General features: G+C 33.0%; 3 protein-coding genes and 1 pseudogene across 3 annotated transcripts; 2 read left to right on the top strand and 2 right to left on the bottom strand.

Moving 5' to 3' along the window:
* Positions 1-2,865: 2,865 nt before the first annotated feature.
* LOC107928642 (2S sulfur-rich seed storage protein 1-like) lies at positions 2,866-3,449 on the top strand. Its single transcript, NM_001327288.2, has one exon. It carries the CDS (start codon positions 2,909-2,911, stop codon positions 3,326-3,328), a length of 420 nt encoding a protein of 139 aa, NP_001314217.1. The 5' UTR covers positions 2,866-2,908; the 3' UTR covers positions 3,329-3,449.
* A 1,369-nt stretch (positions 3,450-4,818) lies between these two features.
* On the bottom strand, positions 4,819-7,041 carry LOC107928641 (polyubiquitin). The gene is made up of 2 exons (XM_016859896.2): positions 6,847-7,041; positions 4,819-6,202 (listed from the first exon to the last, which is right to left on the bottom strand). Exon 2 carries the CDS (start codon positions 6,200-6,202, stop codon positions 5,057-5,059), a length of 1,146 nt encoding a protein of 381 aa, XP_016715385.1. The 5' UTR covers positions 6,847-7,041; the 3' UTR covers positions 4,819-5,056.
* An 18,342-nt stretch (positions 7,042-25,383) lies between these two features.
* Positions 25,384-27,707, bottom strand: LOC107928640 (polyubiquitin-like; annotated as a pseudogene).
* A 15,835-nt stretch (positions 27,708-43,542) lies between these two features.
* Positions 43,543-46,923, top strand: LOC107928634 (gibberellin 2-beta-dioxygenase 8). The gene is made up of 4 exons (XM_041086976.1): positions 43,543-43,655; positions 44,464-44,924; positions 45,986-46,307; positions 46,404-46,923. Exons 1-4 carry the CDS (start codon positions 43,581-43,583, stop codon positions 46,632-46,634), a joined length of 1,089 nt encoding a protein of 362 aa, XP_040942910.1. The 5' UTR covers positions 43,543-43,580; the 3' UTR covers positions 46,635-46,923.
* The last annotated feature ends 14,025 nt before the right edge of the window (positions 46,924-60,948 follow it).

Raw genomic sequence — 60,948 nt, 5'->3', positions numbered from 1 at the left:
AGTAAAAACAAAAATAAGAAAACAACCTTTGAATCTTTGCTCTTTTTTTGAACCGTTTTCTTTTATTATTTTCAAAAAAATCCCCTTTTACATTCGGTTGAAATGGCTTCTTATAGTCGAAACATACCTTTTTTCTATTTTTTAAAAACTATCACTTCTATTTTGATCTTTGCAGGTGCAAGTGGTTGATGTGACAATGGTGGTGGCAGAGTTGGTGGCGGTGAGGCGCTGGTCAGAGGCGGTGGCAAGTGGGGTGATGGGATGGTGGCAGAAGACAGAAGACCCTAGGTGCGGCGCACCTAAGGTTAGGTTTTTTGCTTTCTTGTTGTGAATGGGTTAGGGCTGCTGTAGGGTTTTTGATTTGGGCATGCATTTGGGTAATGGGCTGTTAGTGGGCTAGGTTTGGTTTTGGGCCCCGAGCATAAATTGGGCATTACAATTGTGATGTGGGAAAACTCCTCGTCACATCACGATGTCGAATGAATTTTCAGCCTTTGCCACTTGGTTGTTCTATGTTGCAGCACGGGCTTCCTTGTATCGCGACTCGACGATTGTTCCTTGGATTTGTTGAGTATAACTCATATTTCAATCAAATTTAAGAGATAATCTCCCAGTTAAACTCTGTTTATTTGTTTCAATCGAACTCTGATTAGTCTAAATTATTTTATTGTTATTTGACCTACGAATTTAACTTATAAAAAGACTCTTTTAAAACCTTAGATAATACACCCACTAAATATTAGAATTTATAATACTTTTAAAGAATTTTGTGTTTACATTTTGAGGGTTTTTTATTTTCAGGTTTCAAAGTTTAGTTTTTTATCTCCATCTTTTGTACTCTTCGTATTTTTGTCATTATAGTAAAATTATCTTTACTCGTGGTTTTTTATCCTCTTTGGAGGGGTTTTTTTACATTAAATTTGTGTGTTCAATTTCTCAATTTTTTCGCTATTTTTTACTTGTTCGTTGCTTAATTAGGTTAATCCCCAATAAGTGGTATCAGAGTTAATTCAATTTTTATAGATCAACACGTTTAAAGAACACAACAACAAGGTTTGACATTAAGAAGTTCGATGATGTCACAAATTTCAATATGTGGTAAGTTCGAATGATGGCAATTCTAGTTCATACCGGCCTGAAAAAGGTCGATACTGGAAAAAAAGCTTGAGAATCTAGATAAGACAAAATCAGAAGAGCTTGATGAAAAGGCTCTATCTGCAATTCAATTGTGTCTCGCGAATATGGTATTGCAGGAGGTATTGATGGAGAAAGCCTCATTCGCCTTGTGGAAAAGATTAGAAACTCTTTATGCGAATAAGTCTCTAGCTAACCTTTTAGTATTGAAACAACGTCTATTTACATTTCGCATGAACGAATGGGAGCTTCTTAAAGATCACATTAGTCAATTTATTACTCTTTTGAATGATTTAAATAATGTTGAGGTTAAGATTGAAATTGAAGATAGACTTCTTCATCGGTCGGGCCACCCGGCTTGCTCGAAATGTGGGAGGATTTGGGCAAAAATATAACCCCGAAAAATGGGTTTGGACAAAAAATAAGGCCCATAAAAAAAGGGTCTTACTTTAGGTAAGACATTTTTAGCTTGGGCCTAGTTCGGCCCAAATTCCCTAAAGGACAAAAAAATGCAATTTTTTTTGTTTTTTAATATATATTATTTTTTTTTTGTTTTCTCCCTATTTTGCTACTACTTTACTATTATATTGCTACTATTTTGTTGTTATTATTTGGATATTGTATAAAACTTGTTTTATTGATAATTTTGTTATTATTTTAGAGGCATTTGTTAATTTTGTTATTATTTTAGAGGCATTTGCTTGTTAAGTTGCATCTAGTGTTAATACATATTTTTTAAAATTTATTTTCAATTTGTTGGAAAATATTTATTTTGATATGTTTAGTAATTTTGATGTATTATATATATTTAAAAATTATATAAAATTAATATAAAAAATTAATACGGGCGGGTCGGATCGGGCCCAAGTTTTATCTTTGCCGGTGGTTTTTTATCCTCTTTGAAGAGATTTTTCCACGTTAATTTTGTGTGTTCAATTCCTCAATTTCTTCCGCTATTTTTATTTGTTTGTTGCTTAATCGGGTTGATCCCCAACAAGACTCTTGGCCTGAATTGGCATCCTACACACTTAATTAGCTATTAATCACTCTCGAGGCCCAAGTTAACCTTTATGGGTCATCGAGACATCAAAAAATGCATAAAAACGCTTATTTTACTGATAATTAAATCCTAAATTACTATTACTAAAAATACAATAATTAATTATAAAATACCTAAAAAGTAAGCTGATTAAATGTTAAAATGTATCCAAAGTACCACTACAATTGGCGGAAAATTAAAAAATACCCTCTTTTTTAAGTCATAAAAGGTGGTTTGTATATTTCATAGCCATGCACTGTTCGGTGAAGTGAGATGTTGGTGAGGTCATCTTTGAAGTTGACCTAATGAAGTCTCTGAGCGTAACGATCAACTTAAGGAGGTTTTCCAAGCACCGCAAACATTTTTTATTATATATTTTTAAAATTTTGAACATATACATGGGCTTGAAAAATATCCAAATTGCGTTAAGTGTTTGAGGGTTGAATCCAAATTGGATCACCAATGCAAAGTGAAACCATTTTATCCCCAGGAGATCTTAAAATTACACAGAGAACCTGAATACTACCGATCCCAGTTAAGGCAGTTTCATAACCAAACAAACAAATGTGTCCATTCTTGCATGCAGAAATTAACCTACGTGTTAGGTTTCAAGTTTCAACATCACACGTATTCCCCATGCAAAGGTTCAACTCTCCTATAAATTACCATCACTCCTCCACCCCATTGCTCACCCTTCTCATCTGATTATTTTCTCCATACCAGCATAAATCAACAATGGCAAAGCTCGCAGTTTACTTAGCCACCCTGGCTCTCATTTTGTTCCTTGCCAATGCTTCAATCACATCTGTGACGGTCGAAAGCGAGGAAAACCGGGATAGCTGTGAACAGCAGATAAGGAAGCAAGCCCACCTGAAGCACTGCCAGAAGTACATGGAGGAAGAGTGGGGTGGCGAAGGCAGCGACAATATAGCCGGCGGGTACATTGACTCATGTTGCCAGCAGCTAGAGAAGATGGATACGCAATGCAGATGTCAAGGTCTAAGACATGCAACGATGCAACAGATGCAACAGATGCAAGAACAAATGGGGAGCAAACAGATGCGAGAGATCATGCAAAAGGTTACCAAGAATATAATGTCCGAATGTGAGATGGAGCCTGGGAGGTGTGACACGCCATCTCGCAGTTTGATTTAAACAAAATATGTTCTCAAGAATAAATGTAATGTCTCCCTTAGTTACTCTGGTGTTTTAGCTGTACTCGCTCTCTTCATCACAATAAAAAGCACATAATCGTGTGCAGTTTGTTAAAAGTTTTAAATCTCTTAATTTAATTAGGAACAGTAACCGGCTTGGGATTGTATAACTGAAATTCCAAGAACATGAACCTGATAAATTAATGGATGTTAACAATTTCGTATTCAAATGTAGGAAGATGTAAAGTGTATGAAATTGGGTGTGAAATTGTTATTAATTTTTCACAAAGCTTTAGGTCTTAAAATTAGATTCCTACAGCCATGATTATAAGGCAGATAGAACGAGGTAACAGAAAGAGAGTTGCGGGGTGAGAACATGCCACTTACAATGTTTAGATCCAAGTGTGGAGTTAAATAAAACCTTGGCAAAAGAAAAACTCATTCAAGAAGCAAGACAGCATAATTTCTAATGATAATTGATCAAAGAAAATAAGGTGGCAACTTTCAATTGAAGCAAGGCAGTGCTTGAATTATTTTAATCGAGTTTGAGTCCAATCAAATACATCCCAAAATCAATTATCAAATTCAAACCTCTCAAATCAAAATCCCTAAATCAAACCCTCCATTCTTCTTCATCAGTTCTTTAGGGCAGCAACTGAAATCTCTTGCGACACTTGAAGACTTTTTAAACCGACACCACGAGCATACCAGAGTTCTCTAGAGGAGTGTCGTGGATTCTGAAATCCAGTGAACCTTGGAAGTTACATTCTGATGAAACATATTTGCCCAAAGCAGATCCAGAGTCAACAGGAGCTGGTGCTGACCACTCCAGCCCTCAAGTAAATAAGAATGATGGAAACGGCAACACACCACCATCTTCAGCCTCGTCTTCGATTGTGTCAGTTCAGAGAAAAACCGAAGTAGTTTTGCAAAATCTTTTACTCGGAGTAACAATGAGATCCAACTAAAAATTTAAGGGATTTAGATTAGTGTAAATACTGTTTAATCACCCATTAACTGGTTCACCTTTAGGTTATCTCATTTATACATGAATGGATACTCGATTCAAAAGTTTTGAAGTTGAGAACCTTAATTTCCAGTGGCTATAGTTCATCTTTAGGAAAAAATACAGCTAGTTATTGAGAAGTTATTTAGTTGTGGTTAGTTTCTTGGGAAAAAGGGAAGAAATTAATATTGTTGGTTTTGCTGCAGTGATTTATTTATGAAAGCTAACGTCTGCCCTACATGGATTCCGTTTTACCATTGAATTCCTCAACTCAATCACCCTACCGCATATCTCACAGCTCCAAAATTGGCTAGATACTGATACAGTGACTTTAATCTTTTATAAAGAAAAGCTCCATCTATTCTCAGTAATAGATTATGGCGTAAAACAAAAGGCTAAATACCATTCACCACTCAACAATGCACATGCTCGCAGAACATATGACAGAGCAACATGCGAAATGAATGTTATAGGAGATTAAGAAATAGTCCGAACCTTATTTAATATAGTAACTGAGTTGTGGCTCTCTAACCACTTCACACCAAAGTATCATTACCTTAAAAACAAAAAACACAAGGATCTTCAACTAATATCATTACCTTAAAAATAAAAAACACAAGGACCTTCAACTAATAGAAGGTTTTGCCACTTTAATGGCTAAACATCATGAAATAAAAAGAAAACCAGACAACACCAAAGGCAGAATGGTTAACTGGACCCAAATCAGAAACCACCACGGAGGCGAAGGACAAGATGCAGAGTAGACTCCTTCTGGATATTGTAGTCAGCTAGAGTTCGACCGTCCTCCAACTGCTTCCCAGCAAAGATCAACCTCTGCTGATCCGGGGGAATTCCCTCCTTGTCCTGAATCTTTGCTTTTACATTGTCAATCGTATCAGAACTCTCAACTTCCAAGGTAATAGTCTTTCCTGTGAGGGTCTTCACAAAAATTTGCATACCACCACGAAGACGCAACACCAAATGGAGGGTAGACTCCTTTTGAATGTTATAGTCTGCAAGGGTTCTGCCATCTTCAAGCTGTTTCCCAGCAAAAATTAACCTCTGCTGGTCAGGTGGGATGCCCTCCTTGTCCTGAATCTTGGCCTTAACGTTATCAATTGTATCAGAACTCTCCACCTCTAAAGTGATGGTTTTTCCAGTGAGCGTTTTTACAAAGATCTGCATGCCACCCCTAAGACGAAGGACAAGGTGGAGGGTAGACTCTTTCTGGATGTTGTAGTCAGCAAGGGTGCGGCCATCCTCCAGTTGTTTACCAGCAAAGATAAGCCTCTGTTGGTCAGGAGGGATACCTTCTTTGTCTTGGATCTTGGCCTTGATATTATCAATTGTGTCGGAGCTTTCCACTTCAAGGGTGATTGTCTTGCCAGTAAGGGTTTTGACAAATATTTGCATGCCACCCCTGAGACGAAGCACAAGGTGGAGGGTAGACTCTTTTTGAATGTTGTAGTCAGCAAGGGTGCGACCATCTTCCAGTTGCTTACCGGCAAAGATAAGCCTCTGTTGGTCAGGAGGGATCCCTTCTTTATCCTGGATCTTAGCCTTGACATTATCAATTGTGTCAGAGCTTTCAACCTCAAGGGTGATTGTCTTGCCAGTAAGGGTTTTTACGAAGATCTGCATGCCACCCCTGAGACGAAGGACAAGGTGGAGGGTGGACTCCTTTTGGATGTTGTAGTCAGCAAGGGTACGGCCATCCTCAAGCTGTTTCCCGGCGAAGATAAGCCTCTGTTGGTCAGGGGGGATCCCTTCCTTGTCTTGGATCTTGGCCTTGACATTATCAATTGTGTCGGAGCTTTCCACCTCGAGGGTGATGGTCTTACCAGTAAGAGTTTTCACAAAGATCTGCATCTGTTGTGTCGACATGAAACACAGAATTACTTCGCATGAACCAAATTATAACATTTTTTGAAGAGCAAATAACAAAAAGTAGAGTAGAAGCAACCAAGATCAAATTCGGGATAGATTATACCTACATATAAAGTTGAAATAACACCTTACACCACAAATTATGAATAATACATCAAGCAATTAAAAACCGAAATCAACAATATTTATTTCATACAATCTACCAATCGAATAACATGAACAATAACATCCAATTTGGGCCGACCACCCAACTTAGACTCACCAATAAATCACACAAAATCAACGGATTGATAACATAAGAAAATAACAGTCATAAGAAAGAAATAAAAATCAATTATAATTAGATCCAGAAACTAGATCAGCAATAAACGATGAAACCCTAATATTAACAATAAATTATACAGCCAAAACAACCGAGGATTTATGATCTTGAATTCGAAAAAATAAGAGATAATTATACAAACAGATGCTAATATTTATCTCAAAACCGATCGAATTGAAGAAATCAACAAGATAAAAACCCTAAATAAATCGAACAAAAATATACCCAAAAAAGTTCAACGACAACAATTAAAAAGAAAATCAAGAATCGAGAGAAGGAAAAGAAGATGAAAACCAAAGATTACCTTTCGCGAGGGATTTGTAATCGAAAGCTTTGAACAAATATTAAAAGAAAAGACGATTGGAAATTTGATGCGAAATTAGGAGGAAAAACGTAGATTTATAAGGAAAAGTACGGAAAAGAGGAAGCCACGTGTCATGTAGAGTTTTGGATCACCTTGGATTACACGCTAAGATTGGTCTTTCCTTTGACCCAGAGATTTAAGAAAGGTAGATATTTGCCTTTAAGACGACGCTGCCGTTTATGGCTTTTCTTTGCCCCCAAAAAGTACTAGGACCTTCTAGAATTATTTTCAAAATTAGAGTAGTTTTGTGGTTCTTTTATGAATTATAGGAGAAGGATAATTTTTAAGAGTAAAATGATTATTTATAATGATTATTTTAAGAGCAAAATGATTATTTATAATTTTTATGAATTTGTGGTTCATCTTACACAAATTTCTATATTTTATTTTATTTATAATGATCTTTTAACTTATTTCATAATTTGAACAGGGAATCATAATCATCCACTTTTTTAACTTTAAATCCATTTATTTAACTTATTTATTACACGGATTGATATTAATCAAATTTTACGTATTTTAGATATGATATGATATTATATAATATATATTTAGGGTTTTTTTACTCGTGTTTAGATTTATTTAAGTATTTTAGAATATTTTTTTTCAAAAGAAATTTGCATTTATTGTAACATCAAAAGAAAGAAAGGGATATAAAAGATCTCAACAACAATAAAAAGTTCATTAGAAATTATAATTAAAGATCGCGTATACACAAGTCACACAAGAATAAAATAAATTACACTTGCCTCAGGCTTTCACCACCTGAAAGATAATAAAGCAGGACTCAAGCCATATCGCGGACGAAACTAACTCACTGGGACAAAGGCTACCGGCAAACAAAACCAACCAATTGCTGGAAATGCAAAAGACAATTCCAGGTTGGTTAGGCATAAGCTTCTAAGAGGGTTTATATATAAATTTGCCTCTTTCCTTTATTGAGTAATAGAGTTAAAGGTTTAGCACATGTGCGTTGTCGCTTAGTTCGTGTTAACACGTGTCTATGACACATACCACACGTGATTATTTTTGGGCAAAACTTATGTATTCGAAAATCTATTGCATAAAATATTTTTATTTAACTACTGCAAACTTTTAGGAAATTATTTCTACCAATTTTACCTTTTTGCCCGTACATATTTTACTACTTTGCCCTTCAAAAAATTGTATAAATAGGATGTCATTCTCCTCATTTTAGACAGAACACAAAAAGAGAAAAATAGAGAGAAAAACAACTTCTCTTATCCTTCTGTGACCCCTCCAATCTTTCCTAGGAATTGAATCTAGTGTGGTTTCGCTAGTTTCTTCTAGTTTATTTTTCGATCAACTGGTTTTGTTTTTCGATTTTCATTCCGTTCTAGAAAAGCAATGCCAATTGTGTTCCACCTTCTTTATTCGGGTGTACGAATATTGAAGTATTGTGTTAACCTTGGGCAATAACGTCCACTACATGATTATACTGACCAGGGCGAATTTGCTTCTAAGGAAGTGGTTCTTCCACGACACAGTCATTGCTATTTTATTTACACTTAGTTTGGTTTCCTGTTAGCGTTAACAATTTTGTTTTGTAGTAGTATATTTCCAACAATTTAGAAGCAAATTATACTACTGTTTAAACATGAGAATCGTTTCCGTTTTCCGCTGTTGGAACCAATAAAGGCTCCACAGGCAACGAGCTAGAGTACACTTGAGGATCGTTGGAGCAAGTGTAGTGTCCTATTGAGGCAATCGGTTTGAGGGCACCTAAGTAGTGCAAAACTGTGCCTAAGTAGCGTTGGAGTGGTTGCAAGCTACATTTATGTTGTCTAATGGGTCATTGTAATCAAAATGGGCTTGTAAGGCCTAGCGAGATTGAGTCAATTGAGTCTTAACTCGATTGGTATGGACATTGTTGCCAATGCAGGAAGACGTGGGTTCGAGTGCACTGATGCGCATTATCCTTCTATTTGAGTTGGTCAAAGGTCTCTTGAGTTAGAGTGGGTCCAAAGACCTTTGAGTTTGAGTTCGTCGGAGGGCCCTTGAATTTGAGTTGGTCGGCTTATTTGTATAGGTTGAATTTTGATAGGTTTATTTGTATCTCATATTGAATTTATTTATGATAAGAATTTGAGGTAAGTGAATGTTTATATTGTATGAGCTTACTAAGTATTTTATATACTCACTCATGTTACTACTTTTTTTTTATAGGTTTTGGACGTTCGGTACGTGTCGATCGGATTAGCGAGAAGCTCACATCTACTGTCACTAAATTTGGTAGATTTAAAAGTTCAATAGTTGGTTACTTGTGGCATGTATATAGGATGTTATGTTAATGATCATGTTTTGGTATTTTGGTTGTGAATGAGATTATATGAAACTTTGATGTATTAAATGTTTAGTACCTATTTGATACATGGTAATGAGATGATGTTGGTCAAGTTTTGAATGACTTTATATGTGTCTAGGTAATAGCTTATTTTGGTTATGAATGCTGGTAATTGTTGATGTTGGAATTATTGACTTGAATAGCATGAATGATTGATGTTTCATGTTTGAATTGTGGTGTCAATTGTGGCATATTGGTTAGGCACATAGGTTAAATGTGAATTGGTCTATTTTGGCATGTTTTGGTACATTTTGAATAGGTTTATGTGATAGCAATTGCATGGCTTGGTATCTAAGAAATTATAGCTAAAATGGCTTGAGTTTAAAGGTATTTTTGGGTACACACGGCTTGTGACATGATCTGCCACACGACTGTGTGCCCCACACAGTCGTAGGACACGACCGTATAGTCTCTTGATTTTGGGTACAAGATTGTTCATACGACCTCAAAGAGTTATACGGCCGTGTAACCCTGAGTTACATGGGCATAGTTTGTTACACGGTTTGGCCACACAGCCATGTTCTTGAGCCACACAGGCTGAGCTTTGTCGCACGGTCGTATGACCCCTGTTTACACTTTTTACTCAATTTTTTTGTAAAAGTATTATTTTAATCCAAAATTGTTCTCGATATGTTTTAAATGCTTTATATGATCGAATTAAGTCTTGTTTTGATTGAATAACATGGAAAATTACTACAAATGAATTATTAGGTTTTTTTTATTAAATTGCGAATGATGTCAAAGTTTTATAGTTGTAATACCTTGTAGCTCGAGTCAAGCAACTGAACCGGGTATAGGGTGTTACAATAAGTATTTTCATTCTCATATGATGTCATGGGTCTCTACCACATGGTATTACACATATATGCATATTGTGATCTGTCAGTCCATTTAGCAATGTACCTGGCCTACCAGAAGCAACACAAATAGTTGTTTTACTCATTTAACATAGAACACACTTACCTAGAATCATTCACACACTCTTGAAAAATTCATACTCTTCCATACCTGATTTCACATGCGTGCATACCACACATCATCTTATTTATGCAACAACTCATATGTCTCATTTGTAAACATGCGGAACCTTTACAATACTTCACAAACACATGTATTAATCAGTTTTTTGAGAATATACTAACTTACAAATAACCATTGTAAATTTAACATCTATGATTCAGGTTAAAGGTTCACTTGAAAGTCACCTTTATTGTAGATCGGAGTTCTAAATTAGATCGTCTTTCCCAAACTAACAGAAACAACTACTTAAAAGAACATGGGATTACCATTAAAACGCCATGTACAGACAGTTGACCAATATATCAATTGCATACAACCCTCATGCAAGGTCTTCTTTTCACTCACTATTGTATTTATGTCTTTTAACACCTTTGCTATTTTGAAATCATAACATGCAGAGCTATCAAACTTACCAGGAGGTTGAAACATCCACCGATTACCCCAAAAACCTTAACTTCCAGTTTAACAAAAAAGAAAAGAATATTTAGGTTTAGGAAGAAAAACCAAAGTGTGAAACAAAAGGAAGAAAAACTATCTAAATGTTCCCTTCGTACCATATATATACTCAGTTCCTTTTAGTGGATCTTGATAACTGTTAAATGTATACATAAATTATCCTTTTCATGCTTTATAAGAATCAAGAGAAATATAAAACAGAATTCGATACATATGTTGTTTGACCAGTCAATCTTTTCAGTTGACTCTTAACCATCTTTTCAGTTGACTCTTAACCAATCACGTTACAAAACCCATTTTGCACAATGTTCGAGCAAACTAGTGTACCATATTGATCTGCCATAATTTGATATGGAAAATTAAGCTTTCTTGGTATACTTAAGGAGCTTATTCTTAACCAAAGTAGTGTCTTTTGCATAGTTTTTTGTAATTTTTAGAGTTTAAGTTAATAAGTAAAAATGTCTCATTTTTACTCATTTTGTGATCCAATTTGGCCAATAGTGCAATTAGGGGGGATAACATTTGGTTGAATGGTGTAGAGACGTGTTGGAGGATGAAAACGAGCGAAAATGACACCAAAGGAAAGGGTATCACGATATTTACACATTGAAATTTTAATACCTCCAATAGTATAAAATATTGGAGACCACCCTTCAGTGGTATCGTGATATCCATTTTGGGTATCGCGATATCCATCCTTCAAAGAAGACCTCAAGGCTCAAAATTGCCTAAGGTGTCGTAATATCCTCGTTTGGGTATCACGACACCGACATCATGAGGGGGACAAAATTGGACAAAAAAGGTAGTTTTTGTCCACCCAATCCACCAATCACCCAAGGCCCATGTAAGGGTAATTTTGGCTATGAAAATTCATCAGAATTCAGCCTAAAACAACCAAATTTGGCTGAGGATGAGGAAGACACACATTAGTTTAGACAACCAAATTTGGCTGAGGAGGAGGAAGACACACATTAGTTTAGTTTTAGCTTTAGTTTTCTCTAATTTTCTCTTGTTTTTCTGTAACGTTTTTTGGGTTTTCATTTTCTCTTCTTCCTTTTTAGTTTTAGGGTTTATTTTTCTACATTTACTTCTTATTCTTGATTTACTTTCAGTCAATGTACCTTGGTTGTAAGACATTTCTAATTTTTTTTAATGTATTTCAGTTTCTTTTACTTTCAATCAACTGAAGTTTGTTCCTTTTATACTTATTGCTTTAGATTTTCTTATTGAATGGCTTTAGTTTCATGTTCTTTAAATTTTATTACATAAAAACCTAAACTTTCATATTTTTATTAAGCTTTACTTTAATGGCTTCTTTACTCTTCATTTCCATGTTCATTCTCTTTACTTTCAGTGTAACACCCCTAACCCGTATCCGTCGCTGAATTAGGGTTACGAGGCATTACCGAACAAACACAACCATTTTTAAAACTAAACTGATCACAAACATGGAAATTAAACCATTTTCGCATTGCTATATATATATACAATCCAAATCTAACCAAAATCATACTCAAACCTATACATGCCATAAGATCAAGTTCAAACTGTTAACAAAATACCAAAAGAAGTCGATAGTGTGATAGACTATGCTGATGATCCCCGAGCTCGTAACGCGTCTCCAAAATCTATAAAACAAATGAACAAAAACAATCAAAGTAAGCTTTTACAGCTTAGTAAGTTTATAGCATAACCAAAATACATATAAACGATCATATGTATAATCATTATATACCTAAAAAATCAAGTTACATACATAATCATTAATTGCATATATATATTCCAAATATACTTATCATTTGCATTTCATTGAATGCTTGTTTATGATCTTTCAAAAACATATGTCAAAAACTTATATTTCCACTTATAAACTACATGAATCATATTCACATTTATACTTCTAATCCATATGTGCCGATTCCGTACAAGTATATTCAACAATTTTCATATCAACCAATGTATATATGCCTATTCACTAAACTTATAGATTGAAACATTTATAAGCTCATCGAATACATATAAATAAATATTCATATACTTATTCATTATATATATAACCCAAAATCAGTTATATTTATATATCTATCTAATGCATATAATCACATAATTTAACATATTCACCGGCACTTAGCCTGCTAGGCTTATAGCCTGATTCATATCACCGGCACGTAGCCTGCTAGGTTTATAACCTGATTCCGATCACCGGCACTTAGCCTGCTAGATTTATAGTCTGAAAAATTCACCGGCATTTAGCCTGCTAGGCGCTTAGCTTGAAAATTTCAATTTCACAGATACAAGGATGATTTCTCGTATATTTCTTAATAGCAACACACGTTCATAACATTTATGTATAATTCACATCCTCAACTCTATCCCAAGAAAATTTATAATCCCTGTTCGAATCATACAAGCATTTACAATTTATACTTTTAATCCAATGCAAACCTTAAGCATATATATACATATACATTCGACCATATATATATCAATATATAATTCCATACCTAATTTCAATACAAGAAATTATACCTGTACGCAAATATATATATGCATAACTATATATTCGAACCTCACACATATGCATATATATATAACACTCATACTTAAAATTCATTACAAGAACATATACATATATGTAAGCATACTTTTTCAAATATAGCATATACATATAAATTACAATTCACATATACATATCTATTCGAAACTTCTCATACAATCATGGGTTACATAACTTTAAATAAATCCAAGAGTTTATACATGTATATACCTATATATATTCGCACTATATATATATTATACATACCTTTGATTAAAATCAAGAATTTATACCTATGCAACATTCATACTTTAACTAATTTCAATAACTTTTATATATATGTATATATATATTCTAGCAATATATACATATATATACATACTCATACCTTTATCTAATTTCAAGACTTGTTCATGTATTTACATATATATATTCGAATCTAACATATGCATATATATCTTTCTTACCTAAATTCAATACAAGCGATTACATATATATATACATGCTTATTCGAATATCAACTATACTTTTATACATTTCTTACCTTTATTTCAACCATAAATCTATACAAGATTTTACTTGTATATTCGAACATGCTATATATATAAATATCATCCATACTTCAAAATTTATTCAATCAATATACTTTTAATTATAGCTCAACACATAATAAAATTAGTATACATGTATAAATATTAATTTAATAACTTTTAATTGCTAATAGACTTACCTCGGACGATGGAAAATCGAAGTCGGACGATTATTCGACTAATTTGGCTTTTCCCCGATCTAACTCTGATTTCTTTGGTTCTTGATCTAAATATATTCAAAATAAGATAATTTATTTATTAACACATTCAATTTAATCCAAAAACACATAATTTGGAAAATTACTATTTTGCCCCTAATATTCACACTTTTTGCAATTTACTCCTTATTGCATAAAACACAATTTACACAAAATTTGCCCATACCACACAAGGGCCGAATATTCATGGTTCTCATACAAGTCCACACGTTGCATTTATTTCACACTTTAGTCCCCCAAAAATTTAATTTTACAATTTAGCCCTATTTACTCAATTTCACTAAAAATTCCAATACAAAACATATTAATCTAACAAATATATTTCATATTTCACCGACTAACATCATAAAACTCAAGCATTCATCAATGGCACATTTCAAAATCATCCACAATTCACAAAATTAAGATATGGGTTTTGAAGAACACAAAGCAACGATCTCAAAAACGTAAAAATTATCAAAAACCGAAGTAAAACATACCTTTAATCAAGCTAGTTTTGTGCCGAAACTTTAACAAGCATGGATGAATTCTTTATTTTCTATATTCGGCCAAGAAAGATGAAAAATGACCTTTTTTTATGTTTTAATTTAAAATATATTAGCATAAATTTTAGTTTACAAATTTAACCTTAAATAAATAAATTATAAAACATATAATATAAGGGCAATGTTGACCATTGCCACCCACTATCATCTATATGGCTTAATTGTCATTTAAAACCCCTATTTTTGAAAGACAACAACAATTGGGTGCTTTTAGATTTAACCCCTAAATTTTCATTTTATGCGATTTAATCCTTTTATTTAATCGGACACTCAAATGGCAAAATTAAAGCACAAAATTTTCACACTAGTAAATTCACACATAATAAACACAGAAAATAATATAAAAATATTTTTCTAATTCAGATTTGTGGTCCCGAAACCACTATTCCGATTAGAGTCAAACCGGGTTGTTACAACTCTCCCCCCTTAGGGATTTTCGTCCTCGAAAATCTTACCGGTGAATAGGTTTGGATAACGCTCTTTCATTGTATCTTCTGACTCCCAAGTTGCTTCTTCAACTCCATGTTTATGCCACAATACTTTAACTAACGGAATTTTCTTATTTCGTAATTCTTTGATCTCACGAGCTAGAATGCTAATCGGTTCTTCTTCATATGACATATCAGAGTTAATTTCAATCTCCATCGGACTAATCACATGTGAAGGATCAGATCAGTATCTACGGAGCGTCGAAACATGGAATACATTATGAATCTTTTCTAACTCAGGCGGTAACGTCAATCTATAAGCAACCGGTCCAACACGCTCTATAATCTCATACGGTCCAATGAATCTCAGACTCAATTTGCCTTTACGACCGAATCTGAATATTTTTTTCCACGGTGAGACTTTCAAAAACACTTTATCTCCGATCTGAAATTCTATATCCTTTCTTTTCAAATCCGCATAAGATTTCTGACGATCCGATGCTGATTTCAGACTATCTCGAATCACTTTTACTTTCTGTTCAGTCTCTTTAATCAAATCAACCCCGTGTATCTTATTTTCACTGAGCTCGGTCCAATACAATGGTGTACGACATTTACGACCGTATAAAGCCTCGTAAGGTGCCATTTTGATACTAGATTGAAAGCTATTATTATAAGCAAATTCAATCAAAGGTAAGTATCGTTCCCACGTACCTTCAAACTCGAGAATGCAACATCTCAACATATCCTCAAGTATCTGAATGATTCGTTCAGATTGACCATCTGTCTGCGGATGGAAAGCTGTGCTAAAATGTAGTTTCGTACCTAAAGCATCTTGTAGTTTCTTCCAAAATCGCAATGTGAATCTCGGATCTCTGTCTGAAACAATAGAAATAGGCACACCATGCAATCTCACAATTTGAGAAACATACAATTCAGCAAGTTTATCGAGTGGGAAATCCGTGCGAATCGGAATAAAGTGTGCCGATTTTGTCAACCTATCAACAATAACCCAAATTGCATCTTTCTTGCTCGGTGTCAACAGTAAACCGGATACAAAATCCATCATAACTCGATTCTATTTCCATTCAGGTATCATGATCGGCTGAAGCAATCCAGATGGTACTTGATGCTCGGCTTTTACTTGTTGACATATTAAACATTTCGAAACAAAGTTAGAAATGTCTCGTTTCATACCATGCCACCAATAATGCTGTTTCAGATCATTATACATTTTCGTGCTACCCGGATGAACAGAAAATCGACCATTATGAGCTTCGTTCAAAATTATTTGAATTAACTCTGAATTTTTCGGAACACATAATCGGTTTCTGAATCTCAAACAATCCTCAGCATCAACTAGAAACTCTGAATCAACATTTAAGTCACACTGAGCTCGTTTTGCAATTAAATTATTATCGACTTTCTAAGCTTCACAAATCTGTTGAACAAATAACGGTTTTGCTTTCAACTCAGCTACTATCGCACCATCATCAGACATAGTCATATGCGCGTTCATTGCACGCAAAGCAAACATTGATTTTCGACTTAGGGCATCAGCAACAACATTAGCCTTTCCCGGATGATAGTCAATCATAAGCTCGTAACCTTTTAGCAATTCTAACCATCGGTGCTGTCTCAAATTCAGATCCTTCTGAGTCATCAAATACTTCAGGCTTTTGTGATCGGAATAAACATGACATTTTTCACCAAACAGATAGTGGCGCCATATTTTCAACGCAAATACAGTAGCGGCTAATTCCAGATCGTGCGTTGGATAGTTCTTTTCATGCGGCTTTAACTGCCTCGAGGCATAGGCTACAACTTTGCCTTCCTGCATCAAAACACAGCCCAAACCATTTAAAGATGCATCACTATAGATAACAAACTCTTTACCCGATTCTGGCTGAACTAAGACTGGAGCTTCGGTCAAAAGAACTTTCAACTGATTAAAGCTCTCTTGACACTTTTCTCACCACTCAAACTTAACGTCTTTTCGTAATAACTTTGTCATCGGGGTCGCAATCATTGAGAACCCTTTCACGAACAGTCTATAATAACCAGCGAGCCCCAGAAAGCTTCAAACTTCTGAGACATTTTTCGGAGGTTTCCAATCAAGTATAGCTGAAATTTTACTCGGATCAACCCGTATACCCGATGCTGATACAACATGGCCTAGAAAATTGACTTTCCGTAACCAGAACTCACATTTACTAAACTTTGCATACAACTATTTATCTCGCAAAGTTTGTAACACAAGTCCCAGATGTTCGGCATGCTCAGTTTCGTCACAAGAGTAGATCAAAATGTCATCTATAAATACTACCACAAACCGATCCAGATACTGTCTAAAGATCCGATTCATCAAATCCATGAAAATAGCAGGTGCATTAGTAAGTCCAAAAGGCATAACAAGAAACTCATAATGTCCGTACCTTGTTCGAAAAGCAGTCTTTGGCACATCAGAGTCTTTAACTCATAATTGATAGTAGCCTGATCTCAAATCTATCTTCCAGAACACAGTAGCCCCTTTCAACTGATCGAACAAATCATCAATCCGTGGTAAAGGATACTTATTCTTTATAGTCACCTTATTGAGTTGTCGATAATCAATGCACATTCTCATCGTTCCATCTTTCTTTCTCACAAATAGAACGGGTGCCCCCCAAGGAGAGAAACTCGATCGTGCAAAACCTTTATCAGTCAACTCCTGCAACTGTGCTTTCAATTCTTTTAATTCGGTCGGTGCCATACGGTATGGAGCTATCGAAATTGGAGTCGTCCCCGGTACTAACTCAATACCAAACTCTACTTCTCGAATAGGTGGTAAACCCGGTAATTCTTTAGGGAACACATTTGGATACTCACATACAATAGGTACTGATTCAATCTTCTTTTCTATCACTTTACTATCAAGAACATATGCAAGATAAGCTTCACAACCTTTTCTCACATACTTCTGAGCCAACATAGAGGATATCACTGCCGATAAACCATTCAGATCATTAGATTCAATCCGAATAATCTCGTCATTCAGGCATCTTAAATCAATAGTCTTCCTTTTGCAGTTAACCACAGCATCGTGTAAAGTCAACCAGTCCATACCCAAAATTATGTCGAACTCGTCAAATGGCAACAACATCAAATCAGCCATAAAATACAAATCTCGAATCATCAACGAACAATTCTTACACACTTTGTCAATCAACACACACCGGCCCAGGGGGTTTGATACTTTAATTACAAACTCAGTAGACTCAACAGGTAGAGTCTTACTGAATACTAAGGTCTCACACACATAAGAATGAGTCGAACCAGGATCAATCAACGCAATAACATTAGTATCATAAAGAGTGAAAGTACCAGTAATAACATCTGGAGAAGAAGCCTCCTCTCGAGCTTGGATAGCATATGCTCTGGCAGGTGCACGAGCCTCAGATCGAACTGCTGTGTCCTTTGTCCCTCTCTGACTACCACTTACATTACCCAAATGCCTTGGCGGTCTACCCCATACTGACATATTACTCGGTCTGGTATTCTGCACAGTATTTTGATCAGCTACCATCGGACACTCTCGAATGAAATGATCCTTTGAACCACACTTAAAGCAAGATCGATCATGTAATCTGCAATCTCCAGGATGCCATTTCCCACAATGCTTGCATTCTGATCTATTTTGTCGAACACTACCAACACTAGCAACTGAAGTAGCACGCGAACTCACAGGGGGTCGATCTCGATCATACTTAGGAAACCCTATAGTAGCTTTAGATTGGCTATGATCCTCTCTGGATTTCCTTGAGGCCGACTGGAACGATTTACTAAATGATCTTTTACAGGAATCTCGAGCTTCATAGTCAGCTTTTCTCTTCTCTTTCCCGAGCTCCTCGGCTTTACAAGCTCGTTCAACAAGTACTACGAACTCCTTTATCTCAAGTATGTCAACTAACAGTTTAATATCTTCATTCAGCCCATCTTCAAATCTTTTACACATAATAGCTTCAGTCGAAACACACTCTCGAGCATATCTACTAAGTCTCACAAATTTCCGCTCATATTCTGTCACTGTCATCCGACCTTGTTTCAATTCAAGAAAATCCTTACGTTTCTGATCAATGAATCTCTGGCTAATATATTTCTTACGAAATTCAGTCTGAAAGAATTCCCAGGTCACTCGCTCTTTCGGAACCACCGATACTAGTGTATTCCACCAGTGATATACAATATCCCGTAGCAAGGATATGGCACACTTCAAGCACTCGTCAGGGGTGCAAGATAACTCATCAAATACTCGAATAGTATTATCTAGCCAGAATTCAGCTCGCTCAGCATCACCATCATCAGTAGCTCTGAACTCTTCGGCCCCGTGTTTTTAAATTTTATCAACAGGAGGTTTAAGTAATCTCATCAGATCACTTACTTGAGGTATAACAGGAACCGAAGATGGATTAGTCGGGGGTGGAGGTCGTTGTACAACCGAATTTGTTCGGACATATTGAGTAAACCAGTCATTCATCATTTTGTAAAAGGCTTGTTTAGCCTCTCCCTCATGGTTACTCAAGGTCGGTCGAGAATCTACTGGCTCTGTCCCTTGCGCGGGAGCAGGTGCTATACTCTCAGCATCATCGGCTACGGCTCGTTCGGGATCCATTACTATACGAAAACACATTTTTATACGTCAGCAGTCATCACACTATCTCAGTAAAAAATTATGGCATGTATAGCTAGACTCATACACACTACATTAGTCCGAGAATCGACTAAACCGTAGCTCTGATACCAATAAAATGTAACACCCTTAACCCGTATCCGTCGCTGAATTAGGGTTACGAGGCATTACCGAACAAACACAACCATTTTTAAAACCAAACTGATCACAAACATGGAAATTAAACCATTTTCGCGTTGCTATATATATATACAATCCAAATCTAACCAAAATCATACTCAAACCTATACATGCCATAAGATCAAGTTCAAACTGTTAACAAAATACCAAAAGAAGTCGATAGTGTGATAGACTATGCTGATGATCCCCGAGCTCGTAACGCGTCTCCAAAATCTATAAAACAAATGAACAAAAACAATCAAAGTAAGCTTTTATAGCTTAGTAAGTTTATAGCATAACTAAAATACATATAAACGATCATATGTATAATCATTATATACCTAAAAAATCAAGTTACATACATAATCATTAATTGCATATATATATATTCCAAATATACTTATCATTTGCATTTCACTCAATGCTTGTTTATGATCTTTCAAAAACATATGTCAAAAACTTATATTTCCACTTATAAACTACATGAATCATATGCACATTTATACTTCTAATCCACATGTGCCGATTTCGTACAAGTATATTCAACAATTTTCGTATCAACCAATGTATATATGCCTATTCACTAAACTTATAGATTGAAACATTTATAAGCTCATCGATTACATATAAATAAATATTCATATACTTATTCATTATATATATATAACCCAAAATCAGTTATATTTATATATCTATCTAATGCATATAATCACATAATTTAACATATTCACCGGCACTTAGCCTGCTAGGCTTATAGCCTAATTCATATCACCGGCACGTAGCCTGCTAGGTTTATAACCTGATTCCGATCACCGGCACTTAGCCTGCTAGATTTATAGTCTGAAAAATTCACCGGCATTTAGCCTGCTAGGCGCTTAGCTTGAAAATTTCAATTTCACAGATACAAGGATGATTTCTCGTATATTTCTTAATAGCAACACACGTTCATAACATTTATGTATAATTCACATCCTCAACTCTATCCCAAGAAAATTTATAATCCCTGTTCGAATCATACAAGCATTTACAATTTATACTTTTAATCCAATGCAAACCTTAAACATATATATATACATATACATTCGACCATATATATATCAATATATAATTCCATACCTAATTTCAATACAAGAAATTATACCTGTACGCAAATATATATATGCATAATTATATATTCGAACCTCACACATATGCATATATATATAACACTCATACTTAAAATTCATTACAAGAACATATACATATATGTAAGCATACTTTTTCAAATATAGCATATACATATAAATTACAATTCACATATACATATCTATTCGAAACTTCTCATACAATCATGGGTTACATAACTTTAAATAAATCCAAGAGTTTATACATGTATATACCTATATATATATTCGCACTATATATATATTATACATACCTTTGATTAAAATCAAGAATGAATATCTATGCAACATTCATACTTTAACTAATTTCAATAACTTTTATATATATGTATATATATATTCTAGCAATATATACATATATATATATACATACTCATACCTTTATCTAATTTCAAGACTTGTTCATGTATTTACATATATATATTCGAATCTAACATATGCATATATATCTTTCTTACCTAAATTCAATACAAGCGATTTACATATATATATACATGCTTATTCGAATATCAACTATACTTTTATACATTTCTTACCTTTATTTCAACCATAAATCTATACAAGATTTTACTTGTATATTCGAACATGCTATATATATATAAATATCATCCATACTTCAAAATTTATTCAATCAATATACTTTTAATTATAGCTCAACACATAATAAAATTAGTATACATGTATAAATATTAATTTAATAACTTTTAATTGCTAATAGACTTACCTCGGACGATGGAAAATCGAAGTCGGACGATTATTCGACTAATTTGGCTTTTCCCCGATCTAACTCTGATTTCTTTGGTTCTTGATCTAAATATATTCAAAATAAGATAATTTATTTATTAACACATTCAATTTAATCCAAAAACACATAATTTGGAAAATTACTATTTTGCCCCTAATATTCACACTTTTTGCAATTTACTCCTTATTGCATAAAACACAATTTACACAAAATTTGCCTATACCACACAAGGGCAGAATATTCATGGTTCTCATACAAGTCCACACGTTGCATTTATTGCACACTTTAGTCCCCCAAAAATTTAATTTTACAATTTAACCCTATTTACTCAATTTCACTAAAAATTCCAATACAAAACATATTAATCTAACAAATATATTTCATATTTCACCTACTAACATCATAAAACTCAAGCATTCATCAATGGCACATTTCAAAATCATCCACAATTCACAAAATTAAGATATGGGTTTTGAAGAACACGAAGCAACGATCTCAAAAACGTAAAAATTATCAAAAACCGAAGTAAAACATACCTTTAATCAAGCTAGTTTTGTGCCGTAACTTTAACAAGCATGGATGAATTCTTTATTTTCTATATTCGGCCAAGAAAGATGAAAAATGACCTTTTTTTTTATGTTTTAATTTAACATTTATTAGCATAAATTTTAGTTTACAAATTTAACCTTAAATAAATAAATTATAAAACATATAATATAAGGGCAATGTTGACCATTGCCACCCACTATCATCTAAATGGCTTAATTGCCATTTAAAACCCCTATTTTTGAAAGACAACAATAATTCTGTGCTTTTAGATTTAACCCCTAAATTTTCATTTTATGCGATTTAATCCTTTTATTTAATCGGACACTCAAACGGCGAAATTAAAGCACGAAATTTTCACACTAGTAAATTCACACATAATAAACACAAAAAATAATATAAAAATATTTTTCTAATTCAGATTTGTGGTCCCGAAACCACTATTCCGATTAGAGTCAAACTGGGTTGTTACATTCAGCATTAGTAGCTAAACCTAAAAAGGGGTTGGTTGATAGATATGTGGGTAAGCTAATTTTTGGACAAAAGACTAACTCATAATAAATTGGACTAAATCGAATAGAGCTAAAATCTTAGGAAGTGACCCCCCCAAAGGAATATCTAGGCAAGTGAGACCGAGAGGTAATCTTGTTACGCACAAATTCATTAGTCTCGGATTAACCGGTGAGATCGAGAGTTAAATTAGATTAATTCGTCTAAGTCGGTAAAATTGAGATCGAAAGATAAAATGGAGCCACTTAGTAATTGAAGCGATTTAAGTCACTCGTTCAAGGACGGTGAGCCACATCGAAATCAACTTGTAACAGCCCGTTTTCAGTAAAATCGAAACAGTAGTTTCGGGACCACAAATTCGATTTCGAAAGAAAATTTATTTTTAATATTATTTTATGGTCTATAGTATGATAGTAATGTGGTATAAAAATTTCGTAAATGAATTTTACCGATTACATGTTTAATTTGATAAAGGACCAAATTGCACAAAGTGCAAAAGTTGAGTTCTAATAGCTAAAAGGATTAAATAGCTATGAAATTAAAAATTTGAGGTCCTTATATGAAAAATAGACCATTAAAAATGCTTGGTGGTTAAGGATGATGATTCATCCATGAAAAATAGAATAAAGAAAAGGATGAAATTGGAAAGTGAAATAATAAAAGATAATAAATGATAAAAAAAATAAAAATATCATCATTTATATCATCTTTCCCAAATTAAAAGCATGGAAACCCTAGCTGTGGAAACCTAAGCTCAAGCCAACTTATTTTGCTTGATTAGGTAAGTATTCTTGCCCGTTTTTAATGATTTTTATATTTCCGAGATCATAATAGCTTAATCTAGCTATCTCGGGGATTAATTTGCAAAATTATCAAGGTACTAGGGTTTTGCCATGGATGAACATAGATGAATTATAAAGTTTTATGGTAAAAAATGAAAGGTTGTTAATAGATAAACAACTTTTGTAAAGGGAATTTTAATGAAATCATGATTTAGGAATTAAATTGAAAAAATGGAAAATTCATGGAAAAATTATGAATTTTATGAAATACATGGGCTGTAAATTTTACATGTAAAAATCAGCTAGACTTGGAATAATGATTAAATTGCATGAATTTTATTTTCCGAGCCTAGGGATGAAATTGGAATTAATCAAAAGTATAGGGGAAAATGGTACTTTTGCCTAAGACGTGAATTGGATTGAATTGGATATGAAATGTGTTTAATTGATGTTAAATTCATTTATATAGATCCGGAAAGATCAAATAAGAAGTTGGATCGAGGAAAACAAAAAGTATTGGATTAGTAGCCTACGAACACGAATAATGATCGAGGTAAGTTTGTGTAACTAAATTATGTATATTAATATGTTTGAATTGAATGTTGTATATGTGTGAATTGTATAAATATCTTATGTATGAAAATCAGTCACATATCTGATAATACCCGATAAACGTTAAGTCCCGTTTGAATAAATAAAATTCGATGGATACAGGATTTCCCGTATTGGTTGTGGTCCTGCATATGTTGTGGACACACCATAGCTCTTACGAGCATCTGTTATAAGCCCTCTCGAGCTTCCTATTATATGGTTCCTGCGAGCATCCTGATCAGTATTAATCCTGCATGTGTTGCGGATATATTGCAGCTCTTTGTGAGCGTTTTGTTATATAATCGGTGAGGATCCTGCATATAATGCGGACATACCTCAGCTCTTTATGAGTGTCCTGATATGACTCGCTTGTACTTCCCGATATATGGCTATCCGGAGCTCTTGATTAAAGGCTCTTCGTAAGCTTCCTGATTAAAAGTTCTTTGTGAACTTCCTGATTATGGCTCTTATGAGCTTCCTGTTATATAATTCGGATAAGCTTCCAGATAGGCTCTTTGTGAGCTTCCTGTTATATGGCTTGAGAGAGGATTTCCCGATTATGTGCTTTAAGGAGCACTCCTGAATATGAATTGACGGGTTTTTTATTTGTATACTTCGAGAGTACTACCTGTGTATCCATCGATGTTTTCAATGATTCAACGGGCAAAATCCTGACATGAGAAAATATGAAAATGAAATTAATTAATATATGTATCTGCCTGAAATACATAAAAATCAAATACAAGATTGAACAATTCTGAACAAAATTGAAGAAAATCCAGTTCGATTGCTCGAGATTTCCGGTCACTGAGAGAACGATTAGGTCACCACAGTCTGTTTCGATAATGCTGCTTGCTTTTTGTAGAATGAAAAGCAAATATTTTAGAAATTTAGATATCACGAATTGCGACTTTTTATTTACATTAGCATTTGTGCAACAATTGTAAAATCATATTCTATACATTTAAGAGATTAATGTTTAAAAAAGAATAACCTACATCAAATTTATATTTGAACCCTTGACCCCATCAAATTTATTAAACCATATCAAAACTCATAATCATGGTTATCAAAAGATATCATGCTCAAAAGAAACAAATCAAACAAGCACCAGAACGGAACCAAAATTTAAAAATAGAAAGGGAGAGGGCATATGATAGCTTAGAAACTTTATATGATAAATTATTTCAATGACCAAAGTGCTGGCAGCCATGAAACCTTAAACATAAGCAGAGAACTAAAAAAGGGTTTATAAATTACAACTTGTAGCATTTAGCCACTGCATCACAGCAGGCTTAATTAGACAAACATAAAACTAGAAACATAATGTTGAACCCCATCATAAAAGACACTTCTTCAAAAGACCATTCGGAAACCACCGCGAAGGCGGAGGACAAGGTGCAGAGTCGATTCCTTCTGGATGTTGTAGTCTGCCAAGGTCCTTCCATCTTCAAGTTGCTTCCCTGCGAAGATCAACCTCTGCTGGTCTGGGGGGATTCCTTCCTTGTCTTGGATCTTGGCCTTGACATTATCAATAGTGTCCGAGCTTTCAACTTCCAAAGTGATGGTCTTTCCTGTCAATGTCTTCACAAAAATTTGCATCCCACCACGAAGACGAAGAACCAAATGGAGGGTCGACTCCTTTTGAATGTTGTAGTCTGCAAGTGTCCTGCCATCCTCAAGCTGCTTACCCGCGAAAATCAACCTCTGTTGGTCTGGAGGGATACCTTCCTTGTCCTGGATTTTGGCCTTGACATTGTCAATAGTGTCGGAGCTCTCAACTTCCAAGGTGATGGTTTTCCCGGTAAGAGTCTTCACAAAAATCTGCATACCACCACGAAGACGAAGCACCAAGTGGAGGGTGGATTCCTTTTGGATGTTGTAATCAGCGAGAGTGCGGCCATCTTCAAGTTGCTTACCGGCAAAGATCAATCTCTGTTGGTCTGGGGGAATACCCTCCTTGTCCTGGATCTTAGCCTTGACATTGTCAATGGTATCTGAACTCTCAACCTCCAAAGTAATGGTCTTTCCGGTAAGAGTCTTCACAAATATTTGCATACCACCACGAAGACGAAGCACCAAATGGAGGGTGGATTCCTTTTGGATGTTGTAGTCAGCCAGGGTGCGGCCATCTTCTAATTGCTTACCAGCAAAGATCAACCTCTGCTGGTCTGGCGGAATACCCTCCTTGTCCTGGATCTTAGCCTTGACATTGTCAATGGTATCTGAACTCTCAACCTCCAAAGTAATTGTCTTTCCGGTCAAGGTCTTAACAAAGATTTGCATTCCTCCACGAAGGCGGAGCACCAAATGGAGGGTGGACTCCTTTTGGATGTTGTAATCAGCCAGGGTACGGCCATCTTCTAGTTGCTTACCGGCAAAGATAAGTCTCTGCTGGTCTGGAGGGATCCCTTCTTTGTCTTGGATCTTGGCCTTGACATTATCAATGGTGTCCGAGCTTTCCACCTCGAGGGTGATAGTCTTGCCGGTGAGGGTCTTAACAAAGATTTGCATACCACCCCTCAAACGAAGGACCAAGTGGAGGGTGGACTCCTTCTGAATGTTGTAGTCAGCAAGTGTACGACCATCCTCTAGCTGCTTACCAGCAAAGATAAGCCTCTGTTGATCTGGTGGGATTCCTTCTTTATCTTGGATCTTGGCCTTGACATTATCGATGGTGTCGGAGCTTTCCACCTCAAGGGTGATGGTCTTGCCGGTGAGGGTCTTGACGAAAATTTGCATCTATTTGAATTAAAAACAAAACTCAAATAAGACTACTACTAACTAAAACAAATAAAATATAAAATATTTCTACAACCAGGCCCACATATCATCTATTTCACAAAAAAAAAATCCTATTGAATGATATCTGGGAAGATCGAGATTCCTAGGTAATCTAAAACTATTCTGATTGTTTTGATACATTCAAAACAATTTCGCACTTCTGAAAATAATAGTGACAAGACTCTAAATTTTATGCCTAAAAAATCCAATCAGATCAAAGAATCTAATTTAAATTAAAAAAATCTACGGTTGAAAAGAAAACCCTAAAACTGAAAAGAGGAAAATCCCTAACCTTAGTTCGTAAGATTCAGCAAACAATTCAACAAATAAAAAAAATCATTACTAATTTAGAGACTATGAATAATGAAACCGAAAAGATATACACGATATGGTGTTGATTTAAATAGAAAAAACCCATAAAACTTGAAAAGGGGAAAAATCTCTAATCACAGATTCATCTCACTCATGGAACAAACTAAAAAAATCAAAATTAAAACTACAAAAATGCAAACAAAAACTAAAAACAATAAGAGAAAAGAGATGAATAATTACCTTGAAGCTTTGAAATTAGATTGGTTTTGATTATAAGATGGGAATTGCTGTTCCCGATTGCCCTTAATTTATAGGCCTAATTCACAAGCCAAATTACGAAAAAGGGCTTACTTGCAACCAGTGGGATGAAGCAACGTATTATATTCGTGTCCTAGACGCGGATAGCTAGCTAATATTTTTAGCAAATTAGTGCTTTCACAAGGTCACGCTCCTTTGAGAATGTGTTTATGACGCGCATCTGCGATTGACGAAGGGAGTGACATCAAAAATTCAAATTTGAAGAATTTTAAGTTTTCTGATTTCATAATTTTTTTTTAAATGTAAACTCGAACAATAAATGTGACTAGCGCGACTCAAATCTAGGTCATACTTAAAATGATAAACACTTTTGACCATCAGACCATCACATTAGGTTTTTGATTTCATCAATTTTAACTAAAAGAATTTCATATTTTTTATCTTATACTTTTTTGTCAACTTTAGTCTCTATTCGTTTTTAAAATTTAAAATTTCAATCTTAACCGAAAATTGTAACAGTTAAATTTGTTTAGCAAAATTCTAGAATCAATTTTATTTTATATTTAAGTTGTGAATTAGTAGGTATTCTTAAATTTAATTATTTTTAATCTACATTTTTTAGATTTTAAAATTTCAATTTTAACTAAATTTGTGATGGTTAAATCTATTAACTAAAAGAACATGAATTTTTTGCATGAGTATAATATTAAAATAGCAAGCTATTAGTAGTACAATTTAACAAATTGGATAAACTATACTGTAAGTCATTCTAAAATAACGTTGTTTTTATTTTAGTCACTCTAAATATTTTTTTATCAATTTAGTCATTCTAATTAAGATAATTGTTCAAATCGGTCACTACTGTTAAAATTTTTATTAATCCACTAATAGATCACTAGCGTGACATTTTTTTACTTTTGACTAAAGTTAAAGACCTCCCTATTTTTTAGGTTGAAAATTTGAAAAAGTAATAATATCATTTTTCCCAATTTTCATTTGTTGGATAATAGTCTGTACTTTTTTTATTCTATTGTTTATAGAATTTTCTAATAAAAATATTTTTTTCATTTTTATTAGATTTAATTTTATAAGGATTTATTTCCTTTTTATAACTTATCTATAAATCTTGTTTTTCAAGACTTTTAACTCTTTTTCCAACTTCTTTTCTTTTGTTAGAAAAATTTTTGACTATATAAACTATTTTATTATCTAAAATATCTTTGAGTTTTTTAGAAGTTTTTCTTCTAGAAAACTGACTTGTAATATGACCAGAAAATTTTTTATTTCCTAGTTTCCTTTTGACTTGTTTATTATATATATTTTTTATGCCTATGATGAGTATTAGGTTTTACACCTAACCATCCAAGTGAAGTTTTATTAATACATTCTCTTTTTTTAAGATTTTTCTCATTAATAGCTAAATTTTTTATATTACTAGTCAACATACTGGTTGTATATTGAACTTTACTTAAATCTTTAATCAAATAATCATCTGTTTGACTATCTGATTCTATTTTTCTTTTTCTATATGGATCCAAAATACTTTTTTTCAATTTATTTGCAACATGAGACTAAAACTTGCAAATTTTCTCCTTTTTCTTGTTGTTGTTGTTTGTTTCCTGGAAAAAGTAATAGAGAAAAATGAAGATAATTTTGACTTGGTGGAGGAATAATCTATTACATAGGTTTTTTAATTTGTGATTTTGGATGTTGATGTGGGAAGATGGATGTTACAAAAATAGTTTGGATAGAAGGAGAAGATCCGGTGAGGAAAACTTTCAGCAAGATGTCCATTTAGTTATATAATTATGGAGAATGGTAGGTGTTTTGAACTAGACCTATCCATGGGCCGGGCGGCCCGGCCCGATGGCCCGCCCGAAATATGGGAGGATTTGGGTAAAAATATAGACCTGAAATATGGGCTTGGGCAAAAAAATAAGGCCCGTTTAAAAAATGGGCCGGGCTTCGGGCACCACTTTTTTGGCCCGGCCCGAATATAATAAATAAATATTTTTTTATTTTTAAATTTTAAAATACTTTTAAAATAATTTTTTTATTTTTAAAATAATTTTTTAATGTTTATTTTAAAAATGGGTCGGGCCGGGCTCGGGCTTATGATATTTTTCCCGGGCCGAGCCTGGGCAAAATTTCAGGCCCATATTTCGGTCCGGGCCGGGCCCGAGCCTAGGAGGCGGGCCAAAAATTTTTCCGGGCCCGGCTTGAACCCGGCTCGGCCCATGGACAGGTCTATTTTGAACCCAGTATCTCAAATTATTGTCAAAGTTCTTTGTTGCAAATAAAGTCAAGAGTCTTTTATTGCAAATAAAGTCAAAAAATTGTGAGTCTAATATAAAAATTATTTTATTATTAATTAGTCAAAAGGCATTTTTTTACAAATAAAGTAAAAAAAATTGTGTTTTTAATTTGTATAAAAAATTGTAGTTTTAAGATTTTGTTTTTGTAAACCGAATTCATAAAGACTAAATAAAAAGATTTACGAAATTATTATATAAGTGAATTAAATTTTGAATGGTCAATTTAATCGAAATTATGATTAATTAACATCTAAAACAATCGCTATTAAATTTTAATTAAAAAAATTGCTACTCAACATTGTAAGATGTTAGAGAAAAATAAAACAAAATCCCAAACTTTAAAATTATTTCATGACATCTCATAAAAAATTACATAAATTAATTAAATAAATATGTTGAATTTAAGAGAATTTAAAATTATAACTCTACCATTTTTCTCCTTTCCTTTCACAATAAATTTTCCATGTTGAATTCGATCATGTTGAATTCAAATAAATTTTTTTTTTGAGTTAATTGGGTTGATAAATCCTATTTTGATTTGAAATTTTCTCGAATCGAGTCGAGTGAGATAAATTTTGAATCGAATATATTTGTTCGAATTTAAAAAAATGACTTTGGGTCCTTATAGCCATTGCCACCCATCGTAATTAAATTTGTTATTAACTTTCATTTTCTCATAATTTATTTATTAATCTTTTATATACGAGTTAGCTTCTTTGCTTGTTAAGTTGCTTTAATTGTCTTCTGATTCTTATCACCATATATTTTGAAATTAAAAAATATATTAAATGTAAAAAATGTTTTTTTAATAAAATCTTTTTAAAGATAAAATGTGAAATTGATACCAACAGAAAATTTTAACACGAATATTTTATGACATCATCAATAATTTAATTTTAACAGAAATTGATAAAGATTCAATATGATTAAACAATTTAATAATATAAATAGTAAAAAATGTGAAATTTAATTTAATATTGTAAATAGTAGACATAAATTCGAAGAAAAAAATTGGAGTTCGGGGAGTAAAGTTTTTTGGGGAAGTAAAAGAAAAAAAAAGTTTTGGTGGTAAGTAAAATATTTTGGGAGAAGGTAAAAGGGTTTGAGGGGGTGGTGGGGAGAACGGAAATAAAATGATTTGATATTTGGTTTATTTAAATTATTTGAGTAAAATTCAACTCAGTTCAAACTTGAAATTCAAAAAAAAAATTCGAGTTAATTCAATTAATTCAATTAATTCAAGAATAATTTAAAATTTAAAATTTTTAATTTTTTAATCGAATGCAATTTTACTCACCTCTAAATAAAAGTAATATTGGAAATAAAAATGATTTAACATCATTAAAAAAAGAAGAAGAAAGCAAGCCCATAATATCCAACCCAAAGCCCACTTAAGCCCATGAAGCCTATGATGCATGAGCTGGAGCCCATATCAAGTTCACATAGAAGCACAATTTTTGTATACAAAAATCCATTTTGAAGGCGAAAAAGGTTATAAGGTTTCCCTATTTTATGTCAATTCAATCTTTAATGGTTTTTTTTTTGATAATTTTTTTTATTTGAAAAGTTAATATTTAATATTTTCTAATTTTTAATTCACTAACTATTTATCCTCAAGTTACTTTAAGTACCGTTTTGTAATTGAAAATTGAATTTAGATTTTAAAATTTTAGCTTTAAAATTTATGATTTATAAATTTATTGTTTTTAAATTATTTGTTTGGAATTTAAATTATGTAAAATTGAAAATTTTGGATTAATTTAAATTTATTGTTTAGATAATTCAAATTTAGACTTGAATTTCAATTAATTTTAAGCCTTAAAAATAATTTTTTAATTTAATTATTTAGGATGTTTTGAATTTTGTTGTTTGAATCGGACTGGACTAGCTAGTCAAATCAGGAATCGACCAAGGTATCAGTATAGAAAAAAGCATTAGATTGGTTGACTTAGAATCTGTCACACACCGATTGATTGGGCGTTGAACCGGTTGAATCAATTTTTTAATATTTTTTATTTTTATGATTTTTTTAATTAATTATTTAATAGAACTGGATAGATCAATCGAGCCAACTGAACTGGTTAGACCAGCAAATTGGTGGCCTAATTATGGAAATTATAAATAAAAAGTAAGGGGCTTATAAATTAAAATTGTGGAAATTAGATTAAATGCATGATGCTTCGTCACTGTTTTCAAAAATGGATTGGACTGACCGATCAGATCGATTGGATAGGGAATTGGTTCGGGTAGCAATTCGGAATAATGGGTCAAATTGGTTGACTCGTGAATTGGTTGAACAGATCAGACCGATAGTTGAACAAGTTGAACCGAATTTACCTAATTTTTTTTTAATAATTTATTCAATCAAATCAATTGGATCGATTGAACTGAGAACGATGGTTTGACTAGTTTGCCTACAGATCCAATTTTGAGAATCTTGAGTTTCGTTGATGATATATTATGAGTAAAGTTAATTATTTATTGTTTGAGTTTTGAAGTAAATGTGAAAAAAGAAAGAATAAAAATATTTTTATTTTTTTTAATCAATCTTGGATTTTGAAAATTCCAAGTTTTAAAATGGAATTTAAAATCCAAAATTTAACTTTTAACTTTTATGAAGTTGGACTTGGATTTGAACAAATTCAAAGCCAACCTTTTATTTTTTATTCAAATAAAGAATATGTATGGATTTTTTAACTTAAATCATGGTTTCAAACATGCCATTTAGAAAAAATTTTATGGTTATATTTATACTTTTAAAAACTAGTTTTTATTTTTTTAAATTTTTTAAAAATAAAAACACGCTTATTAAATTAAAATAAAAATATGCAATTCAAGTAGAATTAAATTCATGAAGTTTTTGGATCAGTAGGCTAAACATCTAAAGGTATAAAACTAGTGAGGGTACAAATGAGTAGGTTTGCAAAAACGAAATAAGAAAAATGAAATATTTCTCTAAGTCCTGACATTGATTATGAGAATATATAATATTTTTTTGCAATAGATGCAATAACATTTAGGTACCTTATTAGCTTGACAGTTTATGAAAGATTTGACATGCGTTTAATCAATATTGTTATAAACCTTTATATGAGTCATTATTTAGTGAAGTTTATACTAAAATTTTTGAAGGATTTAGAATTGTAACAACCTTTACCAGGTCTGGTCGTTGGACCCGAGTGATAAGATGTTACAACAATTCAAAAATCAAATACACACAATTTATAATTCCCATAAATTCAATTAAACATTGAATAACTACTTATGTTCACATAAATCATGCTTAACAAACAAAACCGAACTTACGAAAGATCTAGAATTGATCCGACCTGACCTCAAACAAGAATCATTTTGAAACTTTTACAAAAAAGAAGGTTAGTTGTGCAAACAAGGGTCACACGGTCGTGTACCCAGGCCGTGTGGCAAGCTATGATCGTGTGAAACTGGAGTCACATAACTGTGTAACTCATTGTGGCCGTGTTGGTCAAAAATGAAATTATTCAATAAAAGTCACACGGTCGTGTCGTTGGGTCGTGTAACAAATTGAGGCCGTGCGAAACAAACGAGCATACCAATAGCTAGCCACAGGGGTGTGTAGCCAACCTGTGTAACAATCGAAGATCGTGTGCTATTTATACAAGCTATATTTTAATGGCACACGACCGTGTCACTGGTCCGTGTGTGAGACATGGCCGTGTGCCACAAAATGTGTCATTAAGGACCTAATTCATACCTAACCATGTTCCAAACATAACCTATGTTTAAATGCATTAATGCCTACTTCCAACTTGTATAAAACTCAATAGAAATATACCAATTTGACTCATTTTTAGCTTAATCATACAAAAAACCAATATGCCTCAAATGGCACCTCAAATGACCAATTATATATAATTAAATTTAACCACTCAAGCATCTTAATATGGTTCACAATTTATTCCTACAAATTATACACCAAACTTGCTAAAACATACAAATTCAACTCAAGTGTCCTACCTACCATCCCATCACCTAATTTATATAGCCAAATCCTATTCATGACATATCACTCATCCACTATTTAAAATATTGAACATACATACCTTATTCATTTATCAAAAACACCATCTATTATACAATTCAAATTCACATATATCATTCACCCATTTCACTACCCACATTAACGTGACAATTTGACATTCATTAAACTCATTTAATTATCAACAAACTATTACATATACATATACATATACATATACATATACATATACATATACATATACATATACATATACATATACATATACATATACATATACATATACATATACATATACATATACCATACCAAAATACCAAACCATCATCCACAACTATAATATTGTATAATCACAAGACTCTCCTAGGTACATGCCATTTACAAGCAAAAAAATATCATCAAATTTTTGAGTTTGGGATTGTAGTTGGATGTTGATGTTGACAAGTGAACATAAAATCAAAACCTGATTTGCGCACAGGAAAATAAAACTGCACGCTAAGTATGAACTTAGTAATGTTTATATAATCCAAATTTTAATGCATAAAATAAGGCATTCAAGTCAATGATGTGAAGATCATAAAGTGTACAAGGCATTTCATAATGTTCTAATATTACTATATCATCAAAACATTTTATCCCATTGTTGATATCTTAACGATGAAAAACCACATTTATTAGTCACTATCGAACTTATTTAACAAATAACATGGTCAATTATCACACTAATTCTTTTCACAATTTATCATTGGCATAATTGCAAAAAAAAACCCCTCAACGTTTGGGGGCTTTTAATTTTGTGCTATTGACCTTTTTATTTTTTGATTAACACCCTCAACATTACGATTTTTTAAGAAATTAACCCAGTTTTAACGGTCAACGTGAGTTGATCGTTAATCAAATTGTAGGTCAACATAATATCCCATGTGGCATGCCACATAAGCGCACAACGTCATAGATGACGTCATCTATTTAACAAAATTTTTTCTCTCATTTTTTTCTCTTAATTTTCAGTTTTAGATTGAGGAAAACTAAAAGAACCAAAAGGAAATTAACGGATCAGTAGTAAATTGTTTAATCTGGCTATAAATTTCAACTCTAAAACTGAAAAATTAGGGTTTCTTTTTTCTCTTCGAATTTCTTTGATTTCGTTTTTCATTTTATTTTATAAAAGAAAATGAATGATCAGGCTAAGATGATGAATTATCCACCGTAAATGATGATGAACACGGTTCAGGTCAAAGTTTCAGTTCAGCCGCAGATGATGAATTAGTTTCATCAGTTGATGGCGTCAGCGGCTCACTCTCAAGTGATGAATCAATTGGCGGTGTCTCAATCTCAGCCTATAAACTTCGGTCCTCAGATGATGACTCAACCACCACCTCCGATGATGTTGAATCGAAGCTACAAGCCTTGGCAATCTCAGGACCCAAACCAAAACCCTAACCCTAACAAGAAACTCTCTTCTTTCAATCATAATAACAATTGGAAGGGAAAAAAAGTTTCATTCAGTAAAGATTCTTGGAAGCTTGAGAATAAGACTTTAGCCATGGGTTCTGTTTCTGCTATTTTTTTGTTCTCTCTTATTCCGGTAGTAATACTCAAGGATACAAACCTCCGACTCTTAACGATCTTCAAAATTAGAATCGATTAAAAGCCAGAAAATTGTATGACAACAAGAAGAAATTCAATAACAGCAACAACCGGTTTGCTCCTTACGCTTCGTGAAATACGAGTTCGTTTATAATTCGAGCAGAAATGTCAGGTGGAATAGCATCTTTAGTGTCTCCATGTCCTGTAACACTCGCTGTTCTTTTTACGCCAATATTTTCACCATCAATGGAGGTTTTGGGTGATATGGCCAAGGAAGAATGGGGTGTGGATGGTTATGGGTTGATGAAAGAGTTAATTCAGCTTCGACCACCAAAAGCTGGTCAATAAAATAAGAACAAACATGGAAAATAAAGTAAACGATAAAATCCATCTGTTATAAAGAAAAAAAAGAAGAAGATAGGTAATTAGAAGATGAACCTGTTGGTGATTAACTGAGGAGGGAAATGATTCATATGAGAAGCTTCAACTGCCATTGGATAAAAGGCTAAGGTGTGGGTTTACAAAAATTAGACAAAAGCATGATTATAATCATGGTAATGGAGATTCTTGTAGATGAAATGAGCCAACCATATGTTTTGAAGAAGAAAAATGGTGTTTGGCAAGAGAGTTAATGAGAGAAAAAAATGGCAGCAACCATGTGTTTTGAAGAAAAAAGTAGTGTTTGGCAAGAGAGAAAATGAGAGAAAAAATTTTGTTACATAGATGATGTCATCTATGACGTCGTGCGCTTATGTGGCATGCCACATGAGCTATTATGTTGACCTACAATTTGATTAAGTTGACCGTTAAAACTGGGCTGATTTATTAAAAAATCGTAATGTTGAGGGTGTCAATCAAAAAATAAAAAGGTCAAAGGCACAAAACCAAGCCCCAAACATTGAGGGGGTTTTTTTTTTGCAATTATGCCTTTATCATTCCATTATACAATTTTTAACTCTCTATTAACTTGACTCAGATTTGGACAAATACACGAATACAACCATCACACCAATTTGGCATCTAGTGCCTCATCGGACCAATCTGAAGTAATAAGTTACGCATTGTGCTCATCGATATAGCCGAAGTGATTTGACACCCAGTGCCTCATTGACTTGTAGTTGAAGTAGCCTTGAATTATTTCTATCCTATGGCATGCCAATTATACCCGACACTACCTGAACAATTAATAGGGTAACTATTTTTCAATTTCATTTATATATATCAATATCTCAATTCATAGTATAATCTCATCATCAATTCATTGGTCCATACATAAACCATGTAATTCATCACTATATAGATTAAAATTTTCATTTGTTTCAATATACAATAAATTTCATAAATATTCAATTTAGTCCATGCCACCATCAACTGATTCAATCAAAACAATTCAATTCATTTTTACCAAAATAAACTCACCTTATGATCTTACCATGCAAAACAATTCATAATGTAGCAAATCAATGTAGCTCGGATTATAGAAATGCAAATAGTAAATTTTGAGCTATTCGTTGATAAATTTATCTTTTCTTTTCTTTTTTGAAGGGTCTAGGTCGACGTTAGCTACGGATTAAAACAAACATAATAATTCATCAATACACAAACAAATTTCATATTCAATTGAAATTTTATGCAAAATTTTTATTTTATTCAATTTAGTCTCTAAAATCGAGACTAACATAACTTTCACTCTAGAACTCATATTTAAAATCCATTTTCACTATAGTCACATTTGGACTTCCTATTTCTCATTCTTACTAGAAATTTTGAAATATGTTCATTTTAGTCCCTATTGAACAAAGCTATAAAATTACTTCACAATTTAGTCAATTTTCAACTACAAGTTTAAAATCTATCAAATTAGTACCTAAAACATCAAATATTCATCAATGAAAACTTTCTAAATCTTTAACAGTTCCGAAAAATAATACACGTGTCAACGAGATTAAGCTCTCGAGATTCAAAAAACATAAAGATTATAGAATTGCACTAACCAAATTGAGATTCAAAGTCTAAAATTCAATGGCCGAAATCCCTCTTATTCTTTCTCTAGTTTTGGCATGCAAGGAGGATTAGAGAATTTTTGTTTTCTCTTTTCAATCCATTAAGGCATTTTATTCCTTATGCTTTATTTCATTTATTTTATTATTATATTACAAATACACATATATTTCACACTCCCTTGTCGTCCACTAAACTTTCTATGTGGTATTATTACCACATTGCAAGACTTCCATTTAAAATCTTTAGTAATTTAATTTTTGTCACTCTTACAATTTAGTCCCTACACCTTAATCACTAATTTGATAGAATTATTTAATCAAAACTCAATTAACCTATAATATTAATTTTGTAAATATTTACTAATATATTCACAAATCTGATTTACGGAGACGAAGTCTCGAAATCGCGTTTTCCAACACTATTGACTTTCGGGCTGTTACAAGAATGCTAGAAGCATATAAAAGTTATGGGAAATTGTTCAATACAATTGCGTAAATATTTGTTAGATTGATTGAACATATGTATTATTATACAAGAATCATGATTAAAGTTTGTTATAATTATTGTTGGAATTCTTGAAGAGATCAAAATATATTTCTTTAAAATTCTTCCTCACTCATGACTTCGAGAAAAATGATGATCTAAACATTTATCAAATAAGTTCAAGTGATCATTTGAAAAGCTAGTATTCAAGATTCAATACGTAAAATATGAGATATTATGTGATGTCATGAGGGGAATAAATACACATTGTACTCTTTTTCCCTTAATCGAAGTTTGGTCCCATTCAGTTTTTATGGTAAGATTTTTAATGAGGTAGTATGTTATGCGTATTATAGATATGTGTACTCTTTTTCCTTTATTAAAATTTTTCTCGCAGAAGCTTTTTATCTTTGTAAAGTTTTAACTAGATGCATTATCCATCCATGGACATCCAAGGGAAAGTGTTATAAATATTCTATTATTATAAAAGTAGATGTTCATTAGGATAAGAAGTTTGATATACATTAGAACTCTAATGTTCATTAAAAGTAGAATTTTATATAATTTATAGATATAGGTTTTGGAGAAGCATTGTATCTATCCTTATTGATGGATAAAATTCATATTTCTTTATCTGTTCTCCTATTGCTAGTTCTTTTTACTTTTTTGTCATTTATTTTATAACATAAATAATTTATAATGATTTTTGACCAATCAATAGTTGACCAACGCCAGTTAAAAGTTGGTCAACGCCTGATCAACTTAGTCAACATACTATGTCACTGGTCAACATGCCATGTCACTAATCAATTTGTCATGTCGTTGACGATATCACTTTTTTAACATCGTTATCTGTTAAGTACCAAAATAGGTAACTTAACAAAATTTAAATATCAAAATGAATATATATATATATAAATAAAGGTATAACTCAAGAGCTAAATAGCTAATAAATCCTAAAAGGAAAGTGGGAGAGTTTGGAGTGGAGACATTTAGTTTTAATGAGGGATGGACACGTGAGCAAATTGAGATTGAAAGGATTTTTTTTATATTAAAATTAAATATCAAAAGCTAAAGAAGTCATGTCAAGAATAGATAGATGTTTTCCTAGTAGACCATGGATCCAGCACCCAATCCAATTCCCCGACCGTGGCTTGACGCCCGACTGACACAAAATAAAGCTCGGCAGTTGCGAAGTGCAGAGGCCACGCCTGGCTGGGCTCCATCTATCTCATGCATATATGTTTTCTTGTAAGCAATGCCCTTGGGTTACCACGTGAAGTACATGCAAAAGCAGGCAGGGTACCACGTGAACCTTTTGCCCCAAATTCCAACCCTACAAACCAAACCCCATTGAAAAAAAAAATCTATATACCAATATATATATTACAACCCTGGGTTTTCTTTTCGACACGACAGGTTTTGTAATTGTATGTTTCTTTTAAGTGTCGATTTGCTCCTATTGGGCATGCTCTAGAAATCTGCAATACTGACTGTTTACATGGATATTATGGCAGACAATGCCAATGCCCAATTTCTTATCCCTTTTTCTTAGGAAGTTAGATGCATCAGGTTTTATTTGCTTAACTATTCTCCTATGTCTGCCCTACTCTCTATTAAGTCATTTAATTGTATATTTCTTTGGGTTAACAAGAACGCAAATTATAAGAAAAAAAAGTAAAATGAAAATTTGATTTATTGATAAAGTTAAAAATTTCGAAATTTTTGTGATTTCATTTAAAAAAGAGAGCAATGAAAATTCTGTCTGTGATAATCTAGGGCTTTTAACTTTAAATGTAATTCATTCTTTTACGTGAGCATGGAGAAGTAAAATATGATGCAATAGAATTTTTTATTTTAAAATCTCATAATACTGTTGCCTCATTACCTTAAATTTTACCAATTCTGGTAATTTTCTTTGACATAATACTTACAACTATCTATAACCCCTTCCCAACTCATAAATAAGAGGATAACATACTTCAACACACTCGAATTTACGTCCTCCAGCATTAATTACTAATTAATTATACTAGAATGTTATTTAAGTTAAAACCAAATCATGAATTATAATAAATAATGAAAAATTATGATTGAAAAGAAATATAAGACAAAAAGAATAGAAACATGACACAACATAAATAATAATATATAATCATTTATATAAATAATTAGATACAAACTAACTAAGAATTTTGGATCAGACATTTGGTCTATTGATTAAAGATTTTCATTCAATTTCTATGCCGGGACATTTGATTTATAAGAATTATCTATTAGTGATGTGTGAGTCGTAAAATATACAAATATTTTTTAGTTTTTTCTCTTTCTCTTTCCTTCTCCTCTTTCTTAGTTTGAAAATCCCCAAACTAACCCATCAAATAACCTTAATACCCTAGGTCGTTCTCAAGCAAGAGATGTATCATTGAAAATTCAAGTGAAACTATTTCGTTTGCCATTACATGATATAACATGACATAATTTTTTAATATTATCTAATTACCAATTGCATAATAATGTCCTAATTAACACATCATCATTATTCATTAACCTACAATTAACCCCCAAACACATCCCTTGAACCATAGACCAATTATCCAATTGACCCCAAAAGCATGGTTAAAGGCATTGCTAATTAGTAGGCAACCTAGGTGAGAAATCCCAATAGAACTAAAACATCATTAATCCCATCACATCCCTTGAACCATAGACCAATTACCCAATTAGTGCAAGAAAACAAGATTCATATTCTTTTCTATTGAATAATTGACTATTTTAGACTGACAAACCAACCATATTTAAACAAATCATCAAAATAAAGTTAACCAAAATCAGATATTTCTTGACATGAAAAAGGCCTAACATTGAGTTGGAGATAGCTTTTAAGGGCCAATCAAATTATTTTTCGTATCATACGTGGATGTAATCTACTTTTTAACAAAAAAAATTATAATTACTGATTAAGTCTTAATTCAATTGGCATCAGTATTATTGTTAGTGCAGAAAGATATGAGTTCGAGTGTGCTGAAGCACATTATCCTCCTATTTAAGAATTAGAAAAGAACTATAAACAATAAAATTTAGGACTAGAAAAAGATATATATAATAAAATTTTCCATTGGTTATTTTTGTATGCGACATCTTATCTTTCTCCTCTTAAGCTATACTAACAAATCACTGACATATACGGATACCACCATAGCTCCATCCACTTCAAATTCTATCTGTCAGTAGAATGAACTTTCTTTTCTAATCAATTATTTCACAATCTATTCATGTGTGTTTGGTCCAACATCCATTCTTCATGATCGTCAATCCAGAACCATTAGAGATCAACCTAATAATTTTTTATACTAATTTATGTATTTAATTTGAAAGTCTTATCAACTTCTCTCTCTCTCTTCTTTTTTTCTCGGAAAATTGTCTCCCAGGCACAACATAGATTTAATAAAACCAAAGCAACATGGAAATTTTAGTCTAATAATGTCAACATTCATTTCCACATGAAAGGGGATGAGGATAAGGTTGTAGGAGCATGAAAAATGTTGAATATCTTAAACGTACATTTCTTCATTTGGTAGGCAGTCACACTAAATAATGGTATCCTTTTAATGAGGGCAAAAAATATCATTTCTAACTTATGCTTCTTTTCTTGTTTTTTTTTGAAATTTTCATTGTCTCGATATATTTTTTTAGTTTTAATATTTTAATAAAATAATTATTACAAGTATTAAACTGAAAGAAAATCCACGCATTTACATAAGGTGAGACTCAAACTTGAGATGTTAAAGTTTCTAAGGTCTCAATCTTGCATTTAGTCAATCTTTGATATAGAAGAAACTTGTTGCAATGTTATGGATTGATTCTCATTAAAATCGTAAAAGAAATACTGAACTTTTTTGCTCACATTTTTTATGAGAGTTGTGAAAAGGTTTTGAAGCAAAAGGAAAAAGTAAAGGAAACCTACTAGTTGAGCAAAACATCATATTGGATTACTATTTGGTATTGAAATAAAATGCACACGTTTTCCTCTTTCAAAACAATCTTTCTATTTGTCTTGCCAGAAACGTATAAAGGAATCTTAATCGTCATATATCCTGTTGAATGACTTTCTAATTGCCTTATTACCAAATAATTTATTAGAGCAAAAAAAGTCCACTGGATACACTAGTGAAAGTGACTTAACTATCGACTGATCGACCTGAAACCACAATTAATAGCATAAAATTATGTTTAAGACAATAATTAAAAGGAGCCTCTCGTGTCAAAAACTAGATCACACTTTGTTTGCATGGTGTAGAAAGCACATTGCACAAAATCCTAGCAAGTGCAACTCTTTTAAAAACTTAAATAATTATTTCATTAAATTTTATAAGTGTTGGGATATACCACATAACTTATGTCTTATACCATAAAAATTATTATGGAGAAATATACCACCACTTAAATTAGGGTCGACAATAATCAATAAATTTATTCATCATTTTCAATATATATATATATATATAGAATAGCTTTAAAAAGTCTTTTTGGATGGTCTTTAATGGTGATGTCCCCCCTATATAATATTGAAATGATGAGAAGTTTAAGCTTCAGCCAGTAAAAGGAGAGGTCCAAACCTTGATGAAAAAATATTGGTGGAAAGACAAGAAAATAATTGTAGATAAGATGACTGAAGTTTTCATTGAAATGCTTGCAGCAAACATTAACAGCTAGCTATAATGTCGAAAGGACTTTCCATTGGCAATGAAAGCCTCTTATATATATATATATATATATAAGCCTGTTCTCTGATAACTTCTTTAGACGCGTGTTCTATGCTTTAGCCATTAGTTTCTTTCAGCCAATAGTATAAATTTCTATTATATATAAGCCTGTTTCTCTGGTTGTATATACAATGGGTTTATTATTACTTATCAGTCTTCCCTTCACAATTCCCATAAAAACCCTAGAAATTTATGTTATTTACTGCATTGCTTTTTCACTTATAACTCTTCTTTTCTAACAGCTTTACCCTCTCGTTTTAGTACTTTCATTCCCTTGCATTTCAATCCCTGTATGTTTAGTTAAGTAGGGGATTCTATGCAATATATGTTTTTTGAATTCAAAGGTAAGTGTTGACTATATATATATGTGTGATTAAGATAGATTATTTATTTATTTATTAAAGTTCTTCCTACATTTAGCTATATAGTGCTTATCTTCTAAGTGAGTTTCATGATAAATAAACAATTCAGCATAAAAGCCCTAAACTTATTTTCCTCAGCCAATGAAACAAATCTTAGGAACCAGCTGAAAAACACATAAATCCAACAACTGAGAAAGGGTTCCATATAAAGTGGGGCAAAGAGGAAAAGACCCAAAAACAGCTTAACACAAAATGACCACACCAAAGTTTACTACACAATATGTCACCTAGATTGGTCATCCAGTATCAAAGGAATATTGCTTTAAAAAGTGAAATATTCTTATGCTTAGAATGTATCCAATTATCTGCTACTTTACCTTTAATCATTAATTTCCTCAACTCCAATGATGTGAATTGCAGAAATGGTTTGTGGGGTTTTTCTTCTCCTTGTAGTTGCTTATGAGCTTGCATTGTCAGAAATCTGCCAAGGGAGATAAGGTGAATACACACAAATTCAAAGCTGATATCCATCAGGTAATTTAACGAGGAGAATTTGATACATAACTTCACTTCATTTAACCATATATGCACCTTTCTATACCTATAGCTAACACAACACATTTTGTTAAGGTCTCTCATGACCAAGTTAGGAAAAAAAAATTCTAACCTCATTCAGGGAATTGTATTGGAGGAATTAAAGGATAATTCATAACTCAACATGAACCACTACTAAGATATCTGCAGAACATGGAATCTCTTTAAATCATATGTATATGTATATGTATATGTATATGTATATGTATATGTATGACAGTAAAAGGTTAAAATGACTGCTCTGGATGGCTTTGCAAAAGCAAGATCAGCTCCAATGGTATGAGTAAATCCATATAACCATACAAGGATAACTATTGTTGCTTGGGAAATGAATACAATGTTCCCTAATTGTCATTTGGAAATTAGTTGACAAAAGGGGTCTTTCACTGTTTGTCATGAAAATGAAAACAACTCAGTAACTGCAGACATATCAAAACATATAAGAAGCAGTAAGATGTAGGACATATTGATATGTACTATATATAATATTTATATGGTTTCACAAGGACTACTGACAAATTTATAGCAAGAATAACACTTGGAAAGATTCAGTTTCTTCAATTGTTTCTAAGATCATTGAACTATAAGTAATTCATTGTAGGTATTATGCATATCCATGTGATCATTGGACCATTTTCTGCAATTTCAAAAGTTCTTTATGAACATTTGATTTTACAATTCATATAAACGGTAGTAGTTCTTTTGATTGAGTTTTAACTACTTACTCCATTTTCTTTTGTCTGAGCAGGATCGAGAAGATAGTGAGGCAATGGCAATTGAACCACCATTTTTTGAGAAATACAAGGCCATCTTGCAGAGCTCTGCAAATGAAGAGGAGAAACCTTCCACGGTTGAAGGCTTTGAAGAACTTGAACTACCTCTGATTGATCTTAGTCACTTGAATCTTGGACCACTTGAGAGACAAGAATGCATAGAAAAGATGGGTCAAGCTGCTATTGAATGGGGTTTCTTTCAGATTGTGAACCATGCGGTTCCAGATGAGCTTCTAAATAGGTTGAAGCAAGAACAAATCAAGGTATTTCAGCAGCCTTTTGACAAGAAATCTGAAAACAACTTTTTGAATTTATCAGTTCAAAGCTATCGTTGGGGGAACCCTCTTGCCACTAGCTTGAGGAACCTTTCATGGTCAGAAGCTTTGCATATATCTCTCAAAGATATCTCAAAAATGGATGAATACAATAAGCTCAGGTACTTTTTTTTTTATATTATCTATATTATATTATTTTTCCCGCCATAGTCGGACTTCATTGTCTTTACATGAAAAATAACAAGGAACAACTTTTATAGGCTATTCAACCAAAAAGAAAAAAACAAAAACAAAAAGTAATATTGTTCAAAAAATTAATTGAAATTAAGCTTAAACATTTACACATATCTACAGCTAGTCATTCAACTTTGAGTTTCTCCATTTTAGTTCTCAAAGGTATTAATTTGGACACTAATTTATGCAAGAACAAGCTTGGGATTGATCAGTTTAAATGAGGGCTGAATTTGGGCTAATACTATTCTTAATTATTGTCTTGTACACCTGTTTTGATACATCTAATACTTTATATATGATTATTAGCTGTGATTTAATGGTATACTGCTGGTTTATTACTTCGTTTATCTTTCATAAACTTATGATATCAAATTGGGGTACCTTCAGTTTCCAATTTTTAAAATATATTAAAACCCTAGAACTGTTCCTGTTATAGAATTACTTGATATCAATTTAGGAGAAATAGCCCTATTACCTTATAGTTTAAGTTCTTTGCACTTAGCTTATCATAAGATCTCCACAGTATACTAAGTTAAGTTCTTAAATAGAATTCATGATTTAGATTTCAAGGGACAGAAAGATACCTAAATTTGTATAATTTCCAAACCCCATATGGTCAATGTTACACATTGGACTCTCAAACCTCATCTTAGTCCCATATATCTTGTACGTAGTTGCTTGGTATAATGTCCTTATGCTACCACCTACCTGCCAAACACGTCGTAGGCCCTACTGGTGGCGCTATTTCGATGGCACTTCAGATCAGATGCCATCCGCCATGGCCCCCCTGCTGTTGTCTTCGCCACCTGATCAGTGTCACTGTGGCTTGTCTTACCCAATGTGCTTTTGAATTTGCAAGTGACAGACAGCATGGATTGAACTTCACCCTCATAAGACAGCATGATCCGTTAATAGGCTCCAAAACCTATGATTAATATCTATGTATGCAAGATTAATGATCGAATTATTCTTTTTAATTTTTGGTCAGGTCAACCATTGAAGAGTATGCAGAAAAAGCTAATTTCCTGGCTCAAAGATTGGCTGAATATTTAGCACAAAATTTGGGAATCAAAGCAAATTATTTCCAAGAGAACTGCTCACCAAGCTCTAGTTCTCTTCGAATGAACAGATATCCTCCCTGTCCATACCCTTCCATGATGTTTGGTATTATCCCTCACACTGATACTGATTTTCTAACCATTGTATCCCAAGACCAAGTTGGGGGATTGCAGTTGAAGAGAAATGGAAGATGGGTTAGTGTTAAACCCAATCCTAAAGCCCTAGTTGTCAACATTGGTGACTTTTATCAGGTAACATATATACTTTTTCCAAAATAGATATTATTTTTAATATGAAAATTTGGTTTAGTTAAAAAGGTTTAAATTCCATGTGATGGTGTGTTGCAGGCATTGAGCAATGGGGTATACAAGAGCATAACTCACCGAGTGATTGCCAACCAAGAGACAGAAAGGTACTCAGCGGCATACTTCTACTGCCCCACCTACGAAACAGTGATAGAAAGCTGCAGCAAGCCAAGTTTGTACAAAAAATTTAGTTTCAAAGAGTATAGAGAGCAAATCCAGAAGGATGTTAAAGCTACTGGGGACAAAGTAGGGCTTTCTCGGTTTCTTTTGTGAATTGGAAACTTAAAAAAAAAAAAGAGAAAAAGAAATTCGTTATTATTATTCATGAGCTTGCTTTCGTAAGTCGCTGCCATGACAGCTTAGCGATGCCATGACAGTGATGAGTCTTATAGCTAAGCTACTCCTTGACTCTTGAGTGACACTTTCTAAAATAATTGTACTTAAGTTCTTGCAGGCTTCAACTACGGCTAATTTGGCTGTTGTTGCTTTAACATTTTCTGCAACAAGAATATATATAAAGCATGGTGAAATAAATTATATATTTTAGTGCTTTTAACTTATTATATATTACCAACAACCGCCTTTTTATGGTTAATTCAAATTTCCCATAGGTACATGATGGAAAAATATGGATATATATCTTAAATTAAAAGTAATTTAATTTGACTAAAATTTATATGATTTTAATTAGTAAATAAAGTATGGGTTAAATGTGTAAATTATCTAACTAATTTTAATTCTTGATGGGCGGATTAGAAATTAAAGGTAATGAACAAAATTTATATATTAGATTATAATCCCTAAATTACATACATAATTTAGAATATCAAAACCACAAGATTTTAATATCTCAAAGATATCAATGGATTCAAGTACGCATCCACATTTAGTTTTATTTTTTTGTTTATTCTTACTGATCTGACATGACAAATCTTGATTTACAGTTTTAAGTTTACATCAAGGTTTTGCGGTTCTAACAAGGGGCATCCGAGCCTCGTCATGTCGAATCATTGAGAATGAGTTGTTTTTATTAATTTTGAATTAATTCATTCCTCGGATTTTATGTTTCAATTATACACATATTAGATCCTTTGGATTTACATTAAAAGTTTTAGGGCTATATGTCGAAGCTTTAAATTTTAGGGTTTGAAATATTTGTATGATCTTGAAAACCAAATATGGTTGAAATTCTTGTTGGCTTCAATTGATTTGGTTTTGTAAGTTCATATAGACGCCACTATGGTTTATAATAATATATGCCTCAATTTATATGTGCAATTGAATTCTTTTAATACTAGAATAGAAGCTTCACGAATGAATTCAATAGGTATATTATTGTTTTATTCCATAATGGCTATAAGTTTTGATCTTCGAATGTCATATTTGATTTTTAATATTTAATATACATCAAGTTGAGTTAAGAATAAGGTTATTTCAGAAATTGTATTAGAAATTTTAGTTTTGATTTTTTACTGTTACGAGAATTTTAAATTTGAATATTGGTATGTTTATATATATGCATGTAATTTAAGTCATGTTAATATTAATTAGCTTAAAGGAAGGTTAATATTTAACAAAATTACATATGCAACTGTGGTAATAAACATGTAACTTATTGTTCCACATTTTCTTATTGTCAATATTTGATTACTACGCCAGGATATCACTTACAAGTTAATATTTTATCTAAAGATGAAATATTAACGGAGCGATCGATATCTTGAAATGAGATTTACCTTTATTCAAATTATTTTGGTTTAAATTTGAAATCTTATGTGAGCTTGTTTTAAATTGATTTAGCTACTATTATACCTACCAATATCACTGCATGCATTGAAACATTCCGGGGCTCTATGTCCGATAAGATTACCAAGGGTAAGGAATTTATGATCGACATTAAAAAGGGATTTGACAAGAACAAAAAGGCTAAAATTGGTACATTCTTAAAAAATCTAAATTCAATGAGATATATAAAGAAAAATAAGAAAGTTGAAGATACGACACTACAAAAGAAACAACAAAAGGAATTAACTAAGTATGGTTGTTTCTTTTGTGGTGCAAAAGATGCACTTCTTAATTTTGTTTGTTCTGAGGTTAATTTGGGTTTCGTTTATTTCACTAAAAATGACTTTCGGAAAATGATTTCTGGAAAATGATTTACTTTTCTGGAAAAGCTAATATTTTCTGGTGTTTGGATGATTCTGTGTAAAATATTTTCTAGTGTTTGACAGATTTTCTGAAAGTATTTCATAAAAGTAGTTTTCAATGAAACAAACAATATTTGAGATTTATCATAAAGAGTTTAAATGAAGTAATGAATTAATTATGAAGTGATGTTAAGGCAAAATTATAGTAAATAATAAATCTTCATGATGTTAAGGATTATGTAACATTTCACCAGATGTAGTCTTAATTGAAGGTTTGTGTGGGCGGATAGTTAGCTAGGATCAAGTTAGGGAAAGGTCGAGTTGTGTTCTAACCGCCAATGTTGTATTTGTACTATTTTTGGCGCCATGATTGGCGGACTGTTTGGTTAATTTGTTAAGTCTGTGATGATTTTGGTTGAAGGGTTCGCCCTTGGCGAAGTGTAGGTTTGTGGCCTTTATGTCCTGGTGTGGTTATTAGGAAAAACTGTCAATCAGTGTTTTCTCTTGTTAAGTTTTGTGAGATAGATCCTTCTGTTTGTATACGCCAGTAGTGGATGTAAGATAATGGACTTGATAGTTTCTATTTGAGCATGTGTGTTTATCGATCCATTTTAGTTGAGTCCTTGCTAAGATTCAGTTAAAAATTAACTAGAGTTTTATGGTTTTTTTTATTGTGTAATATACTAAGAATGATTATGTTGGTCACACTAGAGTATGTGTTAGTTTTGCAAGTTAGCTTCGTGTTAGTTCTGTGAGAGAGCTATGAGCTATAAATATTAGTGGGACTTTTTTTTGGGGATTCTTTTTCCCTTTTCTCTTGCCTTATGATACTCTGATATTCTGCTTAAGAAGAATTCTATGTTGGAGAGGAATCAACAAGTGATTTAATTGTAAGAAAGGGTTGTGCATTGTAGCAGTAGAGATAGTGTAGCAAACCTCGTTAGGATTATCTGTGAGTATCCAGTTTGTTCTACTCTTCTCTGTGTTTCTTTCTATCTTGGGTACATCACTACGTTTTGGTTGTTATAGCTTAGAGTTCAGGTGAGACCATTGTCATGGAACTTTGGGAATTTGATGCTTATAATCATCTGAGTGTGGATGTTGTGACAGGAAAAAGATACAACTTCCTTGGGGTGTAGACATGGTACCATTTATGATGAGCCACTGATAAGGCATGTTAGTTGCAAGCCAAAAAGGCAGATGTTCTAGACCATTGGTAGGACTTGTTAGTTGTTAACTTGTTTGGTGGCCATTGGCAGGGTATATTAGTTACTAACCAGTTAGTATGAGTGCTAGGTTTGGTAGGGCATGTTAGTTGCTAACTAAACTAGCGATATGGGTGTTGCCTACGGTAGGACATGTTAGTTGTTAACCATGGCAAAGAGCCTTGAACTGATGGGAACATGCGTGTGTTTGAAATGATGAGAAATGTGATATATGTTCTGATATGTGAAATTGGGGATCCGAGATTTAACCCAATGAAGGATTTGAAAAAAGTATGTTAAAATAACTCTGTATGTGTTATATGTTATGTATTGATAAGAGTAAGTTAAAATAACTTTGTATGTGTTATATGTTATGTCTTGAAAAGAGTAAGTTAATATGACTCTGTATGTGTTATATGTTATGTATAGTTGTTGATAGAAAAGAAAAGTTGAATGTTAAGTGATACATTCTGGTCACTGTTTGTTGTGTGGAAATTTAGAGTAATTGTTAACTGTTGGTAATTGGCATATAGAATCCGCCCTAGTAAAAGTGAGTGCCAAAGGCGTGTATGAATTAGCTTGATAATGTGTATAATATGCAAATGTAAGTGTTAGTAAAGATTGTGTTTAGTGGGGAAACATTAGTTCTGATAATGTAAAAGTTCCGTATGGATGTAAGGAAGAAAGTATGCACCCGATATTAGAGTTCGCTTGGAAATGCTATCCGCCATGGTTAAGTATTTGCCAATTAGTATGAGAGTATCTGCCCAAGTGTCTAGGCATGTGAGATATTGATGTATTAGTTTAAAAGAGTGTATATGCAGTTGTTGTATTATTCTTGCTTCTGTAATTCGTTGACCGGCATTGTGGATGTGCGCATAAAACAATGAATTTATAAAAAAAATTTTAAAGCTCGGTTTTACAGCAAGCGTACAAGTCAATTGTAATATTTATAGTGTTACAATAGAACATCAGAGTATTCCAAGGACTAAACCCAAAGGAGATGACGATTGAGTGATAACTAGCATACATGATATAGTCTAAGCGGCTACTGTTAGAATTAAGTGACCCAAATCCTTATTTAAATTAAATACTGTGGTAAAATAAAATAAAAGTAAAATCCCTATAGAATTATACTTCTTTTATTTTATTTTAGAATAAGGTTTTTTAAACCTTATTAAACTCTATCTATTTGATATTATTAGAATAAGGAGTTTCACTCCTATTAGCAAAAGGTTTACAAGCCTATAAATAGGCATAGTCTACTCCTCTTGTAATTAAAATTGAATTCGACATAGTGAATTTCTTCTCCTCTGCTCATGGTTTTTTTCTCGAAAGGGTTTCCATATAAAATCTGTGTTCTTTATTTTTCTATTTCTTTTTCTTTGCGATATATTGTCATTACCGACATTATATTTTTCTCTAATTGGTATCCGAGCTTCTGGGTTGTTCATCTCAAATCACGGTAATGACGTCTTTGAAGTACAAAATTCCGCTGTTGGATCGCAACACCAGATTTGTGTTGTGGTAGATAAAGATGCAGGAAATTCTTGCACAGATGGACTTAGAGGAAGCCCTGCTAGGGGTAGATAATATGCCTTCAACATTGACGGAGGAAGAGAAGAAGCGCAAAGATCGAAAGGCGTTAACACAGTTACATCTGCATTTGTCTAACGAAATTTTGCAGGATGTGATGAAGGAGAAGACCACCGCTGGATTATGGAAGAGGTTGGCACAAATATGTATGTCGAAAACTCTAACTAGCAAGCTGCATATGAAGCAGCGTCTTTATGCTCATCGTTTGGAGGAAGGTACATCTGTGCACGAACACTTAACAGTGTTTAAAAAAATTCTCTCAAACTTGGAGGCCCTGGAGGTTCAGTATGAAAAGGAAGATCTAGGATTGATTCTACTTTGTTCATTGCCCCTGTCTTATTCAACCTTTAGGGATACAATTTTATTTAGCTGCGAGTCTCTCACAGTTGATGATGTTTATGATTCTTTAACCTCGTATGATAAGATGAAGCATCTTGTGGTTAAAACCGACTCTCAGAGAGAGGGTCTTATTTTTCGTGGGAGACAAGATCAGAATGTTGATGATGATCGTGGAAGGACACATGAACGGAATCCTCGCAGTAAATCTAAGGGTAGATCGAAGTCTTTAAACGGAGGAAAAACTTGTAACTTCTGCAAGAAGAAAAGGGCACATTAAATCTGAGTGTTATAAGCTACAGAATAAGATGAAAAGGGAGGCTGTGAATCAAAATGAAAACAACTAGAAAATTCCGGTAAAGCTGATGTTGTAGAAGACTAAAATGATAGTGAACTTCTAGTCGCTTCTGTCAATAATTCTAAAGCGAGCGATGAGTGGATCCTTGATTCGGGTTGCACCTTCCACATGAGTCCCAATCGGGATTGGTTTACAACTTATAAAACAGTGTCTGAAGGTATTGTTTTGATGGGAAATAATGCTTTATTTAGAATTGAAGGTGTTGGAACAATTAGAGTTAAGATGTTTGATGGAGTCGTTAGAACACTTAGTGACGTACGACATGTTCCAGAATTAAAGAGAAATTTAATTTCGTTGAGTACTCTTGATTCAAAAGGGTATAAATACACAGCTGAAAGCGGGTTTTTGAAGATTTCCAAAGGTTCCCTCATTGTGATGAAAGGGCAGAGAAAGACTGCCAAGTTATATGTTTTGCAGGGTTCTACTATTACTGGTGATGCAGTTGTTTCATCCTCTTCCTTGTCAAATGATGACATTACTAAACTTTGGCATATGTGCCTAGGGCATATGAGTGAGAATGGTATGGCAGGATTGAGCAAAAGAGGACTTCTTGATGGGCAATGAATTTGCAAACTGAAGTTCTATGAGCACAACATTTTTGGGAAGCAAAAGAGAGTTTGATTCACCAGAGGAATCCATAACATGAAGGGAACATTGGAGTATATTCATTCTGATCTCTGGAGGCCATCTAGAGTGCCTTAGAGAGGTGGAGCTAATTATATGCTAACTTTTATTGATGATTTTTCCAGAAAATTGTAGGCGTTCTTCCTGAAGCAGAAAAGCGATGTGTTTTCCATATTTAAGTCTTGGAAAACCATGATTGAAAAATAGACGGGAAAGCAAATAAAATACCTCCGCACAGACAATGGCTTGGAGTTCTGTTCTAATGAGTTTAATAAATTGTGCAAGTTAGAATGGATCGTGAGACACTTGACAGTTCGTCATACTCCACAGCAAAACGATGTTGCAGAACGAATGAACAGAATGATCATGGAGAAGGTTCGATATATGTTATTAAATGCCAACTTACCAAAGTCATTTTTGGCCGAAGCAGCCTTTACTACATGTTTTTTGATCAACCGATCTCCATCCATTGCCATTGAGAAAAAGACTCCACAAGAGGTATGGCCTGGTAATCCTGCTGACTATTCTGATTTAAAGATTTTTGGTTGTCCTATGTATGCTCATGTTGATAATGGAAAATTGGAACCAAGATCTATTAAATGTGTTTTTCTTAGTTATAAAGCTGGTGTTAAAGGGTATAAGTTATGGTGTCCTGAAAATAGAAAAGTTGTGATTAACATATATGTTGTTTTTATGAAACTGCTATGCTACCTAACTTATCTATTAAAGACTCTTCCAATAAAGAAAATCAAAAGCAGGTGGAGCATCAAATTAATCTAGAATCTACAATAGAGTCGACTACTAAAGCCAGTACAAAAATTCAAAATAGAGTTGCTTCTTCACCACAATACTCTATTGCCAGAAATAGAACTAGAAGAGAAATTAAACCTCCAAATAAGTATGCCGAAACTGATCTAGTTGCTTATGCTTTAAATGTGGCTGAAGATATAGATGCAAATCAAGAGCCATCTAATTATTCTAAGGCGGTTAGTAATGAAGACTCAGAAAAGTGGATGTTTGCTATGCAAGAGGAGATGAAATCACTACACAAAAATAAAACATGAGATCTTGTGAAACTTTCTAAAGGTAAAAAGGTTGTTCATTGTAAATGGGTGTTTAAGAAGAAAGAAGGGACTCCAAGAGTTGAAGAACCCAGATATAAAGTAAGGCTTGTTGCAAAGGGTTACAGTCAAATTCCAGGAGTGGACTTCACAGATGTGTTCTCTCTAGTTGTGAAGCATAGTTCAATTCGAGCTTTGCTTGGTATTGTGGCCATGCATGATTTGAAGCTTGAACAGTTAGATGTAAAAGCTGCATTTTTGCATGGAGAACTTGAGGAGGATATTTACATGCAACAACTAGAGAGTTTTACAGTCTCAGATAAAGAGGACTATGTTTGCTTGCTGAAAAAGTCCCTTTACGGTTTGAAACAATCACCAAGACAGTGGTATAAGAGGTTTGATTCCTTTATGACTTCTCATGATTTTAAAAGAAGTAGCTTTGACAGTTGTGTTTACTTTAAGAAAAACAGTGGTGGTTCTTTTGTGTATCTACTCCTTTATGTTGATGACATGTTGATAGCAGCGAAAGATAAAGGAGAGATAAGAAAGGTCAAAGCCCAACTAAATGAAGAATTTGAGATGAAAGACTTGGGACCAGCACAAAAGATACTTGGTAGGGAGATTCTTAGAGATAGAAAAGAAAGTAAATTGTACCTAAGTCAGAAGGGGTACATTGAGAAAGTTCTTTGCAGATTCAGTATGCAAAATGCTAAGCATGTTAGTACTCCTTTAGCAGCCCATTTCAGACTTTTGTTGGATTTGTCTCCACAATCAAATGATGAGATTAAGTACATGGCACATGTTCCATACTTTAGTGCAGTAGGATCTCTCATGTATGCCATGGTTTGTTCACGTCCAGATTTATCATATGCAGTTAGTGCAGTTAGCAGATACATGGCGAATCCCGATAAAGAATATTAGAAAGCAATTCAGTGGGTTTTAAGATATTTACGAGGTACTACTGATGTTTGCTTACAGTTTGGAAGAACTAGAGATGGAGTCATTGGGTATTTTTATGCTGATTTTGCAGGAGACCTCGATAGAAAAAGATCTCTCACAGGTTATGTCTTTACAATCGGAGGTTGTGCAATCAGTTGGAAAGCCACTTTGCAAACTAGAATCGCTTTGTCTACCACTGAAGCTGAGTACATGGCGATTACTGAGGCTTGTAAAGAAGCTATTTGGTTGAAGGGACTCTTTAGTGAACTCAATGAAGACCTTCAAATCAATACAGTATTTTGTGACAGTCAGCGTGTCATCTTCCTTACAAAAGATCAAATGTTTCATGAGAGAACAAAACACATTGATATTCGATATCATTTTGTTCGTGATATTATTGCTCGTGGTGATATTGTTGTGAGCAAAATTAGTACTCATGAAAATCCTGCAGATATGATGACTAAGTCACTTCCTATAACCAAGTTTGAGCTCTGCTTAAACTTGGTTGGTGTTCATTGTTGAAAATAAACCCTTAAGGGGTTTTATGGAAGAGGTGGAGAAACATGTTCGTTGAGAGTTCGCGATGAAGAACTTGTTCATTAAGAATCCGTGTCAAGGTGGAGATTGTTAGAATTAAGTGACCCAAATCCTTATTTAAATTAAATACCGTGGTAAAATAAAATAAAAGTAAAATCCCTATAGAATTATACTTCTTTTATTTTATTTTAGAATAAGGTTTTTTGAACCTTATTAAACTCCATCTATTTGATATTATTAGAATAAGGAGTTTCACTCCTATTAGAAAAAAGTTTACAAGCCTATAAATAGGCATAGTCTACTCCTCTTGTAATTAAATTCGAATTCGACATAGTGAATTTTCTTCTCCTCTGCCGGTAGTTTTTTTCTCGAAAGGGTTTCCACGTAAAATCTGTGTGTTCTTTATTTTTCTATTTCTTTTTCTTTGTGATATATTGTCATTACTGACATCATATTTTTCTCAGCTACCAATATGGTTTTATAATACATCAAATCATAACAAGGAAATTTTGCAAGAAAATAAAATACGCTAATCTAAGGACTAAATTGCAAAGAAGATAAAACTAAGGATTTAGCCAAATAAATGACTAATGGTGGTTGGCTAATTTCAATGTGATTCACCAGTTCTCGGAAAATGACTTAAATTGCTTAAATTACTAAGTGGCTCTATTTTTTCTTTTGATTTCAATTTTACCAACTTAGACTTAGCTCCGATTTATCTCTCAATCTCACCGGTTAATCCAAGGCTAATGAATGGGTACGCAACAAGATTACCTTTTGCTCTCACTTGCCTAGATATTCTATAAAATACTTGTATGTTAAATTAGAAGATCAAAACCACAAATTTCGAGATCTAAGGATATCAATGAATTCAAGTACGCGCCTGCATCTAGCTTTGTTTTTTATTATCTGACATGACAAATCTTAGTTTACAATTATAAGCTTACATTAAGTTTTATGGTTCTAACAACGGTTCTAATCTTACATGTTAGAAGAATTCGTTGATTTTGATTGTTAGATATTTGTTCCATTGCAATTAGATGAAATTACAATTAATTATAAAATAGATATAGACAACACAAAATTGTTTGCATAGTTCAAAAACTTCTTACATCTGCGAGGTTTGGCCAAAGAGTAATCCATTGTAAATCAACAAGAACAAGTCATGATTTAAGTACAACACAATGACCAAGTTGCAACCTCACTCTTATACTTCAAGCTAGATTGTTCCCTCCACTAAGGGTCAATTTACCATTAAGGTTGAAAAGTGATTTTGAAAAGTACTATGAAAAAAGTTTTTGAAAAGTTTGATAATGTTTACCATTATTATTAATTTTTTTAGAAGACAAAATATTTATTTTTGTACTATAAATTAGAAAATTTAATAGGGATAAAAAAGCCATTTCAATGAAAAGTACTTCTCCAAAATCCAAAAGCTAAAGATTTTGGTTTTTTTTATGCTTTGGTTAAAATCCTAATTTAAAATCAATGTTTGGTTTGAAAAGTTATTTGTTTATCAAAATTTTTTGGTATGAAATTATGGCTTGGGTTGAAAAATACTTTTTAATCTCAAAGGTAAATAAGGCCTAAGTTTACTAACACAAATAATGCACTAAAAAACAATTCCTTAATGAACATATAAATTTTAACCATGAAATCAACTATAAACGTGAGATGAAAAAAACATTAACAATCAAAACTCATAATACTAAAAATATCACAATTAAAATAGGGGTATGTAATAAAAAAATACATTTTAATAATTACAGGCCCTAAATGATAACAATATGAAATATCACCAAAGTATCATACAACATTTCAAAAAAAAAACTTCAAGTAGAACAAACAATAGATATCAATAGCATCAATTTCTAGAAAAAAAACAATATTTTCTCATCCTAAACTCATTTTTCCTTTTTTTTTTCTCTAAAAAATGCAAAGGGTTCAAATTCTTTGAGGAAATAGATCCACCTTGTAACGCTGAGCATGAGTCCTATATCATTAGAGAAGTTTTAGTTGGAGCTCATGATATGACCGCCTCCCGACGTATCAACGTCAAGAGTATAAATACTGTTATTAAAAATATGAAATTGAGGCGGTGTTCGCAAGTATATGGGTTAGGTTGTAATATAATTTTACAACAGAGTCGGTAAGTACTCTGAGGATCGTACCCAATAGAGGTGAGTACTAAATTAATATTAACCTAAACATAAAGAGATCTAATAAGTAATTTAAATAAATTATAGTACAACGAACCATAAAAGAAAAGGAATTGGTTTTATAAGAAAACTAAATAAACATGCAGAAAATAATAAAACTGGAGAATTGATATGCTAACTCAATCAAATCTAAACATGGGTGATTAAGTCGCTTCAGTGGTCATAACTAATTCTCATTTTAGGTTTTACTCAATCAACCAGTCACTAACCTAGTAGGATCTCTCGATCTTCCACTAAATTAATGAATCGGTAAGAACTACTTATCTCTTAATCTCACAGTCCAAATTGAGGGTAAGGGGTTCACAGATAGACAATACCAATCTTGGGTTAATTCCCACCTAGATGACTTCCTAAGGTTGTCAGACTTAGGGTTTAATTTCTTTCTATCCCAAACAGTTAATCCGCTAAGAAATCCTACATAGAAATTAATTAATCACACTTTCATTCACTAATTCCCCATCAGAGGATTAATTCCTCATGGATCCCAGAAACAATATAAACTTGATAAAGCAAATAAACATAAAGAACGGTTCAAGATTAAAAGTTTAAGAAGAATTTTGAATTGTATTTGAATGAAGTGCAGAAATGTATAAAGAGATTGCGTTGAATCCACAAATCAAATTCTCCGAAGAGCATGAATGACAATAAACTAAAAATAAATCCTAAGTACAAAAGAATCTGAAAACTAAACTGAAAGGAAAAGTCTAAGTTATAGAAAAAATGATTTCTCAAGTGTTTAATGAGCCTATTTATAATATTAGGATTGGTCATCGTCCTTAGCCCTAGTTTGGCTGACGTTTTTACTTTAATATACATTGTACGGACCAAAGTGGCCTTAGCTCATTAATGCTTCATGTACATGGCCGATGTTGCAACATCCACTGCTTATGTCGCGACATTGAAGCAATTTTCTTGGCTCAAGCTCAGCTTCAAGGGTGTGTCGCGACAACAAAGGCAGTATGGCTATTTTGGCATTCTACTCACTATGTTGCAACATTGAACTTCCTTGTTGCAACATGGCGACTAGACTTGAGTCCTCTTGCCTCCGAATGGTGTTTTACACACTCACCAAATGTGTTAGTCTTCCATTAGGCCTACTTTGGCCCTTAAGGTCATAAAATCGGCTCAAATCACATTTTTTATTAACTTGAAACTCAAATAGAAAAACTAAATAAAACATAATAATATTACTTATATTCAAGCTCTTTTAAGTATGAAACTAATTTAATCTACTACAACAAATTGCGACAAATTAGGATACTGAATATTCTTATCATGGCATTGTATTTCTTCACTCAAATGTTCTATCAATCTAGCCTGTGCAACAGTTGAAATTTTGGTAGATGTTGAGCTAGTTGCAACCGAGGCAGCGCAAGGTCATGGCCATCTTTAATATCATTACCAGGAACATCCACTTTAGTATTAATTATGTCATGCTTCCCCTTCTTCCACTTTGAGGAATATTTCAACTCAAATTACACCAACTCATAGACCTTATCCTTTTCAACAATTTTTGAATTTTTTTTCAAGAGGATTTAGAAGATGAGAGATGGAAAAGGCGAAGTTAGCCTTGTGTTCTTGGTCTCTGCATGCTTGGTTATTTCATTAAAAATCAATTGGCCTATGTCAAAGGGAATGAACGATACAACCTTGTGTAGAAAAGAAATAATCTTCTTTGTTATTACATTCCTCTAATTTTTAGGTAGCGAATTTTTTGTTGCTATGGCTGAAAGAGTAGCTTAAAGAGTAATATAGGTAGGTTCAAGCTTAGATGCTCTAAAGTTTTAACCCTCAGGCCATGTGTTTCAAACATGCTTGTCAATTGAGCAGTAATATAGTCATTTTTAGTAGATGTAACATCCTCATACTTGACCCGATCACTGGGTCTAGGCACTGAAATGTTACATTCGTTGCCAGAGCAACTTCAAAGAAATTCAATTAAATAAATGACTTTATTCAAGCTAACAAGATCAATTAACATTGACAATAAATTTTAAACACATATCTAAACTCAAGATGAGCTTTTAATTGCTTCAGTAACAATCTACTGTTGAACATGAACTAAATTGTAAAGTTTTCAAACTTTTGGACTGACACCGCAACGTCAGGGGTTCCACATCGTGACGTCATCTCTGTTTTCATCTTGTTTCCATTTTTCAATCTCTTATTGCCTCAATTCATGCTTGTACCTTTCATTACAACTGTTAGAGATTGACCCGATTAAGCAAGGAACAAGAAAAAAATAGCAAAAGAAATTGAGAAATTGAACACACAAATTTAATGTGGAAAACTCCTCCAAAGAGGATAAAAAACCACGGGCAAAGATAATTTTACTATAATGGCAAAAGAAATGAAGAGTACTAAACCTCGAAAACAAAGAACCCTCAAAACGTGAACACAAAATTCTCTAAATGTGTTATGAGTTCTAATATCTAATGGATGTATTTTCTAAGGTTGTAAAAGAGCCTATTTATAGGCTAAATTCATATGTCTAATAATAATAAAATAATCTAAACTAATCAGTGTTTGATTGAAACAAATAAACAAAGTTTAACTAGAAGATTATTTCTCAAATTTGACTCAAATAGGAGTCATACTTAACAAATCTCCACCTTGACTCATATTTCTACAACGCCATCTTTGCCAAAGCTCGCCACGAGCCTATGTTGAACTATGCAGGGAATTAAATGAGTCGAATCTATGCTTAAAAACTGGAAGACTTCTAGCCTTCGACTTATACACTACCAAATCAAAACTAACCCGGGTCTGATTTTCATTAACACAATGCCCTAACTTTTCAAAACCTACATCCAAAAGAGAACCTTTTTTCAACAAAACAGTCATACATTTTTCCCTCCTATGACTAAGTTGCCTCTGCTCCAAACGAGTTGACTTCGACTCCGTAACGGACAAAGGACGTCTAATTTCACCAGTCACTGTAGAACCTTCCAGAATATAAAGACTGACAGTTTTTTTACCTTTTAACAAAACGAGAGCTCCACGAGATACTTTAATGTCACTCGACTCGATATTGATTCTGCATCCTTTCAAGTCTAAAATACTTAAGGAGATGAGATTCTTTCGTAAATCAGGTACATACTTGACATCTGAGAGTGTCCTAATCGTCCCATCGTGTATCCTAATTTTAACAGTACCAATACCAATTACCTTACTAGATGAATCGTTTCCCATGCGCACAACTCCACATTCAACCGAACTGTATATGGAGAACCATTCTCTATTGGGACACATGTGGAACTAACATCCCGAATCTAGGATCCACTTAGACGTGAGCTTGGAGTTATCGGTCGTTGACACTAACAAGAAATCATCACCGCTTTCATCGGCCAAATTAGCACCAGCTACATCTTCCTCGTTACTTTCAACTGCTCTTTTATTTCGCAGTTTATAACAATCTGCTTTGACATGACCTAACTTTTTACAATAACGACACCTTTTATCTTGTTTCTTTGATGCTATCAAAAATGAAGCTTGTCTATCTGCCTTGCTATCGAAATGAAGCTCATTGTCGGGTTTGTCTTTACTTAACAAATGACCCTTCACA

The sequence above is a fragment of the Gossypium hirsutum genome, chromosome D01, assembly GCF_007990345.1.
Source record: "Gossypium hirsutum isolate 1008001.06 chromosome D01, Gossypium_hirsutum_v2.1, whole genome shotgun sequence".
Lineage (NCBI taxonomy): Eukaryota > Viridiplantae > Streptophyta > Magnoliopsida > Malvales > Malvaceae > Gossypium > Gossypium hirsutum.
This window is presented reverse-complemented; position numbering and strand designations above follow the sequence as displayed.

Coding starts and splice junctions, on each gene's coding strand:
- LOC107928634 (XM_041086976.1), top strand. CDS start 43,581: ATGAGCTTGCATTGTCAGAAATCTGCCAAGGGAGATAAGGTGAATACA. Junction 43,656..44,463: donor TCAAAGCTGATATCCATCAG/GTAATTTAACGA, acceptor TTGTCTGAGCAG/GATCGAGAAGATAGTGAGGC. Junction 44,925..45,985: donor GATGAATACAATAAGCTCAG/GTACTTTTTTTT, acceptor ATTTTTGGTCAG/GTCAACCATTGAAGAGTATG.
- LOC107928642 (NM_001327288.2), top strand. CDS start 2,909: ATGGCAAAGCTCGCAGTTTACTTAGCCACCCTGGCTCTCATTTTGTTC.
- LOC107928641 (XM_016859896.2), bottom strand. CDS start 6,202: ATGCAGATCTTTGTGAAAACTCTTACTGGTAAGACCATCACCCTCGAG.